The 71,820-nt window shown below is 48.2% G+C and overlaps 1 protein-coding gene across 1 annotated transcript; it reads right to left on the reverse strand.

Moving 5' to 3' along the window:
* Positions 1 to 257: 257 nt before the first annotated feature.
* On the reverse strand, positions 258 to 39,516 carry Tmprss2 (transmembrane serine protease 2). Its single transcript, XM_051150329.1, has 14 exons — positions 39,368 to 39,516; positions 28,819 to 28,907; positions 26,328 to 26,547; positions 21,064 to 21,150; positions 20,200 to 20,319; positions 13,732 to 13,858; positions 11,681 to 11,791; positions 8,128 to 8,171; positions 6,468 to 6,636; positions 4,227 to 4,402; positions 2,855 to 2,950; positions 2,017 to 2,159; positions 1,456 to 1,608; positions 258 to 334 (listed from the first exon to the last, which is right to left on the reverse strand). Exons 2-14 carry the CDS (start codon positions 28,831 to 28,833, stop codon positions 323 to 325), a joined length of 1,473 nt encoding a protein of 490 aa, XP_051006286.1. The 5' UTR covers positions 28,834 to 28,907; positions 39,368 to 39,516; the 3' UTR covers positions 258 to 322.
* Between the last annotated feature and the right edge of the window lie 32,304 nt (positions 39,517 to 71,820).

Raw genomic sequence — 71,820 nt, forward strand, 5'->3', positions numbered from 1 at the left:
AAGAGGCCTGAGCACGAGCCAAAATGGAGTCCTAGCAGGAGAGCGTCACTCTCCTTTGCATTTGGCCCTGTGTGCCCAAACCCATCAGGATCCGGTCATCCCCTCTGGAAGGGAGCTGCAGAAGTGGCCTGGGGGTGTGGGGCACTGAAGCCCACACAGGACCAGGTAGCACAGTCAGACGAGTCATGGTTTAATAAAAGTAAAAGGCCCTTTGAATCATCTCAAAAAGTACATTGTGCACAGGGAGTTAAAAAATCAGCCCCTTGGTTTTCTTGCAGAAGGGTGTTGAAGACAAAAGTAGTTGGGACAAAGGCCACCTGGATTAGCTGTTCGCCTGTGCAAACAGGAAGAAGAGATGAGGTTACTCACTGAAGACTGACAAAGCTGTCTTTTCCCCCTGATGATGTGAGAGAGCCAGAGTCTGAGCCCAGGCCGCACAGACTTCTGCAGGCGGAGCTCAGGCCACAGGTGCAGAAGCACGTGGGCCTCTTCCCAGAAGCCTCTGCTTGGCTCAGGCCTGGCTCTGCCTTGAGATGTCACTCATGAGGTCCTCCCCTCTTGCTTGTGGTATCCCCTCCCACTCAGCACTCTCCTTCCTCAAGGTCTTGCTGAGTGGCCGCCCCTCCCTCTAACCTCTTCTTCATGCCCCTCAGCATAGTCCAGCTTATTCCCAACTCTTCCTCTGCCAGGAGAGGACTTCCCCTCCAGAGATGTGACACCCTGAGCCCAGGTGTCACTTGTATTAGGCATGGTCAGGTGTCATGATGAGGCCCCGTCCCAGCCCCTCTTTCTCAGGCAGACGGCAGGAGACAGTCTCCTTCTGTGGGAACCTCTCCCATGAGTCCATGTTTAAGCACGCCATCATTCTGACCCCTGGCATGGAAGCAGCTGGGGGCCCATCAGATTGTGTTGATGAGGCAGGAGGGTAGGCTCACGGGAACTCCTGGGCTTCCCCCTCACTGTGCAACCTCCCCTGGACCTAAGTAGTGAACTTGAGATCTCTAGCCACCCCTCACCCACTGAACATAAAAGTAATGCCCCTCAAGAGACTCCCTTTGAGAAAGACTGCCATTGGACTATTCCATCACCCACATATGTAAGTGGGTGAAAGCTGCGTGGGTGCCTGACTCTGCTGACCCTGCACTAAAATGCAGAGCCAAGAGGGTTCTATAAGTCTAGTTCTGCCATCAGCACTGGCAGGACGACCAGTGAGGTTGACAGTGCCCCTCTCCCAACATGTACAGCACCCACCACAGGCTCAGACGGGGTGTATAGAAGGATTGGGAAATCAGAGGGGTTGGGCTTGGGCTTGGGGTTGGGGGTGGTCTGGAACAGAGGCATGAAAGGTGCTCCAGGAGCAACTCAGGCTATGAAAGTGTCTGCTTCCTGCCAACATGCACTCTTCCCAGACCTGAGGCCTGAGGAGATGGACAGCCCAGAAAGCAAGGACATTACCCTCATTTGTTGGTAGATCCAGTCTGTAAATACTGTCACGTTGCCGTATACTCCAGGCCTGTATGCCTTGGCACATCCTGAGCCCCAGCTCGTGTCACCAATCAGCCACCAGATGCCATTCTTCAAGGTAACCAGTGGCCCTCCACTGTCTCCCTGGGGGAACACAGCAGGTTACTGAGGAGAGAGAGGCACACTAAAAACACAGCGGCCACCACGAGCCATGCAGAAAAGACACAGTCTCCGGATATGTGAGGGCAGGTGTGGGTCTGTCTCCACAGCAGGAGGCCAACGGTCACAGAGACCACCCAAAAGATGACCTTGGTCCGTGCCAGCTAGCTGTTAGCAAATGCACGGCAGAGCACAGCTGAACTACTATACCAACAGTTGTGCCAAACAAAAGCTTCTCTGGAGACCATAGTGTATAGTTCTGGCTTCTGCTAGCGGCCTTCCATCCCTCCCCACAGTCGCTCTCAGCTAACCCAGTGTTCCTGGGAGGCATCTTTGGTACCATCAGAACCCCATGCCTCACACTCAAAGGCTGAACTAAGAACTCACAGTTACCTGGCAAGAGTCGACAAAGCCCTGCAGGAAGCCGGCACAGATCATGGCTGGTGTGACAAGGCTGTTGTATATGTATTTACTGTTACATTTGGTGTGTTCGATCAAGCGCACCATGGCAGCATTCAGCACGTCCGAGGTCTTTCCTGACAAAAGAGGCTCCAGTCAATAGCTCTTGTGGACATCTTCCTCAAGAAGCCCACAGTCCAAGGAGACGAGACAATCACACACCTCTCTCCCCTCCTCCCTCCCTGTAATGGTTAACATTGATTGGCAGGAAGGATCTAGAACCATCCTAGAGACAAACTTCTGAGTGTGTCTATGAGGGAATTTCTAGAGTGGGTAAACTGAGGGAAAATGCTCACAAGACGGGTGGCACCAGTCCATGGGCTGGGTCCCCGGCTGAATAAAAAGGAGAAAGTGGGCTAAGCATCAGCATCCACCTCTCTCTCTCTGCACCCTAACAATATATACGTGAGCTGCCATCTCATGCTCCCGACGCCATGCTTGCCCACGCTGCTGACCGCACCATCAAACTGCGAACAATAAGTACTTCTTCCCTTGAGTTACTTCTGCCAAGACTTTTGTCACAGGGATGAGAAAGTAAGTCGTATACTCCCTCAGTCCACTACAATACCAAGCCCTCTTCCTGTATGCTAGGTAAGGCTAAGGTAACGTTTCCGTTATTCAATTGGGGGGGGGGGCACGGAGGAAGCAAGGTACATAGCTTAGGCACATTGTCCAAAGTCAACAGCCACTGAATAATGGAGCTGAGATTTAAATGAAGAGGTCCCACTGTGCAAACCAACATGCCACCCTGTGCCGCGACCCAAAGCCTCACCTTTCTCATAGGTGGCCCCCCACCCTGAAATCCAGCACTCTTGGGATAGGTCCAGCGTCATGCCTGGGTTTGGCAGACACACAGGTTTCACTAAATCTGTTTAAAGAATAGCAAAAAGTGAGTTACCCAGGCCTAGAGGGACTCTGTGGGCATCTCCCTGGCTGTCCCACGCACGTTCCCTGCCCAGGGATCCAGGTTCCCACGAGTCCTGGACCTCCCATGCCCACCCAGCAGGTCCCATGCCCATCCGACAGGCCCTGCTTCTTGGCAGGTGAGGCAGATCCTCTGCACATTTGCTGCTCGTATCTGGAGCTGAGTGCTGGTTCTGCTTCTGAAACCCAGCACACAGGCCTTCAGGTGACAGGGGGGCAGAAAGGACTTGTGATGTGCTATTATTTAGTGTGTGACTTGCTCCCCAGCTTGAATGCACGCACTGCAGAGGAGGAGAGGTCTGTCCTCATCTGTAGACTCTAGACCACTCCATGTTACTGCATGGACTAGAGAGAGGGTACTAAGAGGCTAAGGAAAGGGCTCAGCATGCACAAAGTCCTGGATTCTATCCCTCATAAAACCAGGCATGGCCGAGCCGGGCATGGTGGTGCACGCCTGTAAGCCCAGCACTTAGGAGGCAGAGGCAGGAGCATCAGGAACTCAACCTCATGTACAGATGTATAGAGTGACCAGCCTAAACCACATGGCACCCTCTCCCGCCGTCAAAATATATTGTATACGTTATCAGAACCTCAAATTTTAAAATACAATTTTTGAAAAGGGAAATATCTCGCAAACAGACTATTCTTTAATGGACAAACTTATTAAAGTCCTTTTTAAAACACATAATACCATTTCTGTGATTCCTTTATGTTTATAAAGTATTGGAGAAAGCACACATTAAAAAAAGCTAATGGTCTATATTGTTCAATTTTAATGTATCTTGCTTTCAGAATATACTCGTTAAAAATAAAAAGAAAGAAAGAAAAGAAAAGAAAATCAGTTGTCCTGGGAGAGATGGCTCAGTGGTTAGGAGCACGGGTTGCTCTTCCAGGGGACCTGTGTTTAATTCCAGCACTCACATGATGGCTCCCAACTGTCCCAGGGAATGTGGACAGCTTCTTCTGGCCTCTGTGGGCACCAGGCACACAAGTGGTGCACAGATATACTCGTAGGCAAGTGTACACATACACCCATACACATAAAATAAAAGCTTAAAAGTAATTTAGATGTTTTTAAAAGCAGTAATCTTTACAAATTATCAACCAGATGGCCTAAGATGGAGAATGTTGTCCCACTGGGACACTGAACAATGTTTGAAGCCTCTGACCAGCACAACTGAGGGATTCTACTGCCCTCTAGTGGGCCTAGACTCACATACCATTAAAAGCCAGAGGCGTCTGCAGCTTCATGAGAGCAATGTCGTTATTCTTGGTCTTGGAGTCATAATTTGGATGGGAAATCACTTTTTCTACCTGGTGTCTGCTTCCATAGAACATGAGAGACTGTCTTAAAATCCCCGCGAACGCAGTCCAGTATCTCGGGCTGCTGAGGGGTCTGAAAGACAGAGTGACCGCACACAGAAACTCAGGACTACAGATATGAGGTGCTCCTTTCACAGGCTTTAAAATACATATGCTAACCTCTATTCAGATCTAGCCAATGGACAGCTCATTCTCCATGCTTGTGGGGAGAGCAGGGACTGACTCTGACATGAACTCTGGTGCCCCCTATTTGACCACTTCCCCTTGGTGGGGAGGCCTGGTGACACTCAGAGGAAGGGGAAGCAGGTTATCCAAATGAGACCTGATAGGCTGTGATCATATGGTGGGTAGGGGAAGAGGTCCCTTTCTGTCACAGGCCTAGGGGAGGGGAACAGGGTGAAAGAGGGAGGGAGGGAGTAACGGGAAGATACAAGTGAAGGGATAACAACCCGGATGTAATCTGAATAAATTATTTTTTAAAAAAAGAAAAAGAAAAAAATTACATGTGCTGAGTCTGGGGGTAAGATGACAACCCCAAACCACAGAGCAAGACTGGGCAGGGGGGTTTCCTTCCCACCTACCCACAGTTTCCTACTGCTGAACAGCCCCGTGGAGGTTCTGCCCCTTCTCCCAACCTTCTGCATCAGCCCACAAATAGCTCACCCTTCTGTGAGACTTAAGGTCACATTTCTGACAAGACTGGGTCCCAGTAGTCTTCTTGTGCCAGAGCATTTACTGACACACAGTGGGTGGGTGCTTTAAAAATGTAATGTGTGCCAACAGACATACTTGGAGTTTATTCCAGCCCTGTTCTTTCATCTGGGGCTTTCTTTGGTATTTTAGGAGAGCTTCAGCTACTAGAGGGACCTCAGGATCTGGGATGTGAGAGGAAGGAAGAAACACTCCCAGGTAAGCTGGCTTCCCTAGCTTCTCAGCAGTGCCTGGGAGGAGGAGGAGGAAGAGGAGGAGGAAGAAGAGGAGGAGGAAGAGCAGGAAGAGGAGGAGGAACAGGAAGAGGAAGAGGAGGAGGAAGAGGAGGAACAGGAGGAGGAAAAGCAGGAAGAGGAAGAGGAAGAAGAGGAAGAAGAGGAGGAAGAGGAGCAGGAAAAGAAGGAAGAGGAGGAGGGCTCTCCCAGCACCAGGCTGAGAGTCATTGAGTCATCTGTCAAAGGCCACACAGCCAGAGAATGGCTAGGCCAGGACTTGAACCAAGCTGAGCCTCACTTAAGGCAGCAAGTGCCCCAAATCTGTCTAATAAAGAAGGTATAAGCCGGGTGGTGGTGGTGCACACCTTTAATCCCAGCACTCGGGAGGCAGAGGCAGGTGGACCACTATGAGTTTGAGGCCAGCCTGGTCTACAAAGCGAATCCAAGAAAGCAAAGGCTACACAACAAACAAACAAACAAAACGGGTGTGATTATGCTGGAGGTGTGGTCCATCCCTGCACTCAGGAGGCTGAGGCAGAAGAATCCTCCACTTCAGGCCAATCTGAGCTACATAACAAAACCCTTGGGAGGGACTGGAGGAAAGGAAAGAGGTAGAAGGAAGAGGAGTTGGAAGGATAAGAGAAAAGGAGAGAGGGAAGAACGGAGGGAGGGAGGGAGGGAGGAGCAGGGAGAAAACCAGAACGGCAACAGTGTCTCCAGCAAGAGCGGACACTACACAGTATGGCTGCCCTCACGCTTCTTGCCCATCTGTAAAGCCAGTGCCAAGACCGAGGGTGTCTATTGGGGCTCCTAGAGAACCTGTGAGGGCAGTGTGAGGCTGTCAAAGCGGGCTTTGCCCTGAGATAAGCTGCAGCAGAAGTGAGACTGATAGAGCAAGAGGCTCAAGCTGAGAAGATGGCAGCCGGAGCACAGCCGGTCACAGTGCTGTGGCTAATCATCAGCTTGTTCCAAGCTAGGATGCAGCAGCAGGCAGGAGAGACCTGGGGCATATTTGTCTAATAAGTGGATGAGGCTGTGCACCTGTAGTGCATATGTCCTCACCCAGCAGAGGTCACTCCCTTATAATAGGACATGGGAGCTTCCACACAGCGTGGTGCAGGTCACACGGTGGCAGAGCCACACTCTAAACCCAGGAGTCTGGGCCATATTACTCCACCCTACTTCGCTAGACCTCGCAGGATGCAGACATACTCTTCCACACAGTGGGCGGCCGTCACAATCCACTCCGGGGTGATGATGGAGCCTCCGCAGACATGGATGCCTTGGACATGCAGGCTGACCTGCCAGGGCCAGTCTCCTGGGGAGGCATTCGATCCACCCACAATCCTGTTCTGGCGTCTCACTGAGCGAATCCCGCACTCTGAGGGCGACAAGCACATGTCAGGTGACAGCCAACAGAGCAGAAGACACCAGGGCCAGCACAAAGGCAACCAGCTGCCTTTCCTTGGCCTCACCAGGCTGTGGGGGGCCATTGGAAGGTGACAGTTGTTGCCTCTGAATAAGCAAGTGGCTGGGTAGAGCTCTCCTAGGTGCCCAGAGGGCTACTCTTTCCCTGGCTGGAGCACTAGCTAATTCTTATTGCTACCTGATTTCGTCAGATCTCTGCCAGGATTGGGAAGGTCCTGGGTAACAGGCTCCTTACCCCCAGACTCCTAAGCAAAGAAGAGGAAGCTGGATGGCGCTGAAGGTGGGTGAGGTGAGTGAGGGGTTCAGCAGGTGGTACAAAGGTGAGATGAGAGGAGGTGACGTCATGTGTGAGGTGAGTGAGGAGGCAGGAGCTGAGCAAGGAGGTTAGTGAGGGGCGACTGGGTTGAAGGAAGGCTGAGCCCCCCAGGAAATAAGAAACACAGGGTTCTTTTCTGACTAGTTGTTTCACACTGAGGGAGATCTACTCCAGGCTGAGCAGCCCCTGATGGCCTGAAGGAGGAGCTCTAGAGACTTCACAGGTGTGGGGCAAGTTCTCAGTGGAGAGATGCCAAGTAGATGTTGGAGACTACTTGATGTGCTGGAAGGTCCCCAGGCTAGTGGCTCGTGTGGGGTACTAACTGAGCAGGTCTGGTGCATCTCAGCACAGTGTGGGGCAGGACTTCTGGGAGCACTCTCTAAGTACCACAGCTGTACCTCTCTGAGTGACTAAATACCCATGAGGCATAGGGAAAGGGCTAACAGCAATGCTTTTCTCTTGGCTGTGCAACACCTACTGGGGACCTTAAGGAGTCTCAGAGCTTCTTTGATAAAAGGTGGGCTTCAAGTCCCACATCTAGGCTGGCCATCTATATTTACCTAGTGTGGGGCCCATGAGCAGTTCACACACACACACACACACACACACACACACACACACACACACACACACGGAGAGAGAGAGAGAGAGAGAGAGAGAGAGAGAGAGAGAGAGAGAGAGAGAGAGAGAGAGAGAGAGAGCACAGTTAGCCATCATGCAAGCTCCTGAGGAAGGTAGAAGGCTTGTTTGGTGTTAGCTCTCCTTGTTACATGATGCAGCTCTGGCTTTGGCCTAGGCCTGGTCACTGCTGCAAAAGCTTCGGGTTCACACACAGCTTGCTAACCATCCCTCTGCTTCATGGAGAAGGAGCTGCTAAGGCCCCGCCCTCATGGTGGCACTTAAACCAAGGCCTGTCAGTGTCCAGCCGTCACCTGTCCTCAGTAGACACTACAGTGCAACAGAATTCCAAAATAGAGATCATAGCGTGAGCGAGAGGCTTCCAGGCACACGCCAGCCGGCTCCTGGATGCCTGCCCTCACTGTATCCCAAGACCCAGAAACGTTTTCCCAAAGCCACAAACTGGATCCTACTCAGAAGCATAGAAAAGCACCGTTGGGAAGTACTCACCTATACAGCGTAAAGAAACCACCATACGGGATGGACAGGAGTCACTGGAAAGAAAAAACTCTGGTTACCACAGCAGAGAGAGGCAGCAGTGTCTTTTCCTGGCATTGCCTCCTATCTACCACTAACGATCTTTCCATTATGACTAAACCTACATGGAGACAGTGGCAAAGAGTGGGCACAGAGTACCAGGCTCAAATCCAGATACACAACCTTGGACATGATGCTCACCCTCTCTCTGTCATTTCCCAGCAGGTAGACTAAGATAATAATTCAGAATGACCGCTGATCTGCGGTGTGCCAATTCTTAAACCTTTGGAGCCCCTACAGGATACCTCCGGTGGGAAATTTTATACCTAAGCACAAGTGAAGTCAAACCATAGTGATGCTATGTACGCATAGAAGGTATACCTACAAGCCAGAGAGACGGCTCAGGGGGGAAGGGTGTAGAGATTGTTAATTCAGAAAATGGTTGTTCTGGCAAGAGATCACATCCAAAGACCTAGGTATATGTGATCTGGCTGGAATCCAAGCATGCCTTTAATCCAGGAGACGGTGCAAACAGATCTGCCTCGTATGCAACAAGTATCAGGTAACTAAAGGCTTAGGTCCAGGTACACACCTCTAATCCCAAATGAAGGTAAAGTTCATTTATAGAAGGAAGCACCCATGTTTGAAAGTGGTGTCTGAGTGGCAGAAAAGGTGATGAATCAGAGAAGATTTGACACAACAGGACACACCCAACTCTCACAAGAAGAGAAAGGAAAAGGAAACTACTTAAGAGGCAGCTTTTGCCAGAACAGTAACAGAGAGATGGCTTGCAGAAGATGGAACAGGCCAGAAAAATGAGAAGAAGCCAGAAGATTAGAGCAGATCACTGAGTTAGATTGAGGCCAAGCAGAGCAATTCAGGGCTCAAAGAGAAGCCAGATTGAATAAGTCAGCTGGGAGAAGAGTTTGAGCCAGAACAGCTGAGTTAAACCAGCCAGCCCAGAGCTCAGAAAGAACAAGTAAGGGTGAGCTCATTAAGCAGTAAGTCTCAGAGTCTGAAAATGTTCTAGGCCTAGGTTAGATTGTACAGAGGCTCGAAGCTTCCGGGACTAGGCCTAGGCCAGCAGAAGGAGGCAGTAACTGAGTCTGACAACAACTGAGTCTTGAGTATCATGGAAAACACCTAAAATGTCAATGCTGAAGAGTCTGAGGCAGGAAGATCACCATTCCAGAGCCAGCCTGGGCTACATAGCAAGACCCTGTAACAAAAAAATAAGCAGCTATCCACCAGTGTCCTCAGAAAGTGGTCTGGAAACTTCTGATTTCCCTAGATGGCTTTACATGGAAACCACAGATGACAACACAACGAATACTTTGCCAGGGACCAAGTTGGGAGTCAAACATCATGCTGAGCATGAGAAAGAAACAATCAGTGCATTTGTCCTATAGACATTGTCCTGGTGCACAGAAGAGGCCACAGCCCTGTGCCTTGATGGCATCAACTGTCAGGTGTGGTTCTGTGGGAACGGCTAATTTCCCAAACCCTGATGTCCCATAAGGCAACCTGGACAGATAGGGCCTCACACAGAGCAGCCCACCTCATTGACACCCATGCACACATTGAATGGGGACCTTTCCAAACCCCAAATGAGGAGCTACCATCATACCATCACCTGTCCTGGCTACCAGGGAGAAGCCCCAAGAAGGGAGCATTGCAAAGACATGGCTTCTGCATCCTATGATGTCACTAAAGCCTTGGCTCTGAACACAGACCATGGGTACTTTGTACTGTGCACACAGTCAAGCTGTTTGCACCAGTGAATGCCTCTGCAAATGCCTCACTTGAGGTACTAGACTTCTGTGTGCATTGAGATGTACAAAGTTACTGAGATGCCTCATTTCTGTGTATAAAACATTCAGGTTTAATTGCAGAATGCAGGCACCTGTGTATGTAAGCAAATTTGCATCTTTTCAAGTTATATTGTGCTACACAAACAAATGTGTCCATCTCATTAGTTTGCATGTTCCTTCTAGTCTTTAAATCATATGTACACAGAGGAACTGTCTGAAGATAAATTTCCTTTTTAGGTGTTACCAGCAAACATTTGATTTGTGTGCATACCTATCTTATAGTCCCGTATACCTGAGGTCACATGAATTTTTCTCAGGTGAAAAGAGGCCACAAGTTTAAGAAGCCCAATAGTAGACAATAGCTTCCTGTCAGCCACTTCTGCAGTTGTGAAGGCCCTCACCTAGGCTGGCAGCCTGAGGCTACCCTCCTCTGCTGTGCCCCCTTCTGCCCCAGCAGCCTGCACCCCCTCACGCTTGCCGACAAGAGCCTCTCAACTCACAAAAAGCACTGTGCCGCCTATGCTAAGCCCTGCTCTCTGGATGGAACACCTGGCAGGGCACGAAGACAAGCCATCCTGGCTGGTGGCCACCAGGAAAACAAGTGACTCAGTAGAGAGGTGGAGTGAGTGATCAGTTCTCCAGTCCTCACAGGCAGTACCTGACAGCTGGCCCTAGAGGTGCCTGAGGCACCTGGAGAGGAGCAATGAAAATCTGGGAGAAGTCTCTGCACAAAGACATCATGGGGCCCCAATATCAAAAACATCCAGAAAAGAGCAATGGCCCTGAAAAGTCATGGACGCACAAATGGTGGTTGGTTGTCTATGTCCCCTCCAAACTCCCAACAGCTCACCCATAAACCCTATGATCTGTGGTTAGGGTACTGCAAATGTTTGTTAAACTAGCCATTCGCACCAGGGTTCAAACAAAACATTACCCTTATGGCATCCTTTCACTGCCAGTCATGGGTTGAAGCCAAAGGCCAGAAAATCTCTTGGACTCCCGGTGCCTGATGCGACAGTGCCATACAGTTTGTCCCTCTGAGCTTATGCCAGAGACTAGGCCCCAAAGTCTATGTCCATGGTACTGAGAGAGAGAACAGAGCCTTGACATAATTGTGATGCTCAGAGGTGGGGCTCCATGAAATTAAGTCATGAGATGAGGGAGTCTCTGTGAAAGACTTCTGGTGGCTTCATAAGAACAAAAACAGAGGCGACACAGGGCTTAATGTTCCTGACATGCTAAGATGTGGCTCTGGGGCCCTGTGAGAGCCATGCCACGCCATATGTCTTTAAAAGCATGAGTCAACAAAGCAAAAGCAAAACTAAAACCCTTTTCTTTATAAAGCAGCTTGCTCCAGGCATTTTGTTATAGTAACAAAAAGCCAACCAACACATAGCCTAGCACAGTACATATACCTCCTATTGTCTGGAGAATAAAAAACAAATAAAAAAAAATGACAAAAGTCTAACCTCACTTCACAGTGTTAGCCATTACTGACAGCAGGTCAGACAGTAGAGAGTGAAACCAAAATGGCAAAATGGCACAGTTGCTAAGAATAAACTCAAGGTTGCTAACCTCTACCCCGTGTGGAGCTCACTCCCCACCCCCACCCCCACCCAGAATACAGTCTAGAGGAATGAACGCAGGATGGCAGTGTCTGTGGGATCTCCTCCTCATCCTTCTCAAATTTTGCAAATCAACGGAGCCCTCCATACCTGTGGTAGAGCTTTTTATAGAGGTCGATGCTGCCTGCACTCACATTCAGCTTCATAAAGCTTGTTGCCCCACTGCTGTCTGGTATGCCTTGACTAGAGTAAAAATTGTTCCTGGAAAAAAAGGCAGAAAATATTACTGAAAATAATTCTTCGGGCATATCAGTTCAGAGAGCACACTCCACATTATAAAGCCACCCTTGGATGATGGCTGCAGTAGAAGGGACACCTAAGCGCTCTAAAAACCAAAACCCAAATTCAAATTCAGCCATGCCATGTGAAAACCACTGTGCAACGCAGAAACCTTGATTTGGAAGGTTAGAGTCTTCCATCAGGGTGTTTCAGACCCAAGGTGAGCTGGGACAACAGGATGCTAAGGGTACCCGATTACACACTGCCTGGTAAAGTGTACAGATATTAGTCTGCCCATGACAAAATCCCCACCCGTTCTGAATACAGGAGTATCCCTGTGTACCCAAAGCTCTGAGTCACAAGATGATATTTGTGTGTGTGGAGACCAGATGCCAACACAGAGCACCTTCCTCAATGGCTCTCCACTGTATTTAAAAAAGTATTTTCTTATTTTACACATGTGCCTGACCGCATATATGCCTATCCGTCATAGATATGCTTAGTGTTCTCAGAGGCCAGATGGAACTGGAGTTACCATGTGGGTGCTGGGAATTGAACTCAGTTTCTCTGAAAGAGGAGCTGGTGCCCTGAACGGCTGAGCCATCTTTCTAGTCCCCTCTACCTTACACTTTGAGCCTGGGTCTCTCCCTAAATCTGGCTCTCATCAGTTCAGTTAAGCCGACTAGCCAGCAAGCCCCAAAGATCCTCCTGTCTCTGCCTTCCACTACTGAAGTTACAGTTTGCCTCCATGGCTAGCTTTTGCATAGGCACTTAAACCCACTAAGCTGCCCAGTTCCATAGGGTGGCAGAGAAATCCTCATTAAAACCACAACTCTTTTCCTGGGTTTAAGGCCTGCCAGTCTTCACAAGAGCCATAATTTGGATTTGGTTTATCTGCTCCAAATCCACATTGATTCCCCAGTGTTGAGGCAATAGGGACTTTAAGTAACATTTGTGTCCCAGCAACTCCATTCCCACGAAGGGATCAATTCTGTTCTAAGGGGTTGACTTAAGTCTCTCAAGAACAGGTCATCCCGTGCAGATCTAGTCCCCTCCCCCCATGCTCCTCAGCTCTCCCACTTTCCTTACCAAGAGGTGAAACAGCACCAGGCCTTCACTGGAAGTCAACACATGATCTCAGATATCTTCTAGAGTGGTGGGCTAAAATAAACCCCACTCCCCACAAAGTACCCAGCTTCAAATTTTCTTATAGAAGACACAGGCAATGCTGGAACCACTGGCCAGGGAGTAAGATATTCCTTGTCAACCCTGCCCACAGTCCCTGGTTGATACAAATAGGAGGAAATCCTCTTTCTTTCTTTCTTTCCTTCCTTCCTTCCTTCCTTCTTTCCTTCTTTCCTTCCTTCCTTCCTTTCTTTTTTGGTGTCGTTATTTTGAGCAAGGTCTCTCTGTGTGGCCCTAGCTGTCCTGGAACTCACTCTGTAGGCGAGGCTGGCCTCAAACTCCAAGATCTACCTGCCTTTGCCTCCTGGGTTCTGGGATCAAAGGCGTGCACCACCACCGCCCAGCAGAAAGCAATTCTTAAATGCGACTCTGCTTGGGTCTCCTCCATGCCCAAAGCCTTAGGTGGCTCCCACCTACAGTGAACAGAACAAAGGCTCAGCTCATCTGACACACTCCAAGGACAGGAAGTGACGTTGCCCTTATCCTCTGTCTCTCCTCCCAGCACCCCAGCACTACATGGACATCCCCAAGTAGACAGAAAAGACAGGGAGCCTAGGTCAACAGTGTCGGGGTGTTGAGGTTGCCCTCTGGTGGCAGGAACCAGTTTTTGGAAGGTGACAAGTGTCTGCAGCATCCAGTGCCTGGCCCATACAGAGAGCTGGAGAGATGGGTCTTTACATGTCTACTGTCAGTGTCATTGTGATAGCATTGTGTCCCTCCTGGGGCACCATACTCACTTGTAGCCCATGTCTTCACACGCTGCTCTGCCATAGCTCTCATTCCAATCATCCTGGCACACAGGGTACCAGGCTTTCCTCTGAGATGAGTAAACTTGGAGGGTAAAACTCGGCCCATAGAGGCGAACTGCATGAGGAGAAAGATGCTCTGTGAACCTCAGCTCCAGATGCTGCTCTACCCGCACACTGCCCATGTGCCCACAGCTTCTTCCCAAGGCCATGGCTGCACACAAAGAGGAGCCGTAAATCCCTGCTTCCCCGATTAAAAGAATTCTAGGGGCTGGAGAGATGGCTCAGTGTTTAAGAGCACTGTCTGCTCTTCCAAAGGATCCAGGTTCAATTCCCAGCACCCACATGGCAGCTCACAACTGTCTGTCACTCTGAGATCTGACACCCCTACACCAAAGCACATAAAATAAAAATTAAATAAAATATTTTTTAATTTTTTTATTAATTTATTCTTGTTACATCTCAATGGTTATCCCATCCCTTGTATCCTCCCATTCTTCCCTCCCTCCCATTTTCCCCTTATTCTCCTCCCCTATGACTGTTCCTGAGAGAGATTTCCTCCCCCTGTATATGCTCATAGGGTATCAAGTCTCTTCTTGGTAACCCGCTGTCCTTCCTCTGAGTGCCACCAGGTCTCCCCCTCCAGGGGACATGGTCAAATGTGAGGCACCGGAGTTCGTGTGAAAGTCATACCCCACTCTCCACTCAACTGTGGAGAATGTTCTGTCCATTGGCTAGATCTGGGTAGGGGTTTAAAGTTTACTGCCTGTATTGTCCTTGGCTGGTGCCTTAGTTTGAGTGGGACCCCAGGGCCCAAATCTGCCTTTCAAAATGTTCTACTTGTAGGATAAAATATTTTTTAAAAAAATAATTCTAGATGTGTGGGGATGTAGCTCAGTGGTAGAGAGCATGCTTTGCATGTATGAGGCCCCGGATTCGCTTCCCAGCATCTCCACCGCAATAATAATAATAATAATAATAATAATAATAATAATAATAATAATATTATTATTATTATTATTATTATTATTATTATAAAAGAATTCCAAATTGATATTCTTCACAATGGCCCACCATGGATTGACACATGGACCACTATGGGTGGAAATATGCCCCAACAATGTGACATAATGGAAAGTCATTCAGCTGTCAGTTGGAACAAAGCTCTGACAGGAGCCACTACATGAATGGGCTTTTAACGCATGACACAACTGAAATAAAATCACAGCGGCCCACAGATTAGGCAACCTCAAGCATATGAAATTTCTAGGCTAGAAAACCTAAGAAAGGGCTGGAGAGATGATTTGGCCACTAAGAGTACACATACTGCCCTTGTAGAGAACCCAAGTTCAGTTCTCAGCACCCATGTTGGGTAGCTCAAAACAGCCTGGAACTGCAGCTCTACAGATCTTATGCCCTCTTGTTCTAGCCTCCTGGGACACTGCACTCATGTGGCATACATACACTCAGAAACACATATACATATATTTTTCTGATTTTTCTAATTTACAAAAGCATGGATATTAGTAATTTCTTGGGACCAGATCAAGACAGACAGAAGGACCTTATCAAGGAGGGTACTCCTCAACTTACTATACCAGGGGCTGCTCATGTTCAACTGTATAAAAAAATAAAACCAGAGCTCAGACATTCATCAAAGACAGTTTTGACTGTGCAGGGTGTGGTGGCACACGCCTTTCTGCAGGCCAGCCTGGTCTACAAAGCAGGTGTAGGACAGCCAGAGCTGTTACACAGAGAAACCTTGTCTCAAAACAAACAACAAACAAATACCCCCCCCCCAAGAAAACCAGTTCTGAGGCTATAAATGATAGCTCACTTATTTAAAAAAATGAATAAAATACAGAGCAAAACCAAGTCCCCATCAAGGTCTCATTTTGAACAAATTGCTCTCACATCTATATCCTAGACCCTGGCAGAGCACCCAGGGCCCTGACAAGTGCCCCAGCATCAGTACGTGAATGCTGAACTGTTTGTCTGCGTTTTGCTTGAAAAGACACCAGCTCTTTCACTTAAAGAGTGAACCCATTTAAACACAGCCAGGCTTTTCCTTACTCAGATCTTGTCCTCAGAGAGATCTGCATAGCCCAGCGTTCAAAGGACTGGTTAGCTGGTAGAACGGTGAGCATGGCCAACGCAGAGCAGACTTCTAGGTAACTGGTGGGTCACCCAAGGGGTAAGGAGTTCATGAGAAGAACCTAGTAAAACAATGCCACACCAGAGACTCCGCTGCCAAGACACATTCTGCATTATAACCCGTCTGCAGAGTTTAAAAGCACATGAACAGGGCTATGTGATCAGGGGAAACAACAGGATCTGGTCAAGCCTTAGCTCATTTCTCTCCTCTATCTTGCCTTGACTCATTGAACAAATAGCCTGACCCCCCTAGGTTTCCCTCCCAGAGAGTGAACACTCTGTGGCCCAACAGGGGGTGAGTGACATCACAGAGCATGTGTGTTTCGTGACTAGATAAAACTCTGCTATAAGCTGGGCAATAGGATGTCACTCAGTACCCAAAAGAAACCATAAAGCCATGAAGAGCCCCGTGAAAATCCCAACTATATACTGCAAAAAGAACAAAGACAATCCAAAAGGTCTGCACCTCACAGAACATTCTAGGAAAGCTAAGCTATGGAGACAGCCAAAGATCTGAGGCTGCAGGAAGAGGAATGTGCAGGCACAGGAGGCTTAGGGCGGGGAATGCTGGGCGTTAAGTACACAGCCAAGGATATCAAAACCCATATGGTCACAGCAGGGGAAGATAAATTCAAGACAAACTCACAGTTCTGGCTCCCAGGGAGGGACAAGGTCCAGTGACCAGTGTTGTGTTGTGTTAATGGGTGATTCTGGAGGCAGGGTGGCCTTTCTCTGCAGGTCTAACAGTGCTTTCAAGATTAAAGTGCTTAAATGCTGCTGAAACTGTTTTCCACAGTTAGTGATGGAACTGCCTGCATGCAGTGGGGTAAGGACAGAGATGTGAAAGTTGGCTGTCCTCTCTCCTGTCTGCCTTCCAGCACCGACAAGGAGGGAAAAGGGAGGCAGCGCATTGGGAACGGGCTCCCAGGAGATAATTTTCTTTTTAATGTTAGAATTTTTTCTAAGTCTTATAGAGCTATAAATGATAAGTAAAAGTGTATGTTTGTGGTGTCCAAGGTGACGATTTGGTTAACAAAATGTCGCCACTACCAACTGAGAGGCTTGCCTCCCTCCCTTGTGCTAGGTTCTTTCTCTAGGCTGAAGTGAGGGCTCTTAGGGTTGGCTCCATCAGTGACTCTCAGACACTTATCACAGGGCTGTTGACCACAGTCACATCACAGTTCTTCAGTTTTTCTTCTGATAGTTTTGAGAAAGACTCAGTGAAATCAGTCAGATGATCCAGGGACTGGTGGACTCTGATGCTCATGCATGCTCGAACACACCCTACCTGGAGGAGAAAGCTCCACACGTGTGCCCCTTGTTTGTTAGTTTGTTTTTGTTTTTCCAAGACAGGGTTTCTCTGTGTAGCCCCAGTTATACTGGAACTTGCGTTGTAGACAAGCCTGGCCTCAAACTCACAGTGATCTGTCTGCTTCTGCCTCCTAAGTGCTGGGACCACCACACCTAGATTCCATGCAAAGTTTTAGACTTGTCACATTTAAAAGCAGACACAAGTGAGCAAGTGAAAGTATGCTAAACGGGACACACACCACGCCAGGTCATCTGCCCTTCTATATGAGAACTGCACAAACTCAAGCCTCAGACACAGAGACGCCTTCCCAGCAACTCAACTCCTAAGAAGGCCTCCTACTGTCCACTCACAACCTAAGCATTGCATCCTGGGCAGAAGGCGGGACTGACCACCAGAAAGTGACCAGTGATAGCAGCATTTCAACACAAGTGGGCTGCCCAGCCATGAACCCTGTGGACAAAGGACTTGGGCTCAGATCCCCATGAAAAATGAAATGGCTTTGTTTCAAAGAGAATCTCAAAGCAGCCACCCAAGGAGGCATGCAGACAGGTATAAATATGTGGTTTTGTGTGTATGTGAGTGTATGTGTGTGCCTTATATGTGTAGACATATGTGTATGTGCAATGATTGGGATTGTTCATGTGTCAGAGTATGCTGTGTGTATCTGATATACATACGTGTATATATGAGTGATGTGTATGTAGACTGTGTACATGGCCTATGTGGTATAAGTTAACATGTGAACATATGACACATGATGTAGCAATGTGTACAGCATATTATGTGTGCATGTGTATATGGTCTAGGCGATGTGTGTTTGGTATGTCAGTAGAATCGAGATTATTATTTTTTGAGATAGTGTCTCATTATGTAGCTCTGTCTGTCCTGTAACTCACTATGTAAACCAGGCTGGCTTTGAACTCACAGATCTGTCTGCCTCTGCCTCCCAAGTGCTGGGACTAAAGGCGTGTACCATAATACCTGGCTAGCACTAAGATTATTTTTCACTGTAGATCCTTTGCCGTTCTTACATTCTGATCTATGCTGTGGGTACATTAACCGTTAAAACATCTGAGTAAGTACAACTTAAACATGGAGAGAGCCCCTCTCGATGCCAGGACACTGGGGTACACTTGTGAAATCTAGCCCTCAGAAGGTGGTGAATCCTGAGGTAAGACCAGCCTGGGTGACTGAGAGACCCTCCCTCAAAAAAAAAAAAAGTATGCGTGGGAATGTAGGGCAGTCGAGGAATGCCTGGCTGCCATTTGTGTGGCCCGGGTTCCACCCAGTGTTGCAATAAAAGCAAAAGAAAACCCCTGTAGTAAAGGTTATTGCTCATACACATACAGAAACAGGAACATGTGCTGCGCATGGCACCTTAGCCATTCTCAACGCAGACACTGCCCTCTTTACCTAAGACACTTGCTGTCGCCCAAAGAAAGGAAAAAAGTCATCCTAAGCCGCGGGCAATCAGTACGCAGCTGCTGAGGGACCAGGGGGCACACACAGGCATCAGTCCACTCAAGTGGGCCAACAGCTGGGCCCCAGGGGCCAGCGCTCCTTCCTGGGAACATATCCAAGCCAGGACCAACAGCACAGAATCTAATTCACACAGGGGTATGGAGGTGACGGCTCAGCAGAAAGCAGCCTAGAATATACAAAACCCACTCTGGACAGCTAGGACTGGAGACCACTTGATGGAAACGGCAAAGCCCGGGAGACCTCTGGAGAAAGTCTGACAACAATATGAACTTCCCGTTTAGAAGAATGGGGCTCCTGGGTTGGGAAGCAGCTGCACTTAGCAAGAAGTCAGAGAGGAGCCACAGCGGCCCTGGCCGCGGGCAGTGCTTGGGCCATGAGTGCTGAGGAAAGAGGAAGAGCAAGACATGACACGCCAGCTGCCATTTCAGGTGGCAAGGCAGAGCCAGGGACACAGAGGGTCTGTCACCTCACTACCCCTTCAACATGCAGCAAACACCAGGCAGACAGTAGGCTTGGCCTGCAGTGCCAGGTGGTCAAAAGGTCAGCTTCAGAATATGAGCCAGGCATGGTGGTGCACACCTTTAATCCCAGCACTCGGGAGGCAGAAGCAGGCAGATCACTATGAGTTCGAGACCAGCCTGGTCGACAAAGAGTCTAGGATAGCCAAGGCTACACAGAGAGACCTTGCCTCAAAAAAACCAAAAAAAAACAAAAACCAAAACCAAAAACAAACAACAAACAACAAAAAAAGAATATAAACACAGCACTGCTCCTCAGGTGTCTTTCTTGGACCCAGCCTCCTGACTGTCCCTTAAGCCAGCTTCAAAAATCGATCACACGGACCACGTTTCTTCACACGTGCACTGACCGATGGGTTCTCAGGGTGGTTTCTAAAAGCTGGGTTGTTTGCTCCTGTGCCAACTCTGTTTTAGTGGTTTCAAGGAGCCTTCGTACTGTTTTGCGTTACTGGCTAGATGTATTTCATCCCTACTGACAATTTCAGAGGCTCCCTTCTCTCTTCGTCCTCACTAGCGCTTGCTTTGTCTGGCTTTTTAATGATACAGGCACAAGGCAACATTTCTTTAAAGTTTTACTATTGCATTTTTATTTTTAAAATTAAAAAATATTTTTTACTCCCTGTGTGTATGGCAGGAAAGTTGATGCCACGATAAATGTGATGCAAGCTTAGCTTGTCAGTTATTAAGTAAATAATCGAAAAAAAGAAAAAAAAAGCAGATACACTTGTTCACTGATGTCACTGTGGAAAAGACCCTAAAGGAGCTCATTTAAAACCCAGCATAGTGCACCCTAACTTTGTTCTAACTGGGGTCCAACAGTAGTCGGGAGCATGTGTCTTTGCTGGCTTTGTCACCTCCCCATCAACTCTGTGTGCAGAGCCAGAGACACAACCACGAGCCAACGCTAAGCACCTGCCTGGCTGTCCCCCAGCTGCTGCTTTGTGGCCAGACGACATACACAGCCCAGTGCTTCCTCAGCCAGGGCCAACTCACCACACCGGTTCTCATCTTCTCCGTTGGGGCAATGTGATATCCCGTCACACCAGAGAGAAGGGCTGATGCAGATGCCCAAAGACCCACACTCCATCTCTGACGCAGAGCACTTGCTATCCCCTGGCATTGGATCGGGAGAAAGGAAGGAAAACTCATCAGGCTGAGCGTCCAAGGAACTGCCGAGCCCACATAGGAGCCTTGCCATTCACCCTCAAGCCCAGTGAGCAGGAGAAACCACCTCTCATAAGGAAAGGGCGTGCCATTGCCACCTACAGAGAGAGAGAGAGAGAGACAGAGACAGAGACAGAGAGACAGAGACAGAGAGAGAGAGAGAGCGCGCTAGGATTGGGCACTGCTTTCTGCAGAGCCAATGGGGAGGACCCGTGGGTATGGGGAGCTCTCACACCTCCTCTTTGCCATCCAGTGGGCCTCAGGAGCCATGGGGTGTCCCTGAGTCTGCATCACCCCAGAACAAGGGCAAGAACAGAGGCTTCAATTATAAGATGTGGCATGGGGGAGGGGGACTGCCAGCCAAGGTCACCACAGCTGTGCGGTGAAATACAAGGGTCCGGCTATGCCTACACCTCCTTGAACATGACCCGTCTCGCTTAATTTCAGAAGCTCAGCAGGGTGCAGCATGGCTTGGTACTTGGATGGCAGGACTAATTTAGGATTTCCACAATCCACAGGTTAGAGGAAGCAGGAGCACACACGGGAGAACAGTGCGTGGAGAAAGGGGAGGAAAGAGCAGCTTTGCCCACAAGGAAAACAAAGTTGGGAGGCATCAGGCGGCTCCTCCAGCCTGGGGAGAAGTGTCATGGTCACAGCCATGCACACAGCAGCAACACCCAGCCCACAACTTACAGAACCTCCAAAGCAAACCAGCAGCCACTGCAGCACCTGCGAGGACAGTGCCCAGGGTGAGGGCGAGATACAGCGATTTCTTAGTCTCTGCAGAAGAGAGGGTTGCTCAGGTCAGTGCTGTGAGAAGAGGGACCTCCCGTCATGCTTGGAGTACTGATGCCCTTCAGCATCCCACAGAGCTACCACAGAGTCACTCAACTTGAAAACATCACAAGTCAAGCTGGGCATGACTGCATGTGCCTGCCTATAATCCCGGTACTCAGGAGATGAGGAAGACAGGGACAGGAGCTTAAAGCCAGCCTGGAATACACAAGGTCCCATCCCAAAACACCAGAGAGGAGGAGGAGAAGCAGGAAGGGTAGGAGATCAGAAGTCCAAGTCCAAAGGGCACTCGCTACACACATAGCCACCAGCCCAGCTTAATCTGGGCACCTTTAAACTCACTTAGGAACCCTCGCATGACCTACAGCTGGGAAAGCCACCCACCTAGAACCCTGTTCATAATAAGACGCCGGGTTCTGCATGCACCTCATTGAATACCACACTGAAACTGAGAAATAGAGTGATTTTACGAGTATTCTTTCACACTGCCATGAAGTTGAAAAAAAAAAAAAAACCCTAGTTTAGCTGCTGTATGTGGGGCCATTTATATACCATATAAGGAAAGGGAAAAAAACCAAAACGCTGATTTATTCACTTGTTTTTGTGCTGCTAAGGATCGAGCCCAGAGCCTCAGTCATGCTAGGCACATGCTTTACCACTGAGCTACACCCACCCCCAAGAAATAGTGTTGCCCACACATGTACAAATGTCAGTTTGAACACTAAGGGCACCATTTGAGATTCTTCATCACTTGGGAAAGTGGAAGCCGAAGCTCCCATTTGAAATGAAGTCCTGCAAAACTAAACTCTTAAAACAACAGGACACTTCAGGAAGGGTCTTGAAAGAAGGCCAACGTTCACATTAAAAAAAAAAAAATCTCACAGAGGAGAGCTGCCTGGTTTCAGAAGTGACAAGGATGAGTCACAGGATGCTGTCCCCCAAAGCATCATGGGGCTGCCAGGGGAGCTCCTGGCAGATCACCTGCCCTTCCCAAAGCTGCTGAATTAGCCCTGTGGGTTTGGACAGACACTAGCCACTCACTGCTACCTACACTTTCAGTAATCACAATGAAGAGGACTTAAGCTAAAGTGTATAAATTGAGGCACTCAGTTGCCACAGTAAGGTTGGCAAGATGGCTTGGCAGGGTGAAGCATTTACTGCCAAGCCCGATGACCTAAGTTTGGTCCCCAGAACCTACATGGTGGGAGGAGAGGGATGAATCAAATCCAACAGGCGACTCTGACCTCTACACACTGTGTGGTGTCTCACCCACAAACAAATACATGTTAAAAACAAACAGACAGACGGACAAAAACAAAGACGGAAATGGAGAGATCGCTCAGTAGTTAAGGGTACTTGTTACACTTGCAGAAGATCTGGTGCAGTTCCCAGGACACACTTGGTAACTCTCAACCATCCTTGGCTCCAGCTCCAAGGGACCCAGTGCACTCTGCTAGCCTCTGTGGGCACTGCATGTGCACAGTACACAGACATATGTGCAGGCACTCATAAAATAAAAATTCAGCTAAGAATAAAATATTTTAGAGAATTGTTTTCCAACAGCTCACTGATTTCTAGCCACAACAAAGAGGGGCAGCTCTACTGGGCAGAGGTTTGAGCCAAAAAAAGTAGCATCAAGGTTTAGAAGAAAAAGCCAGATATCAGAAAGGGACGCTGCAGGGTCTGAAATCTGGCCTCTGACAGTGAGGGCCTGGTAACTCCCAGCAACTCCCTCTCCAGGTGAAGTCCCAGCTGCTGGAGTCCCTGGAGCTTCCCTTGGAAGAAAGATAGAGAGATGATGGGGTACAGGGCAGGGGAAATATCACTGAAGCTGACCCTCCCAGGCTAGAGAGTGTCTTCAGGCCAGGGGACCCAGCTACATGCACTGTGCTTCAGAAGACAGCAGGGCATGGTCAGGTTGGGCTCTGGATCTAAAAGACTCAAGCTGATTTGCTTAGAACCGGAAGGCTTGCTTTCACATGGTTCTGTTATTGCATCCTGCTAATGGTATAAAGAGCTCTCAAAGACTTCCTGGGGACTGGTCCTCAACTCATCAACAGGGATTGTGCATCTGTGATAAAGTGGGCAACGTGTACTCCCTGCAGCTCACAGGGGAGGCCCAGGTCTGAAAACCTCACCAGGCAGTGATTTTTATCAAAACACAGTGAGGGGTGACTGTGCCTTCAGGCACCAGGGTGGAGCCACCAAGAAACCCACAGGAGAAATTCCTGATGGTTCACCTGATGAATTACCTCTTAGGGCAACACAGCATGCCATTGTATCTGAGATAAAATAACTTGCTTAAAGCTGGCCATGTGGCTCAGAGGTAAACATTTGCCAGGCATGTTCAGGAGCCTAGCTCAGCAGGGGCAAAAAAACAAACACTAAATCAGTAACCTGTCTGGTGAGTAAGGGAGATTAAATCAGGTGCCCTTCACATCTGGTCCGGGCATGTGCGGAGTCACAATCTGGCTGGTTTGCTCAGGACCATGTCTGCATCAATAAGCCCCAGTTTCACCTCTGAACAGGAATTTGTCACTAGCTGTGGTCTGCATATCACAGCCTCACAGGGTTCAGGCTTGGGCCACTGTGGTATGCATCCATCCTCACCAGGACAGCCTGTTTGCGTTGACTCAGCCCTACAGCATCTCTGCACCACAAGGCTGTTGACTTTGAATTCTTCAAAGAAACTCTTGCAGGTGCACACACTGCCACTCAAATGGGAGAGCTCCATGACAGTTGCTAAAGCAAACAGATGAACCCAAAGCAGAATGTCCTTTCACTCCTGACCTCTGAATGAGTGTTGCCAACACAACACAGGGCACGGGCTCAGAGCTTAAGATCAATCTAGAAAAAAAATGTAGATGTTTTGATGTCTTACATGCCAACAGCATGTTCTCTCTTTTTCATTTTTCTGTGTGTGTGTGTGTGTGTGTGTGCGTGTGCGCGCGCGCGCGCGCGCGCGTGTGTGTGTGTGTGTATGTACACTCTCAGAGGCCAGAAGATGGCCTTGGATCCCTTTCAGCTAGAGTTGTAGAGGAACCCAGATGCTCTGTGAGAACAGCTCGTGCTCTTTACCGCTGAGCCATTACTCCAACCCCAGTAATGTGATTTTAAAAACATTGTCAAAGTGAGTGCAATAAAAATTAAAATAATAAAATAAAATTACTTCCCAGTCCATGGGGCATGGCATCAGTCTGTACGTCTGGCAGGCTAATGGTGGGAAGCCCAAGACTCCAGTCTGAAATCCTGGACATCAAAGCCCAGCCAGAGGTTTTACAGTGCATGTTTACAGTGAGAAATCACACCCTAGTGTGTACCCTTCCTATATCCAAGCAACTGATAGAAAGCGAACACATTCCTCTTCCCATGTCTGTCACTTCCTGATTGCTCCCTTGGAAGGTAAAAGCATTTGGTAGGGTACAATGGGACCCTCTGCCTACTGGGCTGGCCACTGAAGGGGAACAGTCTTTTTGGAGGTGCAGCCTAACATGGGGCCCTTCGGCTTCTGGCAGCCAGCAGGGCCCTTGCACTGGCTTTTTTCTAGCCACTGTGGTGAGTGAAGGCCAGGCGTTCTGTGCCTCACCCAGCTGAGCCTGACTGGGCTAAGATGAAAGGGCTTCATAGAGACAGGGAAGAGGGCCAGAGAATAGAGGTAGGAGCAGAGCAAAGGACAGAAGAGCCATGAAGGGGCTCAAATGGTGGGACATAAATAGGATGGGGGCAGCAGGACAGGCAGAAAGGAATAGTACAGACAGATTCCTGAGGCCTAAGGCCGATCAATTGATTGCTGATGAAGTGATGGGAGGCCACAGAACTCACTTCATGATACATGCACAGACAGGTGCTCATTTCATAAAGCAGAAACTATCCATTAAAAAGCTTATGTGGATCTGGAGGGATGTCCGTCAGTTAGGAACATCTACTGCTCTTCCAGAGGATCCGAGTTCAGTTCCCAGCACTCATGTGGAGTGGTTTACAAACACCTGCAGTACCTGCGACTCTAGCTCCAGAAGATCCAACACCTTCTGGCCTCCATAGGCGCCTGCACACATGTAATGCACACACGCGCTCTCACACACATAAGCAAAAATAAATCTGAAAAATAGCTTATCAGTAGAGCCACTGTTGCCCTTCACACCAGGGAGAAACACTGAGAACAGCCTAATTAAAAAGTGGAGGAACACGGGGCTCCAGAATCTGGATATAGAGAGTAAATCCATTGAGTGAAAGGGCCAGGGGCTGGAGAGATGGCTCAGAGGTTAAGAGCACTGACTGCTCTTCCAAGAGGTTCTGAGTTCAATTCCCAGCAACCACATGGTTGCTCACAACCATCTCTAATGTGACTTAATGCTCTCTTCTGGCCTGCGGGTGTACATGCAAGCAGTGCACTGTATACATAATAAGTAAATCTTTAAAAAAGAAAAAAAAAAAACTAAAAGAAAGAAAAAAGAACGAAAGGACCAAAGGAGAGGTAACAAGATTTGGTTTCTGTATTCAATCTTCAGCACTGTTCTGGGGTTGCAGGACTAGGGAGGAGACACCTCACTTCTGTGCTGTTCCCAGGGTATCTGCTGAACATAAGAGAGGTGACCAGGAGTGGGAAAGCAATTGTGCTGTGGGAGGGGCAGCCGCGCTCCCTTAGGAAGTATATGGGCAGGCCACGAAAGGGAAGAAACCCCCTCATCAGGGATAAATACCCTTCTGCGGGGCAAGTACCTGCGGAGGCAAGAGGGTGGTGACAGGTCTCTGGATAGTCACAGGAGGTACCTTAATCTTGGACCCTCTGTATTCTGAGCATATCAATAACATGTAAGACAGCTCACTCCCAACCTTGAGAGCTCACTATTGATTCAAGACAACACATCTGTAAGCACAGAGGAAAGAAGAGACTGAGAAACTTTGTCCTAAACGTCCAGCTGAGCTGGGCAAGCACACAGTGGTGCTACATCAAAAGCCAAGGGGAGAGGAAGGTCTCTTCCTGTAAAAGACAGGTGAATCTAGTGCCCATGGCACTGACCAGGCAGGGAGCAGAAGGCAGGTAAGAAATACTGGCCCTATTGTCAATGCAGTTAGTGACAAGGTGAAAAAACCAAGAGACTGCAAGAGCAGGCAGACCCAGAAACTGTTGTCCCTTGTGGCACAATCCTAAAGAGTCTTACTTGAGGTACACAGTGTCCCTGAGGACGTGGGCTGTGTGTGGATGACAGGCGTTGAAGCTTGCGTTGTAACCCTCGGGATATATTGGGGCACTGGGGACGGGTAGCACGGGGCCGGATACAAGTTGTAGCCATTGGGAGCTACAGGTGGCCTCGGAGGATAGATGTGGTCAGACTGGTACCCATGGTTCTCATAGTAAGGTCCAATTCCGGGAGGTGGTCCCTAAACAACGGGAAAGGGAGAGACATCAGTTACAGCACTCACTCGCCCTAAAGGCTTAGAAAATCAGCATTAATTTATATTTCCATAAGACATTATTTGTTCTTGAAAGAAAAGGTGACTGATAATTGAGATTCTGTAGGGAAAAAATTTAAAGAAAAAAATGTATACAAGTTTGGGGTCAAAAGTCACTGAGCTAGAATCCCATTGCTCTGGTTCCTCCTCCGTGAGCCATGAGGTATGACATCATGAGCTAGGCTGATGTCAAAGTTCAGAATAGCTCATCTGCTGAAGAGATCCCCCCCACACACACATTCAAGTCCTGTGTGCAACCTCAAGTGTAATAAACACACATTTTTCAGCTGAGCTGAGAAACTTCTAGAAGGAGCAAGTCCAAGATGCAGTCTTCTTTGGCCATTCTCTCCCTGGGCCATTTCCCTTATGCAGCTGTATTTGGCAGGCATGTACCCATTTGCTCTCACCAGGGGATTGTTAGCTCAAGTGTAAGCATCCCTATAAAGTGTGTAACTTGGTGCTGAGGGCGCAGGTGACCTTTCAGGGGAACTTGGTGGTCAAAACATGTTCTATGTAAATGTGAAAGACAGGATCCTCTGCTAGGATGTCAATCCTTTCACTTAGCCCATTTCACAGGGCCTTCCCAGGGTTGCACTCCCAAGTCACACTCTTTTCAGTCCCTCAGGGCTTCATAGCTTGGCATTCTTATTTCTGCTCTCCTCATTCCCTTAGTGGCTGGACCCCTCCTAGAGGCCCGGTAACTCCCATCCATGTCTAATAATGTTTCTTACCCAAAACTTCTCCAGCCCCCTTTCTGCTGAGGCTCTCTCCTGGGCCTCAGGAATGACAGAGAAACCATCCACCAGAAACAGGTATCCTCAGTAGGGACCACTAAATGTTCAGATTTTTTTAAAACTGATTTATTTATTGTGTACATTGCACATGTGTATAAACAGGGATCAGAAGATAACTTGTGAGAATCAGTTGTCTCCTCTCACCCTGTGGGTCCTAAAGATTGAAGACAAGTCATCTCTTACCTTATAGAGCTGTCTTCCTGGCCTAAAGGTTGAGAATTTTAAGCAGGGCAGCATGAACCCTCCAAGGTTAGTAATCTGTGCTTAATAATTCACTAGCACTCTCCTTCAAAAGTCCAAAGATTATGACTTGAAGCCAGAGTGGGTGGTGGGACAGTAAAAGTCTTCCCTCATCTAGACAGAGAGCTCCAGATTCCAAAATCAGGTGAGTGCCTGGCCCAGACCCAAACCACCTAAGAATGTGCTCCCCTCCCCAGCAGGAAATGTCAAGACACACTTAGCACTTTGTCCTGGAAAAAAACTAAGTACCAGAGTCTCAGAAAACGGTACACTGGTGACGTGTGTGTGTGTGTGTGTGTGTGTGTGTGTGTGTGTGTGTGTGTGTGTGTGTGTGTCTGTAACAGAACCTAGAAAAATGCTCTTACTAGCCAGTAAGTATTTGTAACTGTGGAAGGTGGAAGGTGGACTGGTCAGGCTTAAGGATGACAAAGACAACTGCTTTTATTGCCCTGGGTAGTGGGCTCCCCGCAGGTATGGACTGCCCTATGCCTTACTCAGGTGTGGCTGATCCCCAGTTATTGATAGACAGGCACTGACAGCTGCAGCACAGACTCTCATCCCTAAACTGGTACTCTTTGCTCCATCCTGTCTCTCTGGTATCCATGCCTACTGCCCTTGAAGGAGGAAGGGAGCACACACAATGTACCAGTCCCAGCTTCTGCCCAGCAGTGCTGGCTTTCCAGACACTCTGTGCCATACTGGGCTCCATCCCCGCCTCACCCTTTCCAAAATAACTGTCATGCTTTTAATAAGAATGTCCTCGTAGGCTCCTGTATTTGAATGGAACTCTTTGAAAGGATTAGAAGGAAAGGTATGGCCTTGGGGATGAAGTGCATCATGGGGGATGGGCTTCCCATTGACCAGAATATAGAACTTTCAGCTACTGCTCCGGAAGCATGTCACCATACTCTCTACCAAGATGATAACAAACTCTGAAACTGTAAGCGGGTCCCCAATGAAATGTTTTTGCTTATAAGAGTTGCCATAGTCACAGTGTCTCTTCACAGCAATAGAACTGGGACTAATACAAACGCCTTGAACAACGTCCAAAGGGCCACCTGTTTCTACACAGGGCTTTTAAAATTACCAATGGACACCTGTGGGAGATAACAGAGGGATGAAGGAACAAGGAAAAGGCCAGAGACGTTAAGAATTAACCACTTACTGAGTTCAATGCCATCCTGGCTGTGGCAGCAGCATGAGGAGGGGAGTATCTGGCTTGAGGAGGGGAGTATCTGGCTTCTTCCAGGTGACCTGCAGGAAAGAAGCACACACAGTAGTGTTTCAGTGCACTGTAGCTTTGGAAGTTTCTGGGTGAAAGTCACATTGCACCAGAGCAAGCTGCCGTTCCGCCCGGCCTTGAGCCTTCACTTCGTCCTACGTCTTCCTGTGTCTTTCTTTATTCCTGGTATGTTTATGCCATGCGATCCAATGTCCTCTTCTAGAGTACAAAGGAACTCATGAGTGGAACTGGGTCACAAGTTTAACTACTGTGGCTAGGAGATCCTGCCTGGCCTTGAAGGAATGGAGACAGGCACAGAGACCTCCTATAGAGGAGCACCCAGGGCTGAGTCTGGGACTCCAAGCCCATCAGTGCTTATATGGTTCTGGGGACAGGGTTGACAGTAATGGCTCCTCCTAGTTACAATCTACCAAAAGGAAGGTTCATGGGGGGAAAACATTCAAGGTCCACCAAAAAGAAACAACAAAACCCTGTGGACACATTTGCTAAGATGAGGCTCACTGCAAATGTTCACAGAAGAGGGGGCTCTTTCAGAGATGGGAACAGCAGAGGAGCCCCTGACTAGATCAGACAAGCCTTCCACAGAATTCTACAGGCGTCCTCATGCAGACACCCGCACAGAACTGGTAGCCTACAACTGAACACCAGAGATGGGTTGCATTTGACTCTTCTACAGAAAGCCTCACAGGCTTTCCCCAGCCTCAGGAAATAACGTGTCCTTACAACACATTGTTATAGTTAGGATGCGAACGGCATTCCAGCTAGTCATGCTGTTTTGGAAAGGCATATAGAGCCTTTGGAACATAAGCAAGGGACTTGGGCCTGCAGGCAAGCTCTACTCCTTGGCTCTACTTCTGGCTAGAGGTCCTGCTTCCTGATGTACTAAGATGTCAGCAAGCAGCTTCATGCTCCCACCGCTGCAGACAAGAGCTGGTCCTGGGCCACATCTTTCCAGCCATGATGGATGTATTTCCTGAACAGAGATCCCTAATAAATTCTTCTTTCTGTAGATTGCTTTGTCAGCTATTCATCACAAGGAAGAAAGGGGGCAAGATCTACACATACACCCCCAGAAAACAATGCCGAACTAACTGCTCTGACCAACTCGACCATGTGTGGGTATGAAAAGAAGTCGCTGAGTCATTTCATACGTAGCCAGGTGCGCAAAAGTCAATAGCAACCAGAGAGGCCATCAGCATGAGGTCGCTTACAGAAGGAAGCCAGCTTTCCCCTCGTTGTCCTCTACAGGACAGACTCTCTTCTCAAGCTTCAGGACCTCTGTGAAATGTGGTTTAGTGAAACCTTGACAAATCAGTTTACTAAGAATCCCCACCTTCAATACCTGAGCAGATTCCTGGTTCTCTGCCATCCTCACAGGACACCTGGTGAGCCTGGCCTGCCTTCTGCACGAACCCTGTCAAGTCAGGCCCCTCTTACCCATCTCCTCTCTTACTGATTTCCCGTCTACAGACATTCTGCTCCTATTCTCTCTTGCTGCACTGAGAATCCAAGCAGTCTCTTCACCGTTGGCTCCCTGCCTGGTCCACCCATCAGCTGAGATGTCCCCGGATCTGTTAGTTCTCACCTTGCTTTAATGGGGATTGTCGCATTACTTTTTCACTGATATTCTCTCGATGAGGGCTTTGATTCACCCCTTCCAAGACTATTCTAAGAAACCATCTTGGGGAGTCACCTGTTCACCAGATGATGTGCCAGGGAGGGCTGGAAGGAGTTCGGATGTCACAATAAGCCCCTTTCACCAATAAGGTCCAGATATTCAATGCTGGGGAGATGACCAATGGGCAAAGTCCTTGCTGAGCAGGCACAAGGACCTGAGTTTGGATCCCAGATCCCCAGAAAAGCCTGGGCATGGAGGGGCCCACCTGTAATCCTAGTGCGAGGGAGGCAGAGCCAGGAGGATCCCTAGGACATGGGTAGATACTCTTGCCCACTCAGTGAGCTCCAGGAACAGTAAAATATTCTACCTCAATTAAAGTGGGAAGAGACTGAGGAAGATACCCAGCATCCACCTCTCCATATGTGCACACATGTATGTGCACACCTATACACACATGAACACATACGCATGTATATATTACACTAGACAAACACACACAAGCCTGACACGCAGGTACACAGAAAGCACTAGGCAGCACTGCATAGCCAAAAGCTGGGACGCTGAGGATTGGGCTTTAGGGGGAACTTGGGTCCCAACCTAGATTCAGTCTCTTCCTAGCTGTGACCTGGGAGGTTCCTATGCCTCAGTTCTCTAGCAAGACAGAAAAGAAAAGCATTGAGTAAAGTTACAATAACATGATTGGTGTTGGTATGCAGCGTTACCTTAGTCGTAGTTAAATAAAATTAATTTTATCTAGGGACATAGCTTGATGACAGAGTCCTTGCCAGTCACACAGAGGACCATGCGTATGATCCCAAACACCACCAAAGAAGCAATTCTAAAGACTGCTGACAGGAACTGGGGACATTTGCAGACTGGTAAATTCTTCCACGCTAATGAGAAAGAAATTCACCTGCTCTCAAAGCTCAGTGTCTCTGAAGGCAGCACAGGGGCACCCGTTTAACTCCTAAGCAAGGCTACTATTTGGATCACTAAACACAAGAAGCCCCCAAACCAACACCCTGCAGTGAAGGAAGAGGATTACAGCTTTGAGCACTGAACAGGTCACAGTGGAGATGCACCAGGTCATTCATTTCCTCAGTTGTAGGTCAAACAAATAGGAGAAGCAAGTCATGTTGCAAGAGTCTAGATTTTTCTAAGATTAAAGTCAAAGGCTTTCTGGGTCTAAGAAGGAAGCCGAGTAATGTACAGGGTAGGAGAATCACCATTTAAAACGTAAGGGGAAACACCTAAGCCTGTTAAAAATGCTGCAATTGTCGCCCACGGGTGTGTCTTTTGTACTGCCGATTTGTAAATAACAAGCTCTAACCTGAACATCCACCTGGTGTACCCTGCCTCCCTCCATAACTTCTAGCCCGGCCCCTCCTTGTCCCAGTGTCCTTCCAGAAGAGCCTAGCTGCACTGGCTCTCACTCTTCTGAGTCCTTTCTACATTGTTGATCCGGAACACCAATTAAGGGCTTGGTTGAAGTTTCAGGAAATGAAAATTCAATCCATTGGCAGCTTTCCCAGCTTGGGAGCCCTTTGAGAGTAGTGAGGACTGGTGCTCGAAATTCACTCAAGGAAGAAGCCAGGAGCACAGCGGTAAATTGTCAAGGGAACACCGTCGGAAGTTGGAAGCAGAAGCCAGCAGACATCCCCTAATCTTGTCCAGGGATCTCATGACCCACAAAACATGGAAGTCAGAAATATAAAGAGGGCCCAGCTCAGCTACCATGAACTTGGGAGGCGGGGCGCAACCTGAGCTTTCCAAAAAGAATAAGAGGAGAGATGCCCAAGCTAGGTAAGATTCGTAAAGGTGTATCAAAAAAAAAAAAAAAAAAAAAAAAAAAAAAAAATCCAGGGAATCAATTCAATCCTGGTCATCTTCTAAACAAGGGTTTCCATGTCACATGTGGCTATGACCACCATGCACTGACTGAAAGAAGACGAGCCAAACAAGAGATCTACCCTGTCATTTAAAGAACCCTGATGCTTGCTTCTGACCCTGGAAAGCCAGCCATAAAGGAAGCACTTCCGGGAACTGTCCTTTAAGGGTCAAGAAAGCAAGTGCAGACAAGGCTCCTAAGGGCCCTAGGACGGCAGTCTTGCCTACTCCAGCTGAATGGAGCACAGCACCCTGGTGTTACGCAGCAGCATGAGCTATGAATCACCTGCCAAGCTGTCACACAACGACACAATGCTGTGCAGCCCAGTCTCCTCCTGTGACGTAAAAAAAACCCTTGCCCAAACAAAACTGCCTTGTAGTCCTTTCTTCTGCAAATGAGGACAGGCTCATTGATACTGGCCTACGTCCAAAAGTGTGAGACAGCTCGAAATAACTGAAGTCCACTGACGTCATCACACACCACCTCGCATGTGCTGGCTCTCTCATGGGAGCCCCTCCCCCAGAGTGCCAGGTACTGTTCGAGATGCTAGACATGGGAAGGCATGCCCAGAATCTACGTATTTGCTCCAACTCTGTCACCGCGCTGTGCGGCCGGTAAACACGCTAAAGAGAAACATGGCTCTTTTCTTAGCGGCACGGTGCACTGTCAGGAGGAAGCTGGTCAACAGTAGTAATAGGGTGGAGGTCTGAGACATTCAGCATGAACAGGTCCTGGGCATGGGGACACTGCCCGGGCAAGGGAGAAGATATTTAAAGAGAGACACTTGTCCTGTCAGACTATCAAAACAATGGACCTGGAAGAATGAAGAGTTGCTCAGAGCTGGGCCTGGTGGCACACGTCTTTAGTCCCAGCACTCAGGAGGCAGAGGCAGCCAGGTCTCTGAGTTCGAGGCCAGCCTGCTCTACAAAGTAAGTTCCAGGACATCCAGGACTACATAGAGAAAGCCTGTCTCAAAAAACCCAGAGCTTCTCAGGAACCCCAATGTGGAGAAGGAAAAGGCTGACGCCTAGTCCAGCCAGAGGGACTTGCTTCCCAGGAAGAGATTTCACACAGTTCTGAGACGATGCTGGCTCGGCTATGTGAGACAGTATCTTGACCAGGACAGCTTTATCCACACTTCCTGTCCTCTATTTAAACACAGATTTCATGCAAGGACTCCCAACATGGACTTGGGGTCACAGGACCCCTTTATTTGTTCCTCCTCCCAATGTGGCCACACTGGATAAACCTCCTTTCTCTGTTCTTCGCTATGACTTGTCTCTTTCACTGGTGTATTGGAGATGGGTGGCTGGGCCTGGCTTGTTGGACTGCCAGCTCTGGAAACTAACACCTCAGGAGAGGCAGGCCCACATCATCTGAGGTGTTTTGTTTTTTGTTTTTTTGGTTTTTTTCCCCTATGAATGCCTTGTTGTCCCAAGGAGATTAGAAGCTTTTTAGAATGGAAATTACCCTATTTTTTTTTAAAATCTACCTTTGTACCATACCAAAAATGTGTGTGTGTGTGTGTGTGTGTGTGTGTGTGTGTGTAAATGTGCATGCACACGCACATGCTTGTGCTATTTAATTTTTGTCGACTTGAGGCAAGCTAGGCTCATCTGGGAAGAGGGAACCTCGGCTGAGAAAATCCCTCCATCAGACTGCCCATCCCACAGGCAAGTCTCTGGAGACAGATGTCTGTAGTGGAAGGACCCAGCCTACCATGGACAATGTCACCCTTGGGATGAGCAAGCCATGTGGAACAAGACACAAAGCAAAGTTCCTCATGGTCTCTGCCTCAGTTCCTGCCTCCATGTTTCTACCCTAAATTCCCTGGATGGTGGACCGTAAACTATAAGCTGAAATAAACCCTCTTCTTCTGAAGTTGTTTTGTTCATGGTGTTTTCTATTTGCTTAATCACAGCAACAGAGAAGCAAATTTGAAAGAAACCACACACAGACACACATACATACAGAAACATACACACAGAAGCACACAGAAATGCATATGCACACACATGTATACACATGCACACACACCATACACATAGGTACACAGATATACATAGAGACATATACTAAGACACACACATGCACACAGATACACACACACCTCACACAGAGACATGCATATATACACACAGACCAGAGGCTCTCAAGTACACACACACACACACACACACACACACACACACACACACACACACACACGAGAGAGAGAGAGAGAGAAAGAGAGATAGAGAGAGAGAGAGACTTACATACAGTCACAAACACACACACATGCACACAGACACACATATGCCACACTTTTTTTTTTTAATTCTAGAGGTTACGTATATAAGATAACATTGAACAGCCAGGATGGGATGCCCACACCAGGACATTACCAGCTTCACAAGTCGGGCACAGGTACCTACAGCTGAGTGTACATTTAAGACCAGGACATGGAGAAAGGCCACAGGTCACGGCAGGGGAAAGGCCTTGCCCAGGACACTCTGTTTAAAGAGGATAATGAGTAATAAATGGGTGTTGTAAAGATTGAGTGAAAGGGTGTTCTCCAACTTCAAGCTCAATATGACAGAGACCAGGCTTAGCCTTGCAATATTTATGCTACTTCTCCGTGGAGATGTGACCTGACTCAGGCCATGCAGACCCAGAGGCTGGCCTCAGGATTAAGGGTCAGAATCAGCCAGAAGACACACTTTGACTGAGCACAGGGAAACCAAGTTTGCCACCAAAGTTTAGCTGAGGATGGATGGGAGCTGCTAGGAAACTGCAAAGTCCTCAAAGCTCAAGATCCAGAACATTCTAGAACAAAAATGACTAAGCACTAGCTTCTAGGCCAGATGCGGTGAAAAGCCACCGATGATTCATTATAATGTATGGTCCGCAGCGAACCTGAACACTTCTCAGAGTTCTGTGTAGAATGACCTTCAAATTTTCAGTCTCTAGAAACCCGTCTCCTGTGTCCTGGAGGTCAGATCATTCAAATCCTAGATGAACTCGGGTAAGAGCTCTGAGCCACCCACCTGGGTGCCCCTTGCAAAGCAAGGGTGCACCTTGGGCAAACAAACAATAATAACGCCAGGCTTGTTTCATCTGCCCATTCAGCTAACTTGGAAATACTGCCCTGTCATCGCTTCGCTCTTCAGTCACAGCCTTCCATCCACCCACTGTCCTTGTGTGATTTGCCCCAGCCACAAGCCACTGCTGCCTTTCACACACTAGGTGCTTTGTTATCATGCCCGGCTTCTTGAGCCCATTCCCCCATGCCTGATGGCGCACCTGTGTACACCAGCAAGGCCTGCAGACTTCCTCCCTTCCCCCATGGCCTCCACTGAGAACCGGGAGAATCTCTGACCCCCCCTGACCTCTTGAAAGTCCACCCTGTGCACAATGTGGGTCCCTGACAATATACATGCCCACCAGTACCCTGCATGGATTTTCCTTCCAAGAGCTGCATTGTCCAAGATGCCCCATGTGTTCCTGTCTCTTTCTCCTGCCAATCACCTGCTGGGAGAACACAGCCCTAGGCCCAGCTCTACTTCCTTCCAGAACCCCAGTCCTACCCCAGGGGTCATCCTTTAGAATGGCCACTGCGATCATATGAGACTTTAACGACCATGTTCCTCCCTAAGAACCCACAGGCAGGTTTGGATTGTAGTTACCCCTGGAATGAGGTACACATAAAAGCACTCACCTTTATGACCAGGTCCACTGTATCTGGGGGCTGCACATAAAGGCTCCCCAAGTCAGCCTTTGCAGTTCTCAGCTCTTAGGATCATGGTACTCCTGATCCTAACTCCTGAACTCCACTCATCGAAGGTTCCTGAGCTGGCTCTGGGGACAGCTTGGGAGGGCCCCTGGGGAATTTTCTAGAAAGTGAGGAAGGAGCCTGGACAAGCAAGGCTTAGTGATTTCAGCCTTATGGACAGCTAGGGGAGCAACTAGGAGAGAGTGGTAGATGGGACAGGCTCCATGAAGGTGTGTAGCTCCCTGGGAACTCTTCTGCCTATGCCCAGATGTTTCCTTTGCTCTTGCCACCAGCAGAACCAGTTTCCAGTCTTTCAGGAACCCAAACTAACCAGCAGCTCAACTGACCAGTCACCTTTCCTTTTTCTTCTTCTTCTTCTTCTTCTTCTTCTTCTTCTTCTTCTTCTTCTTCTTCTTCTTCTTCTTCTTCTTCTTCTTCTTTTCTCTCTTGGTTTTTCTTTCTTAAATTTTAATTGTATTAATTTATTCAGATTACAACTCAATTGTTATTCCATCACTTGTATCCTCCCATTCTTCCCTCCCTCCCACTTTCACCCTATTCCCCTCTCCTAGGTCTATGGCCGAGGGGGACCTCCTCCCCCACTATATGGTCATATGCTATCAAGTCTCATCTTGGTTTCAACACAGGGTTTCTCTATGTAGCTTTGACTGTCCTGGACTAACTTTGTAGACCAGGCTGGCTCCAACTCACAGCCATCCGCCTGCCTCTGCCTCATCGAGTGCTGGGATTAAAGGTGTGCACCATCACTGCCCGGTTTCCTTTTTTTTTTTTTTTTTTTTTTCCTTAATTGCCATTGCTTGAACTGACCAGGAGTTCCCAGAAGTTCTGTAGAACTTTCTTCAGAGCTTTCAAAAACTCCTGGTTCTCACTCGGCGGCGAGTACTCCAGACAAGGGCAATAGAAAGCCTCCCCCCCTCAAGCCTTCCTAGGCTCCCTCAATACTTCAATGGAAAGAGTGATATAGTTAACTAGCTCCTTGGTTTCTGTTTTATGGTAGTTCCTGGCCCCAGGCGGGGCTCCTCGCTGGGAGAAGTCCATTGGGCAATAAAGAAAATGGTCCTGGAATAGCATGTTTCACACATCCAGGTTTCATCACCTGCAGGACAGCTGCACAAGTGTTTGCCGCTCAGTGACCCTGTAACCCAGAGCGTCAGCTTACAGCACTGACCTACTGAGGCAGCCAGCCTGCACTTTCTCCTGATTCTGCCCCTCTCATCCCATACAGGCACCAGACGAGCTACCTAACTTTTGCATCAGCCTTCCTGCAGCTGAGGTAAAACAGGTTATAAAGAACTCACTATGCTCTGGTCAAACTTCCTCCTCCAAAGACTACAGCGCCACTGCCAAGGCACTCGACTCCAAGACCTTGCGGCTGGAAAGCTGACCTTAAAGCCTTAAAGTGTGATCGATGTATGCCTGTGCGTATGCTTGCTGGGGTGGGGGGGGGGAGGAGAGGAATGAGCTGAGGACACAGGCCAGGGACCCCTAAAAAGACCAAAGACTGAGACAAGAGTCCCAGCCCTCCAGAACGGGTCCTAACCATGAGAACACCCCCCAAGTTCCTGCACTTTGCCTCATGTTTAAGTGACACTCTTCAGTTTTTTTCCCCTTCCTTCCTTCTTTCTGTCTATCTTTATTCAATGTCTCCCTGGGTAGCCTGGAACCACAGAGTGCCACATGTGCCTGCTTCTGCCTCCGGAGTTCTGGAATTAAAGAAAAAAAAAAAAATCTCACCTGGCTTTTGAGTTTTCATTCTAAGGTCAAATGACCAATAAGATCACTGGGGAAAAGTCCCCAAGCACCTCTTCAGTAGCGGCAGTTAAAGGTGTGACATGGGCAACCTCGCCTACCTAGAGGTCCTTCACCATCCACCACTGCAGCCAGGGTCCCCAGTGAAACTGCCCAGCTTTCCTGAGATGAAAGAAACTGCTATTGCCCTCACCTCACCCTCCGGAGAAGTTCTCCCCTCCTCCCAAACCACGTAAACAAACCCCACCTCACTTTGGATTTTCACAACATCTTGTAAGTGGTCTGCCCTTTGGAACTTTCCACAGTGCCTGGCTCTTGCCGACTGGAGCGGAATGAGCCAACGTTAGGCGGCTTTTCTTAGCTCCTGGACTAAGGTAAGCATTGGCATGCAAGGTCTGCAAGCTCAACTCCAGTGGGGTCCCTGCTTTCCAGGTTTGCCTAGGGCTTTCCCCTCCTGCGAACAAGCCACCAGAAACCTGTGCGCTGCTCTGGCTGAATTAGGAGTGACCGTGCTGAGCCTGGGCTCCCAGCAATCAAAAGTCCACCCATAAGCCACCCACTCTCTGGGGCATGAACACACAAATCTTTCAAGCCATGGGACAGTTCATTTCTTCAACTGAGCTCACGGTTCCTCACTGCCTAGCTAGCACGTGGGCTTACCCTGCCACCATCTCAAGTCCCACCCACGTGCCCGGGTGGCCTGCCTCTTCCCAGTTGACAGTTCGCCACTGGCAGCCTGGCCTTCTCCTCCAAGCCAGCTCCTCCAAGGCCCTTTCCAGAGAATGTTCAGAGCCAAGGCTGCCAGGCTTGCAACACCGCCCCGGGTTCAACGCACGGGACCTCTGGAGCACTCCCTCCCCCCAGGTGGGCGACAGATCGCGTCTTGCCAGGGTCCCTAGGGCCCTGCAGCGCCGCCTGTATCGGTCCTCGGCATCTCAGCCAGTTTCCAGTTTCTCTCCATCTCGGTAGGGACCAGGGAACGGAAGGAGTTCAGGTAACCAGCCGGACCGCCGAGATTTTCACGAAACAAAGAGAACTATGGACGAACCTCTCTCTGCATCTGCGTCCTAGGAAGGTGTGAGAGCCAAAGGACCTGCTGCACCGAAGGATCCCCATCCCAAGTGACTCTCCTTCTCCAAGCCATTAGTCAAGGGCCAGCAGGACCACTAGACAAACCACGAATCTACGGAGTCGCCCTGGGGTCTCCTTCAGCTGCGCGCCACGGGATCAGGGTCGCCGGGGACCCCCTCCTAGTCACCCAGACCTGCGCCAAGGCCTTTCAGTCCCCAGACAGTCGCACCTGTAGCGCCCTGGCCTTGCCTAACACATTGTACCCTAGACGCCCCGCCTGACACCTTGGAGCGGACACCCAGGTCAGCCCCATTTCCCCTTCCAGGCCGGTACCCTGTGCCGGGTCTCCGAGCTTGTCCGGCGCGCCTCTCACCTGTTGCGCTCCCCTCCCCTCTCCGCCTGTGCCGGAGCTCTTGGCTTCCTTGTCTGCCCCTAGTAACGCTCGCTTAAATCTCTGGAGGCGGCGTCCTAGGAGCCAGGGAGACACCCCTAAACGCAGGTGCCAGGTCACCTCGGCCAGGAGGAGGGAACAGCCGGGAGCGGCTGTCCGGTGGAAGGAGGAGGAGTTTCCCCAGAGGGAAGCCCAAAACGCGCTCCTCCCCTACTCGGAGAGACCTGACCGGACTCCAGGCATTTCCCTGGCCCCGACTCGGGGAGCAGCGTACCGCCAAGGCCCAGACCCATGGGAACACCAGCGTCCCAGTGCGACGCAGTCCTCGGACTGCAGTATGATTGAAGGAGGGAGATGCAAGGGAACGCTAACCCGGTCCCTTGGAAGGCCAGGACCTGCTACATTCCCAGCCCCGGCAGGCTCTGGGCTGGGGACTTGAAGAAGGTCTCTGTGCCAGAACCTAGTTGGCAACATCACCCCTTAAACTTAGGTGTTTCCGCTCCTGGGTTTAAGGACCCTCCTTCGAGTGCTCAAGCTTTCCGGGTGAAGAAAATCCCTTTGGGTCCGGAGCCGACACACCACACCACACCACACCCCCCGCCCCGCCTCCTCGCAGCTACCAAAGTCCTTCTCTGGAAGGTGGGGCAGAGGTGAGGTGGCAGAAGCACTTCAAAGACTGAGAGGAGTGCAGTCACTCCAAGCAGCAAAGAGCTGGTGGGTTTTTGAAACTGCAGTTGACACTGGAGGAACCCAGAAAAGCTGTCCTGTTTATAGGGGACAGTTCACAACTACAAAACCAAACAAAATAACAACAAACCAACCAACCAACAAACAAACAAACAAACAAACAAACAAACTGGTGTCTTTGTAGAAGGTGTCTGTACAAGGAAGAGAGCTGATTTATGGCAACTTTTATTTACCAGGTTTTTTCCCCTAATCTCTCCTCTTTTGCATCCACGGGCCCCCATAGTTTGCCTTCACAGCCCACCCAAGAAACAAATCTCTACTTCTCTGCAGCACCTGGTGGAATATAAGCCTAGGTCCTCAGGACAATCTCACAGTCTCAGATTGATTTGTATAGTTTGAGATAAGACCCCCCTGTGTAGCCCTAGGCTGTCCTAGAACTTGCTACATAGACCAGGCTGGCCTAACTCTGCCTTCCAGGAGCTGGGATGAAGGGTGTGCAGAGCAAGAAGGGCATTGGAAGCTGAGACTTTTATGGAGTTTTGCAGGATTCCTCTCCATGCCCACGTGGGTTAAAATGATTTTCCTTCTGTAGATCTGTTGTGTTAATTTAAACATACCATCCAAAAAAGATACGAGAGCATTTTCCCACTTTAGTATCAGGCACTCATGAAGTATTGTTGCCCAGAAACCCTGGTTGCATCCACAACACACACACACACACACACACACACACACACACACACACACACACGTTGCTTTAACTCAATATAGAGGCGGAAGAAGATTAGAACAATGCCTACCTTGGCTTCGAGACCCTGTGAGCCCTTCCGGGCATCTCTGGGACACTTCCCCTCCCATTCTTCCCCGGCCCTTTCTGGAAAGGTGCTTAGCACCTGTGTCTGTAAAGTATGTCTGGAAGAGCTCATCCCTAGGCTTGGTGAACTTGAGGCAGGATAGAAAGAGAAGCCCCCTCCTCCAGGGTGTGATGGATCTCAGCACACTTGACATCTGCTGTGAATATTTCAGTGTCCAGTTGAAGGTCCTTTCATACGAAGGTTTTTCAAATAAGAAGATGAAAATAGCAACAAACCATGCTCAAGGTCTGAAACATTCCTTATTCCTTTCCCAGATATAAACCTACTTTGTTTGCTTTTTTGTTTTCTGGGACTCTCACAAACAAGACCATAAACTTTTGTTTTCTTCTCGAAACATCTTGACTTCTGTGCAACCTTGTGACCTAGAGTTTTACCATACGGGCTTCAGTTGTAACCAAGGCACCTCAGAAGCCACATTATCTCACTTAGCTTCCTTAGCAACCCTTTGAGGTGAAACTCCAGAAGCCATTAAATTTGTCTATATGAGTGCCGTAAAAACTCTGAAGCTTGACTTTCTCCAAGGAGCCACACCCATTCTTTATTGTCCTTTCCCCTAAGAGTGCTCCCTCTCCTCCCTGCCCTCACCCCCATCCCCACCCCTATGTCTCAGATAGGGTCTCACACTACCCAGGGTGACCTTGACGTTGAATTTCCTTTTTTTTTTTTTTTTTTTTTTTTTTTTTTTTTTTGAGATAGGATTTTTCTGTGTAGCCCCAACTCTCTTGGAACTTACTCTGTAGATCAGACTGGCCTCTAACTCAGAACCCGACCTATTTCTGCCTCCTGAGTGATGGGATTAAAGGCATGTGCCACTATGCCAGTCTGTAACCCTGAACTTCTTATCTTCCCAGCCCTACTTCCTTACAGGTTATTACAAGTGTGCACCCCACCTTTCCTTTCCTTTCTTTTCTTTTCTTCTTCTTCTTTTTTTTAATGTGATGCTGGGGATTCCAGAGATTCATACCTGCTAGGCAAGTCATCTCCCTTACCACCAGCACTACATCTCCAGTCCTAAAAAAAAGTCTCTTCATATAAAACTCCAACTTTACTTCAGATTGGCTCATCCTGAAAGTCTTTTCAATGGCAAAGTAAGTGTCCAGGCTTAAACTGAGTGGGAAATGGCTGAGCACGTGCTGCCAACGCCGAGACCTGGAGCCCGGTTCCTAGAAGCCCCGTTGTAGGAGAGAACGGACTCCTGTCATCAAGTCTTGAGGGGATTTTTCCCAGGAACCCTTTACCAGTTGAGTCACTGCTGCCCATGTGGCCTCCAGAGGGCCCATTCTCCTGCACATAAGCCAGGTCTTTGGTGATAACTCACTTCCATTTTGACACTGTGTCTCGGGCATCCTGCCACGACCCCTAATGTCTAACTGCACACAGCTAGTATGTATGCTCAGCTCTCTTGTGGAAGGTGTTCACCCTACACCCCTTGGATATCTTTTCTTCAGAGAAACAGAACCAGGAGGAAATATTTAAGAGGCTTATTATCAAGAATCAGCTCATGCCTTTGGAGATAGTCTGCAAGCTAGAGAGAGAGGACGCTTGTAACATAGCTCCAAGACCCGGGACCAGAGAACAGACAGTGTAGAGTCCAGTCCACAACTGATGGAAAAAGAGCCAGGCACACTCAGGAACAGAAAATAATAAAACCCAACCCAAACCTCCTCCACCTTCAGTTTTTCAACCCAGAACGTGGAAAAATCTGAGGATAAATCTGTTCTCCTTCATCCTGTTTTGATACTAGCCTCTCCCAGAAGCAAGTGCTAGTCGCCTACCTGGGTATCTTGCACCCTGTCGACTTACCATGTGAGGTTAGCCTTCACAGGGCTGCACGTGCCAACTACACACCCAAGCCGATCTCTTTCAGCCAGACCAAATCCCTGAATGAAGATCATGTGAGGTTGTAACTCTGTAGAACCTGAAAACAAAAACAAAACAACAACAACAAAAGAAATCTAACACACAACTGGAAAATGTTGAGTGTTAGAGGCCAGCCTGAGCTACATACAAAGATCCTGTTTCAACAAACCAAAATTGGGGGAGCTGGGATACATCTCAGTGGCACAGTGCCACACAAATATAGTTACAGTGTTAGACATGGACCCCAGGGCTCTATACATACTACGCCAATGTTTTGCCTCTGAGCCAAGTCCTCTCCATCAATCATCTTGATATTGATCTAGACCCAAGCTCTCAGTTGGTCATAATGGGCAAAGTGATGTACATGTTTTGCTGAAACTAGGCATTTTTAAAAACCATTGAGCTAGCTGCTTAAAACCAAGGGACTTGACATTATAATCAGGTTCCCAGCTGCTTCCCTGGGAAGGGCAGGGACAGATGTGGCTCCCTGGGAAGGGCAGGGACAGATGTGACTCCCTGGGAAGGGCAGGGACTGATGTGGCTCCCTGGGAAAGGCAGGGACAGTCAGCTTCCTTTAGACATAGAATGCCGGCTCTTCCTGGAGTTAACACACCACTGTGTCCTGAGCTGTCCCCAAAGGTGCCAGGGCCCAGCCAAAGCCCGACACTCTGCATCAAGGTCTAGGCGGCCCATGTCTTCCACAGATGAATTGTGGGGCTCAGAAGCTACTGCCCAGCAAGTGAGGTGTCACTGCTTTCCAGGAGGTACCTCCTGATCTCCTTAGTTCCTAATCCTTAAGAAGATGCTGGCAGGGACCCCACGTCCCTACACCTATACCAGCTCCGCCCATCTGTGCTGCTAATTCAGAAAGGGCAAACACCTTTCTCCTGTTGCAACAGAGACAGCAGAAACAAACAATAATCGTGTGAGCCAAAGAGTGCTAAGTGTTGAAAAACAAAAGAAACTCAGACTAAGTATAGGCCAGGGCAAGCAATAGGTGCCCCTCAAAGAAAGAATTGTCCCTCAGGGGTGGGAAGATCCAGGAATATTTTTTATTGTGTTTAGTTGGATGAGAACAGAGAAACTCTGTCTGCAGAACTCTGTTCTGTTAAGAATGAACTGGCGGGAGGAGGGGGGGACTGGCAAGATGGCTTAGTAGATAAAGTTGCTCACTGCCTCAGTGAGTAAAAGTGCTCTCTACCAAGCCTGAAGACCTGAGTTCAGTCCTCAGGACCTACATGATGGAAGGAGAGAGACAATGTCTGCAAGTTGTCCTCTGACTGCACACACACACACACACACACACACACCCCTGTGGGAATGCATGCACACACACACCTGTGCACGCACACACATAAACACACGCACCTATACACACACACCTATATATACACACAAATGCACACACAAACACACACACTTGTGCACACACACACACAAACATACACACACACCTGTGCGCAAGCACATACACACACCTGTTCTCACACACACACACACATACACCACACCACACTAAATAAATAAATGTAATTTTTAAAAATTTAAAGAATAAATCATAGAGAACAAGAGAGAGCCAGACATTCACTTTCCTCACTTCCAAGTGCATCCAAACTGGAATAGAACATGGTGGGTGAAGGTGAACTGCTGCAGGGCACATTGTGGCTAAAAGGAAATGTCTTGGCAGATTTTAGGTTGCACAGCTGGAGGAAGGGGTTTTCAGTTGACTATAGATGTTATATCAGCCATTCCTGTCATTCTGTCTGAAATGGGTGGGCTGGAGAAAGAGGTCCCACAAAACTCAGATCACCAATGAACCTTCCAGAAACTGCCCTCCAGGCCAATCTGATAAAGCAACCTGCTTTATCTGTGAGGCTGTTTGCCTCTGGACATCTGTCCATGTGGCTGTTAGCTAGCCTGTGGACTAGACACACGTCTGACTCCATAGAGCTGACTCCGTAGGGCGGCCTATGCTCACCAGTAAGAACCCAAACACTCCTGAAACACTTGCCAATGAAGCTCCCGAATCTGCCCACCCTCGACCCCTGCACACTTTCTTTCCTCTGGGACCCATGAGCAGCTGTCCCCCCTCCCTCCCTGAAACACATGTTGAGGCCTGCAATACCGTCCTTCATTCCCAAATGAATGTTCTTTCTACCAGACTGTGCTACTGCATAGGCTGGTTTTACATCAACTTGACATAGGCTAGAGTCATTGGAGAAGAGGGAGCCTCTACTGAGGATGCCTCAAAAGATCAGGCTATAAGCAAAGCCTGTAGGACATTTTTTTAATTAGTGATTGATGTGGGAGGACCCAGCCCATTGTGGGTGTGGCCAACCCTCAGCAGGTGGTCCTGGGTTCTATAAGAAGGTGGGCTGAACAAGCCATGAGAAAGCCAGTAAGCAACACTCCTCCATGGCCTCTGCATCAGCTTCTGCCTCTAGGTTCCTGCCCTGTTTGAGTTCTTGTCCCGATTTCCTTTGTTGATGAACAGTGATGTGGAAGTGTGAGCCAAATAAACTCTTTCCTCCCAACTTGCTTTTTGTTTATGGTGGCTCATCACATCATATTAAACCCTAACTAAAACAGAGACCCATCTTATCTCTGCATCTTTGTTTGACAAGACGAATGGCAGCACAGATGGAAAAAAAAGAGATTCAGGCCTTTTTTTGAGCATGTTAAATTTGCCATGCCATGGGGCTTTCCAGGATTGAGTGGAGTTCAGGAACGGAGAGAGAGACTGGAAGTCATCAGCAGGTTATGTTACACAAAGCTGAGCCTTGAGTGAACCACCAGGGCTGGCTGTGGCCATAAACATTGCTCAGGGAGGCCTGCAAGGGAAGATTGGCAGAAACCTCAGGATGGAAGGCTAGCAGAAATAGCTCATTGATGCAGGAGGGGCCCTGGACAACAGCATTCCTCAACGGTGGGTGAGGAGAGAGAAGAGAAGGCTTAAAGGTGCCCAATGAAGCCAGAAGGACCAGTGAGGACCTGGGGTCCCTAAGATGAGAGAGATGATGACACCGGTAGTGACAATGATGCTCATAAGTTCTGAGCACAGAAGTCTGGCTGCTGGGGAGTCCAAAGAAGAAACAAACAAACAAACAAACAAAAAACACGTAACCCCCTTGCCTCCCCTCTAGAGATACCAGTCTTCAGACTGTCTCAAGAGTGGAGCGCTTTCTGTTTCCTCTGAAACAGTACTGAAAGGATCACTGGCCAAGTGGGGCCTTTGCTAATGTGGCTGCAGAGCAGGCACTGGAGACTGAAATTCAGGATTAACACAGGAAAACATCTGACTTGCAAAGAAAGACTGAAACCCATCCTGTCCTGAGCTTCATCTAACAGGAAAGCATCATTGCACTCAAAGTTTCATACAGAAGGTTTGTGTGTGTGTGTGTGTGTGTGTGAGAGAGAGAGAGAGAGAGAGAGAGAGAGAGAGAGAGAGAGAGAGGAGAGAGAGGAGAGAGAGCATGTGAGTAGGGGGTGTGCTACGTATACGCATGCGTGCATATTCATGAGTATGTGTGTGAAATGCCTCCAGCCAGTCTCAATCGCTTTATTGTAAACAGAAGAACTAGATCCCAGGTGCAAGCAGGAGATGCACCCCCCCCACACACACACACCTCCAACCTCGCCTCAGGTCCACAGTGCCTGTTGCATGATTATATTAATTGAAGCGGAAAGATCCACCCATTAAGGGCAGCAACATTCTGTAGGGTAGAGATCCAGAACTGTTTAAGAGCGGAGAAACTTGTGCTGAAGAGATGTCTCATCACTTAAGAGACGTTGCTGCTCTTACAGAGGACTCAGGTTGGATTCCCAGCACCTGTGTGATGGCTTACAAGCACCCATAACTCCAGTTCCTGGGAATCCAATTCTTTCTTCTTACCTCTTTGGGCACCAGGGCTACTACATGTGGTGCACAAACATACATGCAAGCAAAATACTCTTACACATTAAAAAAAAAAGCCAGACATGATAGTACATGCCTTTAATACTAACACTAGGGAGGCAGAGGCAGATGGATCTCTGTGAGTTCGAAGCCAGCTAAAACTACATAGAGAGACCCTATCTCAAGAAAGTTAATTAATCAAAAAAGAGATCAAGTTGAACATGAGCAAGTATGTATTCACTCTCTCTGTTCTTGACCATAGATGTGACCAGCTGCTTAAGTTCCTGATGTTTCCACTTTCTCCACAGTGATGAGATGTAACCTGAAGTCATGAGCCAAGTCAACATTTCCTCCTGTGTTGCTGTTGTCAGGGACTGTGCTGTAGTTTCTGTCAGCTTGACGCAAGCCAGCGTCACCTGGGAAGAGGGAACTCAACTGAGGGTTTGTCTCTATCACGTTGGCCATTAGCAAAGTGTGGGGCATTTCCTTGACTACTAATTTGCAGTGCTTTGAATGAGAAAGGCTTCCATAGGCTCATATATATGAGCCTGTATACTTATGTATATATTTGCTTATACTCAGTCCCCATCTGGTGAAACTGTTTGGGAAGGATTAGAAGGTGTGGCCTTGGAAGTATGTTACTAGGAAGGAGGCTTTGAGGCTTCAAAAGCTCGGTTAGTGATTTTCTCTCTGTTTCTCTTTTTCTGTCACTACTTCTCTCTGTGTGTCTCCTCTCTCTCTCTCTCTCTCTCTCTCTCTCTCTCTCTCTCTCTCTCTCTCTCCCCACCTCATGGTTTTTGTCTCAAATGTAAGCTTTTTACTGCTCCAGCATCATGCCTGCTTGCTCGCTACCATACTCCCTACCATGATGATGACAGACTCTGGCCCTCTGGAGCACTGAGCCCCAACATTAAATGTTTCCTTTAATAAGTTGCCTTGATCATAGAGTTTTGTCGCAGCAATAGAGCAGTAACAAAGACACCAGGCTAAAGGATGTTAACTAAGCTCCATTTTATCAGAGCAGAGTTTAGAAGATGAACAAATGTCACCAGGCCATGTTGGTTCTTGTCCATCCCCATACACAAAAGATAACAAAAATACTATGGGTGTTAGAAGGGGGAGTTGATAGTATGTGCATAATTTAATTTGTCATTTTCAGTATGCTTAAGATGTGTGCACATGGGTATATCCCACAGCATGGGTGTCGAGGTCGGAGGGCAATTCTATGGAGTCAATTCTCCAGTATGGATTCTGGGATCAAACTCAGGTTCATCCGGTGAGCCACCCATCACCTGTCCTTTTTGAGAAAGGGTTCTATATAGCCCAGGCTGTCCTATCTAGCCAGGGATACCCTTGAACTCCTTCTGCCTTTTACCTTCTAAGTGCTGAGATTACCCCTGTGGCCACTGCACTTGGCTTACATGACGGTGGGCATAGAACCCAAGGTTTCAGGTGTTCCAGGTAAACACTTCTACCAACCAAGCCATATGCTCATTATATAATAAAATATATTTTATTATAATAAAATAATTACTTACTTTTATTAGATTCCTGAAACAGCAATGGAGATAGATGTTGGCATCACTGTGGTCCAGAAGAGGCCTGAGTTGAATGTAGCATCAGAGTCGCTAGCTCAGGGTCTTGATCAGATCGTGTCCACCATATCTCCTTCGGTGTCATTAAACCGGGTAAGCAGGGGGTCATGCTGTCCAGGTGTGGATGTAGAGGCCACGGTGGCCCCTCCTTACTTGGAGATGGACCAGCAAGCCAATGCCTGTCAGGCATCCTCAAGGTGACCCCATGTCTCCAGATGAATCTGTTGGGAGCTGTTGGGAATTCACATGCTTGACATTACTTCTCAGCCCCAGAGAAAGTGCTGACCAGGGGTAAGTTTACCAGAAGAAAATGACCTGCTTGATCTACTTGGAACCTGTGAAGAAGGGCAGCTGAATAGGAGGCAGCTGGGGCAGGGGACAGGGACGCGGAAAATGGGACAGTGAGTTCTGACTTCCTCCAGGTCCAGAGGCATCTATCTGGGAGAGTGTAAGGGAGGCTGGGGGTCTGAGACTCCCTCTTTTTCCCAAGGATCTTCCCATCCTTCTACCTGCTTCGGAATGCAGCGGGTCCAATCTGTTTATTGGGCCATCCAGTGTCTCTGCTCACTATCCGCACCTGGAGGCACTTTTGTCCAGTGGTTACCCAGACCCTGGCAGCAGCACTGGTTTTTCCAGTTGGACAGGTAATGCCTGCAGAGCCAATAAACCCTGTGCCTGGGGAGAGAGAATGTTCCCCAGACACATCATGGCTCTCTCTGGACTGTCAGGCTGCATTCCTCAGTGGCCATGTGTCTGCACCCCAGGATACTGGGATTCCTTTCCAATAAAGTGAGCCTTGACAGTAACTGAGCCTTGGCCATGGTCCTAGTCAGGAGAGGGTTGGGGGGGGGAGGGGGGGGCTAACTGGCCTCTTCAGGTCTCTGTTCTAATTGCCATAGAGAACTGTGGAGGTGATAAGACCAATGCTTTGCAGAGGAAAGAAAGTCCTAAAGCAACTACAGAACAAAGCACAAGGCCACAGTCCCAACAGGGCAGGGGGAGGAGGCAAAACCTGATTTCTTAGGCATTGTTTCCTTTAAGCTCTTACCTTATGTCAACAGTATGGCTATCTGCCGGATCCTGGCCAGGCAGTTAGGATCCTGGCCAGGCAGTTAGCACTACAAAATACTGCAAAATGCATAAAAACAACTGTGATGTACTGGTAGCTTGTAGCTGTTTTGTTTGTTTAGGGCATTACAGTGTCATTGCCTTAAACTTTCAATTCTCCCTGCCCAGTCTCTCAGGAACTAGGGGTAATTCCAGGCCAGTGCCACCACACACTCATTAAAGCACATTTATCTCAGAAATGCAAATGTCTAATTTATCATTTTAAATTACCCAAAAATATAAACAATTCTTAGAGCTGTCATTTATCAATACATCTAGTAAATTCTGTTCTGTGATTCTAGCCAATGAAATAATAAAAAGAAAAATAGGAAAAGAGAGATGGGGAAAGGGGAAGAAACAAGAGAGGTGAAGGGAAGGGACAGAGGAAAAGAAGAAAAGAAGGAAGAGGGTCAGAGAGAGGGAGAGAAAAAAGTAGGAAGATTGAAGAGAGAGAAAGAAAAACTGACAGTATTCTAGAAAACGGTCTTTGCATGCAGTTGATGATTGTCTATGTAATAATGATGGCTATGCCACTGAAACATATTTGGTATAAAGATGGTTTATTGTGGGAAAAGGAGGGAGAAAGAGAGGGTGGTACAATTCACAGTTTTTGCCTTCAGAAGGGTTTGTTTTCAGAGGATACTAAAGGCAGGCCAGCTGAGTCACATGTTACACCAACATTGTCCATCTAATTGTACCAATAGAGTCCATCAGGGTTTTAGTTACGTTAGTAGCAGGCTCACACACCAGCCATCTTAACCTGCGCAGTTGCCACAACATGGTGAGACCCCCAAATCTAACAAAAAGCTGCAAGAAAACTGTCAAATGTTTTTCTCACACTAGCCAAGTAAAACCACACTGTGCCAATAAATGAGAAGGCTGAGAAGGGTACCACAGTGCCAAACAGAGTGTCACTCCGTGTAAAACTCCTGAGGGTTTTCTAAGAGCTGCACCAACCTGATCCCAGTATTCACGCAGAGGACTGAAGTTCGGAGCCATTAAAGGAAGAGAGCTGGCTTCTGAGACACCAAGATTTTTCCACAAATAAGCAGAACCAGTATGAGTAGAGACTGCCTTGGCTCCAACAGCTGGACTTCCACTTTCCTGACATGGTGACGATGAAGAGATGATACACATACAGCGGAAAGAATTCTTAGAGTTTCCAATTTGGTGGTGGTATTGGGCTGACACAAATAAATATAAATTTTCTTGATGTAACCATAACCAAGCAAGTGAAAGACCTGTAAAACAAGAAATTGAAAAAGATGTCAGAAAACAAATAGTCATGCTCATGGGATGGTAGGATTAGCATAGTAAAAATGCCCATCTTCTCAAAAGCAATCTATAGATTCACTGCAATTCCATTCAAGGTTCCAACGCAATTCTTTACAGACCCTGAAAAAACAATACTCAAATTCATATAAAAAAAAAAAAAACATAAAACCCGGGATACCTAAAACAGTCCTGTACAGTAAAACAACTTCTGGAGGTCTTACCATCACTGATTTTGAGCTGTACTATAGAGAAATAGTAATAAAAACTGCATGGTGCTGGCATTAAAAACAGAAAAGTTGGTCAATGAAATCGAATCAAAGACCCAGAAGTAAATCTACACACCTATGGACCCTTGATTTTTGACAAAGAAGCCAAAACCACACAATGGAAAAAAGAAACCATCCTTGACAAATGGCGCTGGTCTAATTGGATGTCTGCATGTAGAAGAGTGCTAATAGATCCATGTCTATCACCCTGCACAAAACTCAAGTCCAAGTGGATCAGAGACCTCAACATAAATCCAGATACACTAAACTTGATAGAAGAGAAAGTGGGAAAATAGCCTTGAATGAATTGACATAGGAGACCATTTCCTGAACAGAACACCAACCGCGCAGGCTAAGATCAACAATTGAAAAATAGAACCTCCTGAAGCTGAAGTTTCTGAAAGGCAAAAAACACCATCGAAAGGGAAAAACAGCAGCCTATAGAACAGGGAAAGATCTTCACCAACCCCACATCTGACAGAGGGCTGGTATCCAAAATATAAAGAATTCAAGAAACTAGACATCAACACACAAAATAACCCAATTTTTAAAAAATGTGGTACAGATCTAAGTAGAATTCTCAAAAGAGGAATCACTAATGGCTAAGACACTTAAAGTAATGTTCAGCATCCTTAGCCATCAGGGAAATCAAATGGCCCTGAGATTCCATTCTTACACCTGTCAGAATGGTTAAGATTAAAAACAACAACAACAGCAAAACTCAAGTGACCGCACAGTCTGGAGAGGCTTTGGAGCAAAAGGAGCATTCCTCCATTGCTGATGGAAGTGCAGACCTGTACAGCCATCTTGAAAATCAGTTTGGTAGTTTCTAGAAAATTGGGACTCTATCTACCTCAAGACCCAGATATACCACTCCTAGGCATATACCCAAAGGATACTCCCCCATACCACAAGGACACTTGTTCATAACACCTTTACTTGTAGTAGCTAGAAACTGGGAGCAACCTAGATGTCCCTCAACCAAAGAATGGATAAAGAAAAGGTGGTACATTTACACAATGGAGTATTACTCAGCATTATAAAACAATGACATCATGAAGTTTTCAGGCAAATGGATGGAGCTAGAAAAGATCATGCTGAGTGAGGTAACTCCGGCCCAGAGAGACACACTCACAAGTGGATATTAGCTGTAGAGTAAGGATAACCATGCTACAGTGTGCAGACCCACAGAAGCTAAGTAGTGAGGAGGGCTCAAGAAGGAAATTGTGAATCTCACCGAGAAGAGAAAATAGAGCAGACGTTGTGGGTGGATGGGGGGAGGGAACTGGACTGGGATGGGGATGGAGATGGACCAGGAGGGACCACAAGGGGAGAGGACAGAGGGAGAGCGTACTAGGAGAAACAACTGGAATGGGGGTGTATCTCGGGACGGGCTAGAAACCCAGGGCAATGGAAACTCCCAGGGATATGTGAGGGTGACTCAAGCTAAGACTCCTAGCAATGGGGGATATGGAGCCTGGGGCAAAGTTGGAGCAGAAATCGAGGGAGTGGCCAACTAATGACTGGTCCAGCTTGAGATCCATGGCATGACAGAGAGCCACCCTTAACACTGCTAATGATATTCTGGTAAACTTGCAGACAGGGGCCAAGCATAACCATCATCAGAGAGGCTTTAACCCAGCACATGGTAGGAACAGATGCAGAGATGCACAGCCAAACATTAGGCAGAGTTTGGGAAATCCTGCAGAAGAGGGAGAGGAAGGGTTGTCAGAAGCATAGTGGTCAAGGACACCACAAGAAAACCTACAGAGTCAACTACCCTGGACACATAGGGCCTCACAGAGACTGAGCACCAACCAGGGAGCATGCGTTGGACTGGCCTAGGTCCTCGGCACATAGGTTACAGCTGTGTAGCTTGGTCTTCTATGGGATTCCCAACAGTGGGAGCAGGGGCCGTCTCTGACCCTGTTGCTTGCCTTTGAGTCCCTTTCCTCCAGCTGGGCAGCCTCATCCAGCCTCAGTAGGAGAAGATGCACCTAGTCTTATTGCAACTTGATATGCCAGGGTTGGCATCCATGGGAGGCATCCCCTTTTCTGAAAAGAAATGAAGGAGGAGTGAATGGAGGGAGGGCTGGGAGGAGAGGAAGGAGGAGGGAGAAAAAATTTGGTCAAGATGTAATTAATTAGTTAATAATTAAAAGAAAGCAGGCTGAGCAAGCCATGGACAGCCAGTTTCTGCATCAGCTCCTGACTATAGGTCCTGCCCCGCTTGAGTTCCTGTCCTTTGATGATGCACTGGGATGTGAAGGTAAAGCCCAATAAAGCCTTTGCTCCCCAACTTGCTGGTTTTGCCCATGGCGTTTAACCAAAGCATTCTCTCTTTCTCATGGTGTGTGTGTGTGTGTGTGTGTGTGTGTGTGTGTGTGTGTGTGTGTGTGTGTGTGTGTGTGTGTTTCAGTGGCTTGCACGTGCTAGATACTGCTCTATCTTGAGGCATTTTCTTAACTGAGGTTCCTCCTCTCAGATGACTCTATCTTATGTCAAGTTAACATAAAATTATTCAGCTTCTATGCTATATTTTTAAAACATTGCATGGATATACAGGCAAAGTACTTGCAGCAGCCAAAAGAAGGCATTGCATTCCTGGGGGGCTGGGGTCGCAGGTTTACACACCATAAGTCACCTTGTTATGTGGGTGCTGGGATCTGGACTCTAATACCCATGATTGAAGAGCAAACTCTTAGCCACTGAGCTGTCTCTCCAGCTTCACATACATATTATAAAAAGAGGCTCACTAGATTGACTTACACTGTAGGAACTGGGTGATCCTACAGTGGCCGCATCTGCGTGCAGCTGCCTGCTGTTGTGCCTTCCCACCATGATGAAATAGATCCTGTCAAACTATAAGCCCAAAGGAAACTCTTTCATCTGGAAGCTTCCTGTCATCAGACATTTGGTTATGACCATGAGGAAGTTATTTACTTGTCACAGAGTTTGATGGGCCATGCCTCTGCCCCATCAGGATACTTGTAAGTGAGAGCCATTGAGTTGTGATGTGTATGGTGCTATTATTGTTCCAAGTAAAAATCGGGCCTTGTCTCTGAGGCTCCTGGGCTGGTGGCCCTCACTGCTTTCCCTCAGCTGCTGCTCTCACCTTGTTCTTCCCTGCTGCAGAATGGGACAGATCACCACTGACCAACCTCTGTGTCTGTTGCTCTAAGTTCATTGTGATCAGAATAGTTACGACTGAGGTAATCTCCAAATGCCATCCTACCTTCGGCTCAATGGGCTCTAGAGATAAATGCATTCTGAAGTGTATGCAAGTATGCACCTGACATGTATACATGTTCACATGTGTGTAAATGCTCATGATTTCACATGTACACGCTCCACTCACAAGTATTTGTGTCAAACATGAATATGAATATATATGAGCGCACGCGCGCGCGCACACACACGCGAGCGCGCACGTACACACACACTCCGCAGGCACCTCTGACATCTTGTGTTTTTCCTTCAACAATTCTGTCCTTTTAAGTCAGGATTCTTCCAGGGAGACCAAGCAGCTTGAATGTGCTGATGATGGAAAGGATGAGAGGAAGAAGGAAAAGAGGTGATGAGTCATTACATAAACATTCTGTAAACTCCATTGTAGAAACACCCTTATATGATTGTACAGAATGATCTAGAAAATGACCCCTATAACTTCTCTTCTCATAAAGAAAAATCACTGAAATGATGAGTCATGAATAGGAACTTCTTCTGAGCCCAGATTCCCCTGAGGAAAACAGGGATTACTTGACACTTGGCAGTCTACATGGTCCCTCAAGAGCCTTCCATAAGGTACCATAGTCCTGGAATATTCTCATCGGAATCACGAGCTGGCAGAGTAGGAAGTGACAATCACAAGGCTGTGTTCACCCAGCCAGATTTCTTTACAGTTAAATGGAGATCACCCTCAGGGGAGACAAGGTCACATTCTGGGGCCAGGGGTCATAGAGGGCTGGGAGCAGTCTGGGTTAGGGTTAGCAGATCTGAATTCAAGGCCAGCCTGGAATAGAGCAAGTTTCAGGTAAAGAAAAGCTTAGGTCCAGGTGTGGTGGTAGATGCTTTTCCTCCTAATGAGGTACAGTTAGTTTGTAGGAGGAAGCACCCATGTTTGAAAGGGATGTCTATAGAGTGCCATAAAAAATGACAAATCAGAGAAAGATTTGACAGAACGAGATATGCCCAACTCTCACAAGAAGGAAGAGGAAAGAGAAGCTACTTAGAGACAATGGAGAGAGAGAGGGAGGGAGGGCACTTTTACCAGGGAGTTTTATAGGGGTTGAACGAGAAAACAAGGTAGACACAGGTGAAGCCAGAGAATGAGAAGGAGCCAGAAGACTAGAGCAGATTTCTGGAGTTAGTTTGAGGACGAGCAGAGCACTTCAGGAAGAGAGAAGCCAGATTGAATAAGTCAGCTGGGAGCAGTGCAGAAGTGGCCACATCATGTGTGCCAGCTTTCCAAACGTGAAGGAGGCCATGCTTTTTCAAGTGGAAGGGCAGCACTGAAGAGTCTGAAAGGTAAGTAGAAATAAATCCACAGATTCTTTACAGTGAGAATGGAGGGCATCAAAGACCAGGAGGAAATCCAAATGATCCCAGTGAGAAAGCACAGCAGTGCAGAACAGGTAGCTGACACCTCAACAGGAAGAGTATAGGGGGGTGCACGGGGGTGGAGAGAGAGAGAGAGAGAGAGAGAGAGAGAGAGAGAGAGAGAGAGAGAGAGAGAGAGAGAGAGAGAGAGAGAGAGAGGAACTTGTGATCCTCTTGCCTCAGCCTCCTGAGTATTGGAATCACCAAGCTCATACAGACTCCAATAGAAGAATCACAAAAGGAGCGATTCTCAAACAGGAACCCAGGAAATCTACCAGGAAACGTGGAAAATTTTCCAGTGCCCAGGCCTCACCTAGACCAGGCGCCTGCTCTCTTTATCTCAGGAATTCCAGTGTTCAGCCAGGGCTGAAACCTTAATTGCCACAGCGTGGTAGAGTTGGACCCAGGAGTGGTTACTAAGAGCAACCACATAATAAAGTTCATGTTGTTTGTGAGATTGTTGCCTTCTAGGGCTCTAGATTGGGTTTGGTTTTTTCTACCAGTTAAAGAACTAAAATGCAGGAAAGTTCATGAGCATGAGCAGCGATGGGGAATTCAAACACAGCAGACAGGAGTGACAGAACCACACAGAAAAAAAAAAGACTTTTGTCAGGGTTAGGGAAACATAACTCACACAGCAGGCGCAGGGAGAGAAAGACCCTCTCCAAAGCTCGGGCAGTGGTGAGTGTCAGACACCAAAGCCTGGCCTCTCCTTGAGGGCTGTGGCTTTTTGGTTGCTTGCTCACTTAAGTCTTTGAAGGGGCTTCCTCCCTAAGCCAGGGTTGGTCAGTTTGAAGAAAGGCAAGATTGGCCAGATCCGCTGTGTAACATGCTCTGATCCAACCTTGAACTTGTTGAGTCAGTCCATCAGCCCGGAGCCTAGCGGTGGAATAAAAAGCCCATATTTTAAGTTGCCAGGCTTCTGTCTTAGGTCAGGAGCAGGAAGAAGACACCAGTCATCTTGGAAGTTGACTTTTTTTTTTTCCTAATCATGGCCCCTGTTTTATCTGCTGCTTACCCTGGAATCTATCTGACTTGTTGTCCCTCGGGATGGGTGGGGAATCTCCTCCTCTGTGAGGAACCCACTGAGGACACAACACAGCTCCCAAACAAGCTGAATTTCACCCAGTTTATACCATGTGAGTAAAGTTTTCTCACTCATTTTTTTTCAAGTACTTTGCACATTTTGGGGGAGAAGTGCTGTTGGATTCTACTGAGGCCAATGGACCTGGGACTTTGATCTTCCTGCATACTGGAAATTCCTGGAGAGGATTTTTTCTTTCTTTCTTTCTTTCTTTCTTTCTTTCTTTCTTTCTTTCTTTGCATATGTATATGTGTGCATTGCATGTGTTTGTATGTTCACATGTTCACGCCTTTGTGCACACGTGGATGTGTGCATGCCTGTGTGTGCATATGCACACTACTGAGGATGCAATGTGGGGGTGTCTTCCTCTCATTGCTTTCCATCTTAAATATTGGAGCAGGGTGTCTTGCTGAGCCCAGGGAACATCTGCTTGCTTGACATTTCAAATACTCTGGCTTTCCAGACTTGCACCAGGGATTTCCTGTCTCCAGTTCTCCATCCTAGGATTACAAATGGCTGCTGTGCCCACCCAGCTTTTATGTAGGCACTAGCGACTTGAACTCAAGTCTGGGAAGGAGCTGCTCTTGTTGTTTAGGGATTCATGCCTCAGGCTCCTCACCGAGGCGAGAGGCAGAGGCCTCCATTTAAGTTACAGGGGTTTTCAAACCTCCTCAGCAGCAGCTAAGCCTGAGAATCACTGAGGGGTCAGGAAACAAAAAGGAAGGAAGATGGAATCGGGGTGGGGGTGGGGGGTGGGGGTGTCTAGGAATGCAGCCTGCTGGGGCCTTTCGAAGACCTGCGTAGGCCTCATTTTCACCATTAGACAGGGGATTCTTGCTTCAGCCCCACTAAGGCCCTCCGGACAGACTGGGGCATCTAGGAGACCACGGAGCACTTCTTGGCGTTCCTCTGCTGTTCGTGTGCAGGTCGGACCACTCACCAGAGGACACAACGGCTGGGCGATCTTATTGCACTGCTTTTACTTTGGGGACTTTGAACAACTCAGTCTCTGGTGCTGCTACGGTATCACTTCCTTGAAGGGAGAGTAGGGAAACCCAACCCATCCCATGTGTGGGCTGCTTGTTAAATGGTAGGATAGTCAGCACTAGGCCCTGTGATGGGTGGGTATTGGAGATAAGGTGGTTATTCCGAACTTCCTTGGAAGCCCAGTGATCTTAAACCACTTCATAAGCATTTACAAGGAGCACATAAACATGGTTGGGGGCACCCTGTGCCTTAACAGAGACAAACACAGGATAAACTAGCCAAGGCTTGCTCAAAGTGAACATCATGAACACTCGTTCTTAGAGTGAGAGTTGCAAACCTCAAGATCAAATTATCAGCAGCCTGAGAGCTGACAGCAAAGGTACATATGCTTAATGCCACGCTGCCAAGTCCCAGGGCCTGGGCTCCAAGAATCAGGGTCGGTGGACCTGAGGCAAGGCCCTGGAACCTGCATCTAAAAACAGGTTCAAATCATGCTGGGGGAGTAGTTCAGTCAGTAAATTGCTTGTCCTGCCAGCACAAGATCTGACTTTAATCCCAGAACGCATTGGAAAAAACAAAAAACAAAACAAACAATCTGGGCATAGTGGTTGAAGTTTATAATCCCTGCTAATGGGAAGAAGAAGACAGAAAGGTCCCTGGGGCTTCCTGGCCAGCCAGCCCCGTCTAACTAGAGTGCTTTAGGCCACTGAGAGACCTTGTCTCAACAAAACAAGGTGGATGGTAATTGAAGAATGCCACATACTCACGAATGTGTGCATCTGCACAACATACAAACACACAAAAGTCCACATTATTACTGGAAGTGGCTGTGTGTATGTATTCTCTCTCTCTCTCTCTCTCTCTCTCTCTCTCTCTCTCTCTCTCTCTCTCTCTCACACACACACACACACACACACACACCTATAAAGATATAAACTAGAACAAAGCAAACACCTGCCCAAAGGAATAAAAGAAGTGTCTCATAAACCTCTGCTCCTCAGACATTGTTTCAGAACCTTTGGTCTCTCCAGGCAAGCAGCAGGGTGACCACCTGGAAAGGCCCAGCAATGGCCCTCATGAAGGAGCCTACCCTGCTCTGCACAAGTGGCCCAGTGCACTCTAGCACGGCTATCACCCAGGCTGATCCTATAGCTGTCCTGGTAGGAGTAAAGATATTCCATACAAAGATTCTGGCCCCTTCCCCCATTCTATTATCAGACTACTGAGATGGGCCCCGAGGAATTGGAATTTCCCCAGTGTCATGCTGGGAGAAGGAAAAAAGAAGAACTTGTCTGCCAGGAACAAGTTTCCACCAATACTGACAATGAGCACCATGACTGCAGGGGAAAAGAGACTGGAGACTAGAGTTGAGAACACGATGGACCAGGGATGGGCAGGACTACACCTTGACCAGGTCTGCTTAGTTCTTCATAACTCTTGCCCTGTATTTAAACTAAGCTTCTTGTCAGGACTCTGAAGATGAACTTGAGGAGTGGTCACTGGGCCTTCTCTGTTCCTCTTTCCAAAGCAGGGAGGTTGGTAAGTCCTTTGTCCCAAGGTTTCAAGGTCCCTGATGGGTAGTCAGGATAATAGTTGGTGGAGAAAGGCATGGGTCTTAGAGGAAGGTAAAATTCCTGCCTTTTTTTTACTGTCTAGAAATGTCTGTGCTCCCAAGTAGATACTAGAGGCTATGACCCAAGAATGAGGAAGAAAAGGAAGGGAAGAGTAAGGAAGGGAGGAAAGGTGAAGGTCAGGAGAAAGATTGGGGGGCATGAGAAGAGGGCGGTTATAGAGGAGCTTCAGGTACCAGGTGCTGTCAAGACATGTTTGGCAGGAAATGTGGGAAAGAGAATCTCTGGGAATTGGAGGGAGGGACAGGCATATGAAGGGGTCAGAGGGACCAATAGGGTTACAGCAGAGAAGAGCCTGGGGGTGCACATCTCATAGGTAACTGGCACATTCCACCAACGTGGGGAAAGGAAAGAAATGGGCCCAAGGTTCTCCAGTGACGTCCCAGGCAGCGCAAGAGTTGGGTGGAGTCTGGGGGGAATTCTACACGGACTTACTGAAGGCACATGTATCTTCATCCTCTCAGACATGAGGTCAGGAAACGGCGTAAGGGTGGCAACAGCGCTAAAGTCTTATCCCTCCACTTTGAATATCCTTCTGGCCTCATGTTAGCAGAGCTTCTAGGAACAGGAAAAAAACCAAACAGACAAAATCTACTGCCGTCTTTTGACTTCCTGCCTGATGTGTACGTTGAGCTTAGGTACGGTATCCTTCACTATGACCCTTAACATTTGCATCTTAATAGCCTGGCTATGACAGCTGGGAGAAGCCATGCTATTGGACTTTCACCGAAGTGCGGCCTTTCACTCCCCTTCCCCACTGACAGGTTCCCTATGGGACCATTGCTTCTAGACCACAGGGAAGGAACACAGCTACTGATGCCCTGTGCAAGATGGCTTCTGTGTTCCACCACATTTGGTGAAGCTCTTGGTTTCTGGTGGTGTCTGGCAAGCAGTAAACCACTTGTTCCTGGAAGGTAGAGCAAAGGGTCCCTCCCAAGGGCCTGGCTGTTTCCTTGTTCCTAAATCTTTATTGATTTTTTTTTTACAGCTTTCTTTTCAAACAACTGGAGGGTATTGGGTGCAAGGTGTACTTCCTGGCTTATCCCTCTACTGTTACCCTCATCCCTGGCAGCTGGAAACAAGCCGCCTGGATTTCTGAGTTAGTAGAGAAAGCCTCTTCTAGTATTTATTTCTTTTATACTGGGGACTTCAACCTACCTACTCATTTATGTGTTCAACTTCTGTTTTTTCCCTCTCTCCTCCCATTCCTTTTCATCCCTACTTTTGTCTGAAAGTGCTGGGGTTAGAACCTGGGGCATGCTGGGTAGTGCTCTCCCTTCGGGCTGCACAGTAGCCCACTTGCCCTCTCCTTCTCCCAGAATACTGCTCTGGATCTCTGACAACAGTTTTCAAATGTCAGTATTGAGACCCATTGCTTAGTATTTTGCAAGATTTTCTAGGTACTAAAAATAAAAAAGACAGGTGGCCTTTCGTGGCATTTCTGTTGCCCTCCAAGCTTTCATCTCTGCTGCTCCCCTCCAGCTCAGGGTCCCTGCTTGTTGGCTGGGTCTCCTCAAACCGTACAGAAAATGGTGTCACTTCTGGAATGAAGGCATTTACTGTGCCAGAAGCTTAGAAATGTCATCAGTGTTACAGCACAGTGTGCTGGCCCATCCCATGAAGGACTGTGTGTGTTCTGGAAGGAAGCCATTTACTGTTTCTGAACCTTAGAGACTTTGTCAACGTCACAGCACAATGAACTGGCCCATCCCATGAGGGACTAAGGAGGAAATATTCGTTTTGGGTGGAATCTAGATCTTACAAGTGCAGACATGGTGGGAGGAAGAATTCAGGTGCCGGAGCCTACCTCAGCTTGGAGCCGTTGGGTTTAGTGAGCTGAAGCATGGGGCCAGCCTGGAGCTCAGCCTCTCCCTGACAGCAGCCCACCACCTGGGCTCCAAGACTAGACTGGCCCACCACTCCCTTGGCTGGACACTCTTGATTCCTCTCTCATGGTGATTGTTCCAAAGCCCCTGCCTCTCTTCTGGAGGCCCCATTTTCCGCTAGGCCCCCTACACGTGAAGATCCCCCAGGCCATGGTGTACAGCAAATGGTACCCTTGCAGCTGCTGGATGACTCCAGCCCACATCTGCCTGGAGTCAGCTCTGCCCACCTGCCTCTGCCCAGATAAGCCAGGCATTGGGCGTGCAAAAGGAACTACTTAGCACCCTAAGCCCTGCAGGTTTACTGGGAGAGTTGACACTTCCTTCAGACTGAGAGGCCCTTCTTGGATTCTGTTTCATAAACAGAAATGGCAGCTTGAGGAGATCGAATGTTGGCCAAAGGCCAGTGCTTGTAGAAGCTGAGTCTTAACCACTGAGATGAAAGCTTTCTAGTTTTTAAACTGTAGTGGCTTCAGCTGAGTCCCTCAAACTGTGGCTCCTCCAGCTCCTAGAAGAAACTGAGCATTAGCCGGCCAGTATGGTTAGGCAGCACTTATAGATTCTGGTGTCTTTGCTCAGTGGAAGTCACTCATAATATATGAAATACTACAATCCTGGCCAGTCTTTTACATGAGTGAGAATATAACTTGGCCTCTTCTCCTGAATTCTGGTTATATAAAAAGGACAAGAGGGGAGGAGCCACTGGCTTCCTAAGACTGAAAGGATTTAGAGTGTCAAAGGGTAGAAAAGGACTCTGAATAGAACCTTTGTCTAATTTACAGTCTTCCCTGGATCCACCCTTCCTGGGTTATGAGTCTAGAGAAGCAAGCTGGTACAAAAGGGTTATAATGAGACGAACTCCCAGAAGAAAGCAAGCATGACTATAAGACTGACACCCTTTCCACCCTCTGTCTCCCTGAGGGCAGACAGCATGGGCAGCTTCCCAACCAGGCAAAAACAGAGCCTGAAAGGGCTTCATAAATGCCTGTAGTTCGCTCTGCTCCAAAATACCCCCATAGCTGGAGAAACCCCCGTAGCTGGGACTCCTTTCCCAGAACGGAGGCTAAGAGACTGTTGGATAGTGTTATAAGTCACACACACAGCTGCCACAATGTTACTGTCAGGGCACCAGGATGTCACTGTGAGCTGGCAGGAGGTATGACCTGTCCTCTGGTGTCATGGTCCCTGGACCATGCTTGGTGGTTCTAGTGAGATTGTCCTCACAGGAACAGTCCTTGCAAACCACTGCTATCCCAAGGCCCCTTGGTTCTGGGAACATGCTAGAACAGAGAAGTAGGCACTCTTTTAGGCCAGCAGCCTGACCCATGTCCCACTGTCTGATAGTGTACTTGGGATAGAAACATTTGGTTCCAAATAGTCTGGGGTTGTAAAACAGTTGTAACCTCATAATAGCTAAAAAGCCTAGCATGAGGTTACGTGCCAGAGCCTGAGAGTGACATCATCACTTATGCAGCATTTCTTTCTTTCTTTCTTTCTCCCCTCCCCCCCCCCTTTGGTTTTTGTTCTTGTTTTTGTTTTTCGAGACAGGGTTTCTCTGTGTATCCTTGACCATCCTGGACTCGCTTTGTAGACTGGCCAGCCTCGAACTCAGTGATCTGCCTTGCCTCTGCCTTCCAAGTGCTGGGATTATAGGCATCAGCCACCATGCCTGGCTTTCTACAAAATGCATGCCACCTGAAAACAGCAGGTAACCCAAATCCAAGGGCCTCTTACCACACACAATCAAGTTTTGTTCCATCTTCGAAGAGGTGTATCAGCACCGCAACCAAGCACAGCTTGCAGGCTGGACCGAACAAAGCATCCCAAGGAGTGAGGTGGACTTGGATACAGTCTGCACATTGCATGGCATCATCCACCATGTTCATTTTCAGATTTTGATGGTGCCCAGAGGCCATGGAAATGCTATCTTGGGGGGTAATCAGGGCCAAGAGTGCTGCCACAACCCTCGAGTCTGGATGCATTTAAAAGTGAAAAGATAAAACCCTGAGGGGTCTGGGGGAGCCGCTCAGAGGTAAGAGGACTTGCTGGTGCTGCTCTTGCAAAGGACCTGGGTTTAGTTCTCGGCAACCACAACGCAACTCACAACCACTTTGGCTCCAGTTCCTGGATCCAGGAAACGGAGTAGCCAATGAGATTGGGTGTTGAGGATGGTGTGGTGTAGACAATAGAATCCACAGATAAAGGCATCAGGAGACATTTCAGAGGGTCAGAGAAGAAAGGAAAATGAAACACAACCCGGTGGCCAGAGTCAGGAGCTGAATAAGGGTGCCCTTGCTCCCTCAGCCCACAGAAAGGCTCTTCCATTTGGGGTAAAGGAAGACATAAAATCACACATCTCCCAGGCTTTGTGATTCTGTGTGCACGCATGTAGAAAACCCTACAAAGACAACCAAACAGCTGACCAGATGCCAATGAGTATAGGAGGCTACAGTGTCGACTATAAAGAGTCACCTTTGATTTCTGTATTACAGCAATGTCAAGGGAAAAGTCACTGTTACCACCTTACTAAAATCCCTCTAAAATCTCCACACCAAACTTACATGTCAACATTGAGCAAAGTGTTTAAAAACCTAGTGAGAAAAATCAGGCCTGGGGCTCAAACCAGAGCATCATGAATCCATGACTCGGGTCATCAGGCTTAATGGTAAGCACCTTTAACCTGCTGAGCCATCTCCCTACAGCTTTTTTTCTTTTCTTTTTCTGAGATAAGGTCTATTACTGAACCTGAAGCTCTCTGATTTGGCTAGGCTAGCTGGCCAGCAAGCCCTGTGGATCTTTACCTTCTCGGTGCTGGGATTACAAGTGTGTGCTGCTGGGTCCAGCTTTTACATGGGTGCTGGGGGGTCTGTACTCAGGCCTTTACACTTGTTTGGCAGACACTTTCCTGATGTCCTAATTGGGTTACTGTTGCTGTGATGAAACACCATGACAAGAGTCAAGATGGGGAGTCAAGGATTCATTTGGCTCACACTTCCACATCACACTTTATCACTGAAGGAACAATTCAAGGGCAGCAGCTCAAACAGGGCAGACATCTGGAGCTGATACAGGTGCCACTGAGGAGTGCTGCTTACTGGCTTGCTCATCCTGCTTTCTTATAGAACCCAGAGCCAACAACGAAGGGGTGGGCCCTCCTCCATCAATCACTAACTAAGAAAATGCTCTACAGGCCTGCCTACGGGCTGATCTTAGAGAGGCATTTTCTCAATCAAGGTTCCCTCCTTTCTAGTGATTCTAGATTGTGTCAAGTTGACATAAAACTAGAGTACTAGACAACATTTCCTTCTTAAGTCTCTGATGGAGTTGAAGACTAGATAGTCATAAGCTAGCTGGCACACTACTGAGTCGTCTCTCTGATCCAGGACCAATTACTCCACCGTCCCCCTGTTTTACGAGACAGGGTCTCACTATGTAGATCAGGCTGGCTTCAAACTCCCAGCGGCCTGTCTTCGCCTTCTGACTAAAGGCTTGTACCACCACACCTGCCTCACAGATGCACCAGGGATCCCAGAGCCAAACAACTTCAGGGAAGAGCCTGGCCTATGCTAGTACCTGTAGAGTTTTCATCTGCACGCACAGCAATTGCTGGAGCTCCCCTCCCGCTCCCCCCAAAAAATAGGGAGATGTGAGATACAAGATAACTAAGTAACTGGCACAACGCATGTTAGAACAGTTGTACTTAGGGCTGCTGAAATGGCTCAAAGGGCGAAGGTGCCTGCTACCAAGCCTGACAACCTGACCTCAAGCCCATATGGTGGGAGCAGAGAACCTGTTTCTTTGAGGTGTCTCACCAAGTAAAGCCTAGTGACCTAAGCTCAAGCCTCCGGACTCACACAGTGGACATAAAGAACTGACTCCACAAGCTGTCCTCTATCATCCACAGATGAGCTTCAGCATTCATATGTACACAACACACACACACACACACACACACACACACACACACACACACACACACACACGAATAAATGCAATTTAAGAGAAACAAACAAAATACCTACCTGTGTCTAGCCGGGAGCATGGCATTGACCCGAGTTCCATCACTCTTGATGTGGAGGCCGGAGGATCAGCTGGAGCCGCGTGGGCTACCATGCCCCAGATTGCTTTTCTGCTGCTCTCCAGTGCACGGGATAGCCCGTCTCTTCTTCTGAAACTAGCTCCATTGACCTCGATCTTTGTGTCTAGTGCCTATTCTCTTGTCTTCCTCGGATTTTCATCTCCGCTCCCTTCAGGATGTGTATTTTCCTGTGACCTGTCTGTCAATTTATTAGTTCTCTCTTCAGCTATGACTAAATGTCTGGTAAAAAGACACACAAGGCATTCCTAACTTGCTATTAGATTTTTTTCAGTTCTAGAATGTCTGCTTTTTTTCCCCCAGAGCTGCTATAATTCTGTAATTTCCAATCTATTGAAATTTAAATTTTTTCTTTTACATTCTTGTATAATATATGTTTAATTTTTTAAAAAGACTATCTAATTTTTTTTATTTTATTTATTGGCATGGGACTGGAAAAGGTGCACACAAGAGAGGTTAGAAGACAGCTTGTTCTATCCTTCCACTATGTGGGTACCAGGGACAGAAATCAGGTTGTCTGTCAGGCATGGTGGGAAAGTGCTCTTACTCACTGAGCCATCTTGTCAGCCCTGATAATTCTTTTTCTAGAGCCCTGGATACCTCTACCATCTGTTCTTTCGGCCTCTTCTAAGTTGTATTTTTAGGTCTGCTTGCATTTTTGGTGATCTTTGATGAAAAGAAGACCACTTACATTGAAGAAGTGGTCAATAGTTTGACCCCAGTGGCATGTCTTTATGTAGAGATGATCCTTTTTCATCTACCTACCTGGAGGTGTGGCCAACCTGGGGTCACCTTGACACTGTATCATGGGTAGATACTTTTAGGGACACTGGTGTGACTGGGTTAGTTGTGTTTGCATTTTTTCGAGGTCCTCTGTACTCATAGGATGTGACCCTTTGTGTTTCCCACCCACTTTGGGAAGTTATGAGGGCACTGACTTTGGCAGGCCTGACACCTGCTCCAACCTCTCATCGTGTTCAAAAGTAATCCCCAACATCTCCTCCCAGATCGGCAGACCCACAGAGATGAAGACAGAGCCCAACTAGCATGCCTGTCTGGATTTCTGCCTTCCTATTGATACGCACGATTCTACTGCCTAGTCAGGGCTCCAATTCCATCCCACAGGCTTAAGAGACATCCTATCCAGTTTTGCGTTTGTTCTCATTGGGAGTGTTGGTCCAAACAGGCAGAAGTGAGAATCTTTAGAGCCTGAATGAATAAAGAGGTGCTCTCAGGTGATCGTTTCTCATTAATATGATCCCCCAACTCTCTGCCAAAGAGTAATCCTCCTTCAAACATCTCTATCTCGGTTTACAGCCCATCACCATTGGCTTTAGTAAACTCAAGGGCCGTTACATAACTCTCCAGCCACCTTAGACAATGGCCCATAGCAGAGATGTATCCAAATAAGAGGAAGTGGGGCCACTCAGTCCTAACAATAAAGACCCGTGACAGGTGAGCTAGATCTGCTGCTGAGTCTGCTCAGGTGGGACTCAGCTCAGAACTCTGAGCTGGGCTTTGGAAGGTAAGCGCATCCTCAAACTGTCACTTTGATGTGGGCACTGTGGGGCTTTCCTGTTCAGTGCGGTGTAGATGGTGATTGCCAGAGCTGAGAGGAGGGGAAAAGATGGTGCTGGAAGTGATTTATAAGAAGAATGAGGCATGTCTACACAAAACACAACTCTTGCCTCAAACGGGACAAGAGGTAGTTTGTTCTGGGCCAAATCTAAGCAACTGTGGCCTGGGAATGGGGATTCAGGTTACCCCAAAACTCCATGATCTAAGGTGGAATTGGCTTCATACCATTTTCACAGACACAGAACTGTCATAGTCAAGGCACTTTTCAAACACGCTGGTGGGAACCTCAGGCAGGCAGATCACAGCAGAGCAGGGAACCTTGGCTGCAGGCCTCAGTTGCTGTCTGAGGACATGCTGAGGGGGGTTGGTGGAAACCAATGGCCTGCTAAGCTGGTGCATTCAACGGGATTAGATCAGACACAGAGGTGGGCTAGGAATGGCTACTAAGGGACTTGAAAAAATAGCCTAAGGTGACATTCTCTGGATCTGCAACATTGCAACACTCCACAAGCTCTAACCAGTCTACCTGGTTTGTAGAATATCCCACAGGTGCAGCGGTTTTTTTCCCCTGTGAACTTCAGTTCTTGGGCAGAGCCATAACCAGCTTCTCCAGTCAAATCTCCACCCTCTCTCTCTCTCTCTCTTTCCACTCACACAAAATACACACTAGCTCCATTCATACCACTTGTATGTCCTCAGGCATGGGAAGAGTAAAGTCACAATGTACGAAGTTCTGAGATCCTGAGTGGGGACTTCCAACTGTGCTGTCAAAGTGGCATTCATCCGTGCAGGACACTGACACTTTAGGGCTGTGGTTCTCAAACTTCCTAATGCTGCGACCCTTTAATACAGGTCCTCATGTTGTGGTGACTCCAATCATAAGATTTTGTTTAGATAATTTATTTATTTATTCCCTTTACATCGTGGCCCTATCCACCTCCCTACTCTCCCCCAAGTCCCACTCTCCATCCCATAAAATTATCTTCATTGCTACGTCATAACTGTTTTGCTACTGTTATGAATCCTAATGCAAATATCTGTGTTTTCCAATGGTTATAGGTGACTCCTGTGAAAGGGTCATTCAACTCCAAAGAGGTCATGGCCTACAGGAAGAGAGCTGCTGCTTTACGGGGAGGATAGTTCTATGACATGGAACAATGACATCAGCACTCTACCCAAGTAGCCACAGTGAGATAGACCAGGCACAAAACCAAGGCAGTAAAGAGGGGAATGTAGTGGCCATGTTGGAATTTTGGTTTCTTTAAGCATAGAAATATTGTATGGCTACGTTTTCATTTTAATCCCAGGTGTGAGGGCATGAGGCTGCTTCACGGCTGACTCTGATTTACCTTGTGCCCTAGCAGAGGCGTGGTTTTGCCAGCTGAAGATAGTTTCTGAGATTATGTGGCATTTGGAATTCTGGGAACTTCTCAGAAGGTATATAAATCCTAAGGCCATGATAGGCGAGGTTTGTAGTCGTGAGGGTAGGGGTGAGGGTTGTTTTTTTGGTTTGTTAGTAGTTTTGTTCAAAGAAGGAACAAGAAGGAAAGAAATTGGACTCAAGGATCTCTACCTCTCCCCTCTCTCCTTCTTTCTCTCTTGTCTAGAGATAGGAGGTAAAACATATGGGATAAAGGGTGGGAAAAAGAAGAACCCACAAAATAGCAAAGACAGGCCTCAGGGGAACTGGGAGTTTCTGGTGAGTGAAGGGGCTAGGCTCAAGAGCCACTGCAAAGCAGAGCCTGGTCAGTTCCGAGCACTCTAGTGGCCTTGTTGCAATGGCCATGCCCCTGCAGACCCTTCCCCACCCAGCTTCCCTGCTGGAGTCACCCACTGAGACCTTCACAAAAGCTGCTTGTCAGGTGACAGGTCTTCTGACAAGGTCACAGAGCCAAGCTGGGGCCTTCGTGTGCCTCACATGAACCTTGTCTCACAGCAGGCTGGACTCAGAAATCACTAGGCAGCTGGTGAAAATAAAAAAGAAAGAAGGAAAAGCTGGTTAGGAGATAGGGATGCTGCCCAGGCTGTAGAATGTTTGCCAGTGGCTTCAGCGCCCTGCCCTGGTGACTGTTAGGAAAAGGGGTCTGAGCTGGGCCTAGTGTGAGTATAGAGGCTTGGGGAAAGTTAGCACTTCAAAGTCGGCAGAGAGGAAAGGGGGTCAGAAAGGAATGAGGGTGGCACTGATTTTCAGTTTGAGCAAGGGACCACCAAGCACTTCTTCCTGCTTTCACAGGTCAGTGCAGAGTCTGCTGTGGCAACGCCCGGGGGTGAGAAGGGAGGCCCGGCATCTCCACAAGGACAGAGTCCCAGCTACCGACAGTTTCCTGGTGAGTCTTTGGACCCCACATGCCAGATGCACAGAGCAGCCTTTTTTGCTCTAGACAGGTAAGAGGTGCGAAGCTAGCAGGCTTAAGGGAACAGGCCAAGGCAACCCTGTTGCCAGAGCTCATCAGAGCCAGCAGGCCACTTGTAATCTGTGCTTCCCAACATGCCTGAGATTTACTTGTGATGCAGTTCCAAGAGCTGCAGGTAACTAACTGCCTTTCCCTGTGGGCAATGACTAGGACACACATGTGCTAACAGCTCACGATTTTCTGGAAGGCTCAGAACTTGTAAAGTCAGCTCCCCTCTTGATATGGAGTCACCACTCTAAATACATAAACAAATAAATAGGCAAATAGCACTGAGATGTGCAGAGTGGGGCCTAAAGAACACAGAACAGAGCCTCTGGCTCTCTGGCCCTCTTTGATGTCTCTGCCATGTAGTCTCAGACAGGGTTTTTTAAAATGCTGAGGCAGAGGCTAGATGGCCTGGCTTTGTGCTCCCCAGCTTCACAGGAGCAGAGCAGGGGTGCAGGAGGCACCATGTGAGGAGCAAGGTCTGAGTGTGCTCCTCAGCAGCTGCCTGTACGAAAGCAAAGGGAGTAGGATGCCACACACAGTGCCACTTCCGTGGTGTTTTGGACCCAGAACCTCCTATAGGGCCAGGCTCCTGCCTTCCTTCCCAGTGGCCAAGGGAGACTGTGGGCTCTGCAAGTCACCTACTGCTCAGAGCAGGGAGAGGGTCAGAAACAGGGCTAGGGTACTTGAATTCCCAAACAGGCTCTGTGTGAAGGCAGGGCATCTCTTTTCTTAGTGGGGGGGGGGGGGTCAAAGGCCAGAACTAGGGATCTCCTTAGCTGGCCATGCTGCTCCAAATCATACTCAACATTTGGGAAGTAGAGGCAAGAAGATCAGAGGTTCGAGGTTGGCCTCTGCTATCTAGGCTGTTTCTCCATCCGTAGAGGAGGACTCCAGGCTTGCAAAAGTCTCTGCTTCTTACTGACCTCCTCACCCCATGTAGCCCTGACAGTCACCTGACTCTTTAGTCTGTCCAGATAGTTCTGCCAAGTGAACTATGCTGAGTCAGAGGAACCATACCACACTCTGATGTCGCCTAGGAAAGCCATCAATGTGGGAACATATATACAGATGCAGGAAGTTCATAGTGAGTCACAGTGATTGACAGGAGCTAGTAACAGGGAAACTGGGTTCAGGAAGAGCAATGAACACAGCTTCCTTCACACCCTGTGACCAACAGGCCCAGGGTTCTGTAGAAACACGGTCACTTAGAGGTTCTTCCAGGTCAGCCTAGATAGAGGACAAACAACACGTTATGGGTTAAGGTGTCTACCTTCCAGAGGTCTTGGCCCACCCTGTGCAGATGAACCCCAAATGAGACCCTCCAGAGTGCACAAGAGAGAAAGGGCCACCAGAAGCCAGAGAAAATCTCGTGTTCCAGGGACCATGAAGTCACAGAGACAGGTTCATCATCATAGTCCTAGTCTCAGGCAGATGAGCCCCATGAGAGATGTTTGAAATCGCAAGATGCTGGAGTGTGTAAGGGATGTTGAAGTTCAGGGCTGGCAGCTAAGGAGACACCACCAAGACACCAAGACAGGAGGGTCAGTCAACAGGACTGGCCCAGTGCTTGCTTATCAGGAAGAAGAGAGGCTTGCACTCGGTCTCCCCATTGCTTCTCTTCCCCTCATCTCCTTCTCCCTTGCTCCCCTCCCCTTCCTCTTCAAGTTTAAAATGGTGACCCACAGTGGAAGATTGATCCAAGAAGTCAAACAATAAGGAAGTAAGAGCAGTTTTCCTAGCTGGCCTCAGTCAGTGCCTTGTGTGGCCTTTCTGGGCAGAGAGACAGTACTGTGGTGTCTGCCTGTGGCTTTCTCAGTAGCAGGCACTTTGGGAACAGGCCCACCTCCCCTCGTAAGTGGCCAGAGTTGTGTATCACATATCTGCTACAGGATCACAAATATCTGCAAGATGAAACATACGGGGGGGGGGGGGGGGGAATCCAAGGAGGAGGCAGGGAGTCTCACCCTGTATCCAGAGCAATGCCAGCCTCTGAGCTTCCTAAGAGATCCAGAGAGGGGCCCTATATGCTCACCCAGCCATCTGCCTAGGATAATAAATAATGTATTTCCAGACAGCTTTTACCACAACTTTGGATCTTGGTCCCACTTACCACAGCGAAGAAAGCCAGGCCTTGGTTTGGAAACCCAGAGACTATGGTGAGCTGTCCCTAAGCATGGGCTACCCTAGTGGGTTCCTGGGATGATGGAAGTGGGGGGCTGAGGGACAGGCAGGCGCTGCCGTGGAAAGAGACACCAAGCAGGAGGAGCAATCAAATGGGGACTGGCAGACCAGCGGTAGCTGACTTTTGGTAAAGATGTCAGGCTGGCAAGGCAAAAGCTATCTGCAGGCTGCCCAGCCATCACCCACCTTCCAGAAGGCACCAAGAGTAGAGCCTGGCCACTTAGAGCCAAGTGCTAGCTGTTCCTGCTTGCCAAGTAGCTCGCAGTTCCCACTGGGCTTGACGCCTTGGGTGCCCTGCTGTCCGCAGAGGTAGGTAACAGGCCTGTCTAAACAGCTCATCTAGAAGTAGACACAGGATACTTCTGAGAAATTTCTGCTTTCCTGAGACCCACACCATTTTCTTTCTTCAATTCTGTATTTCCCCTTGGGGCATA

The sequence above is a fragment of the Acomys russatus genome, chromosome 8, assembly GCF_903995435.1.
Source record: "Acomys russatus chromosome 8, mAcoRus1.1, whole genome shotgun sequence".
Taxonomy (NCBI): domain Eukaryota; kingdom Metazoa; phylum Chordata; class Mammalia; order Rodentia; family Muridae; genus Acomys; species Acomys russatus.

Coding starts and splice junctions, on each gene's coding strand:
- Tmprss2 (XM_051150329.1), bottom strand. Junction 8,172..11,680: donor TATAAAAAGCTCTACCACAG/GTATGGAGGGCT, acceptor TTTTCTTTCCAG/TGACTCCTGTCCATCCCGTA. Junction 4,403..6,467: donor GCCGCCCACTGTGTGGAAGA/GTATGTCTGCAT, acceptor TCTGTCTTTCAG/ACCCCTCAGCAGCCCGAGAT.